The sequence below is a fragment of the Eretmochelys imbricata genome, chromosome 1 (genome assembly GCF_965152235.1).
Source record: "Eretmochelys imbricata isolate rEreImb1 chromosome 1, rEreImb1.hap1, whole genome shotgun sequence".
Taxonomy (NCBI): Eukaryota; Metazoa; Chordata; order Testudines; family Cheloniidae; genus Eretmochelys; species Eretmochelys imbricata.
In genome coordinates, this window is record NC_135572.1 from 301,202,361 (window position 1) to 301,274,449 (window position 72,089).

At 39.8% G+C, this 72,089-nt stretch overlaps 1 protein-coding gene across 1 annotated transcript; it reads left to right on the forward strand.

Annotated features, from left to right (window-relative positions):
• The first annotated feature begins 7,147 nt into the window (after window positions 1–7,147).
• LRIG3 (leucine rich repeats and immunoglobulin like domains 3) lies at window positions 7,148–59,133 on the forward strand. Its single transcript, XM_077807757.1, has 19 exons — window positions 7,148–7,498; window positions 14,045–14,116; window positions 14,328–14,402; window positions 32,722–32,856; window positions 33,555–33,698; window positions 36,254–36,397; window positions 36,701–36,844; window positions 37,242–37,385; window positions 39,193–39,273; window positions 40,003–40,074; window positions 40,438–40,509; window positions 43,358–43,521; window positions 50,780–51,100; window positions 51,774–52,055; window positions 53,500–53,952; window positions 54,179–54,337; window positions 55,360–55,503; window positions 55,586–55,876; window positions 58,403–59,133. Exons 1-19 carry the CDS (start codon window positions 7,293–7,295, stop codon window positions 58,648–58,650), a joined length of 3,351 nt encoding a protein of 1,116 aa, XP_077663883.1. The 5' UTR covers window positions 7,148–7,292; the 3' UTR covers window positions 58,651–59,133.
• The last annotated feature ends 12,956 nt before the right edge of the window (window positions 59,134–72,089 follow it).

The following is a 72,089-nucleotide window of genomic DNA, read 5'->3' on the forward strand; positions in this document are numbered from 1 at the left end:
GGATCGCATAGTGTTGCAGGTCTGGGACGATTCCCAGTGGCTGTGAAACTTTTGCATGCGTAAGGGCACTTTCATAGAACTTTGTGACTTGCTTTCCCCTGCCCTGAAGCACATGAATACCAAGAGGAGAGCAGTCCTCACAGTTGAGAAGCAAGTGGCAATAGCCCTGTGGAAGCTTGCAACGCCAGACAGCTACCGGTCAGTTGGGAATCAATTTGGAGTGGGCAAATCTACTGTGGGGGCTGCTGTGATGCAAGTAGCCCACGCAATCAAAGATCTGCTGATATCAAGGGTAGTGACCCTGGGAAATGTTCAGGTCATAGTGGATGGCTTTGCTGCAATGGGATTCCCTAACTGTGGTGGGGCCGTAGACAGAACCCATATCCCTATCTTGGCACCGGAGCACCAAGCCGGCGAGTACATAAACCGCAATGGGTACTTTTCAATAGTGCTGCAAGCTCTGGTGGATCACAAGGGACGTTTCACCAACATCAACGTGGGATGGCCGGGAAAGGTACATGACGCTCGCATCTTCAGGAACTCTGGTCTGTTTCAAAAGCTGCAGGAAGGGACTTTATTCCCAGACCAGAAAATAACTTTTGGGGACGCTGAAATGCCTATATGTATCCTTGGGGACCCAGCCTACCCCTTAATGCCATGGCTCATGAAGCCGTACACAGGCAGCCTGGACAGTAGTCAGGAGCTGTTCAACTACAGTCTGAGCAAGTGCAGAATGGTGGTAGAATGTGCATTTGGATGTTTAAAGGCGCGCTGGCGCAGTTTACTGACTTGCTTAGACCTCAGTGAAACCAATATTCCCACTGTTATTACTGCTTGCTGTGTGCTCCACAATATCTGTGAGAGTAAGGGGGAGATGTTTATGGCAGGGTGGGAGGTTGAGGCAAATCGCCTGGCTGCTGGTTACGCGCAGCCAGACACCAGGGCGGTTAGAACAGCACAGGAGGGTGCGGTATGCATCAGAGAAGCTTTGAAAACCAGTTTCATGACTGGCCAGGCTACGGTGTGAAAGTTCTCTTTGTTTCTCCTTGATGAAACCCGCCGCCCCTTAGTTCACTCTACTTCCCTGCAAGCTAACTACCCTCCCCTCCTCCCTTTAATCATTGCTTGCAGAGGCAATAAAGTCATTGTTGCTTCACATTCATGCATTCTTTATTCATTCATCACACAAATAGGGGGATGACTACCAAGGTAGCCCAGGAGGGGTGGTGGAGGAGGGAAGGAAAATGCCACACAGAACTTTAAAAGTTTACAACTTTAAAATTTATTGAATGCCAGCCTTCTTTTTTTTGGGCAATCCTCTGTGGCAGAGTGGCTGGTTGGCCAGTGGCCCCCCCACCACGTTCTTGGGCGTCTGGGTGTGGAGGCTATGGAACTTGGGGAGGAGGGCGGTTGGTTACACAGGGGCTGTAGTGGCAGTCTGTACTCCAGCTGCCTTTGCTGCAGCTCAACCATACACTGGAGCATACTGGTTTGGTCCTCCAGCAGCCTCAGCATTGAATCCTGCCTCCTCTCATCACGCTGCCGCCACATTTGAGCTTCAGCCCTGTCTTCAGCCTGCCACTTACTCTCTTCAGCCCACCACTTACTCTCTTCAGCCCGCCACCTCTCCTCCCAGTCATTTTGTGCTTGCCTGCACTCTGACATTATTTGCCTCCATGCATTCGTCTGTGCTCTGTCAGTGTGGGAGGACAGCGTGAGCTCAGAGAACATTTCATCACGAGTGCGTTTTTTTTTTCTTTCTAATCTTCACTAGCCTCTGGGAAGGAGAAGATCCTGTGATCATTGAAACACATGCAGCTGGTGGAGAAAAAAAAGGGACAGCGGTATTTAAAAAGACACATTTTATAAACAGTGGCTACACTCTTTCAGGGTAAACCTTGCTGTTAACATTACATACATAGCACATGTGCTTTTGTTACAAGGTCGCATTTTGCCCCCCCCACCGCGTGGCTACCCCCTCAACCTTCCCCCCTCCCCGTGGCTAACAGTGGGGAACATTTCTGTTCAGCCGCAGGCAAACAGCTCAGCAGGAACGGGCTCCTCTGAATGTCCCCTGAAGAAAAGCATCCTATTTCAACCAGGAGACCATGAATAATATCTCACTCTCCTGAGGATAACACAGAGAGATAAAGAACGGATGTTGTTTGAACGCCAGCAAACATACACTGCAATGCTTTGTTGTACAATGATTCCCAAGTACGTGTTACTGGCCTGGAGTGGTAAAGTGTCCTACCATGAAGGACGCAATAAGGACAAATAATAATAAGGGTGAAACCTTTTGCAAAGGCTTTGGGAGTACATCCAGGAGAGCCGTGAATGCCAGGGCAAATTAATCCTTTCACATGCTTGCTTTTAAACCATGTATAGTATTTTAAAAGGTACACTCACCAGAGGTCCCTTCTCCGCCTGCCGGGTCCAGGAGGCAGCCTTGGGTGGGTTCAGGGAGTACTGGCTCCAGGTCCAGGGTGAGAAACAGTTCCTGGCTGCCGGGAAAAGCGGTTTCTCCGCTTGCTTGCTGTGAGCTATCTACAACCTCATCATCATCATCTTCTTCGTCCCCAAAATTTGCTTCCGTGTTGCCTCCATCTCCATTGAAGGAGTCAAACAACACAGCTGGGGTAGTGGTGGCTGAACCCCCTAAAAAGGCATGCAGCTCATCATAGAAGTGGCATGTTTGGGGCTCTGACCCGGAGCGGCCGTTCGCCCCTCTGGTTTTCTGGTGGGCTTGCCTCAGCTCCTTAAGTTTCACGCGGCACTGCTTCGGATCCCTGTTATGGCCTCTGTCCTTCATGCCCTGGGAGATTTTGACAAAGTTTTTGGCATTTCGAAAACTGGAACGGAGTTCTGATAGCACGGATTCCTCTCCCCATACAGCGATCAGATCCCGTACCTCCCGTTCAGTCCATGCTGGAGCTCTTTTGCGATTCTGGGACTCCATCATGGTCACCTCTGCTGATGAGCTCTGCATGGTCACCTGCAGCTTGCCATGCTGGCCAAACAGGAAATGAGATTCAAAAGTTCGCAGTTCTTTTCCTGTCTACCTGGCCAGTGCATTTGAGTTGAGAGTGCTGTCCAGAGCGGTCACAATGGAGCACTGTGGGATAGCTCCCCGAGACCAATACCGTCAAATTGTGTCCACAGTACCCCAAATTCGACTTGGCAAGGCTGATTTAAGCGCTAATCCACTTGTCAGGGGTGGAGTACGGAAATCGATTTTAAGAGCCCTTTAAGTCGAAATAAAGGGCTTCATCGTGTGGACGGGTGCAGGTTTACATCGATTTAATGCTGCTAAATTCGACCTAAAGTCCTAGTGTGGACCAGGGCACACACACACACACACACAATCATTTAGAAAATGAGTGACACTATTGATTATGAGAGGACATAGCTCCATTTACTAGTGTGTGTGTGTATATATATATAAAAGAGAGAGATACTAGTATCTATATATCTACTAATAAATGGAGCTATGTCCTCTCATAACAGTGTCACTCACTCTCTAAATCATTTTGTCAAGCATTGATGAGTGGAAAATCTGAAATATTTGACTAGTGTAGAGATTAGCTGTTAATACAAGTTTGTGGGGGAAGCCTTATCCCCTATTTTCCCATACAGGACATAACCTTTGGTGGATGTAATTGGTAATTCTTTTTGATGTTCTGACATAAATCCCAGCAGATATAACTATGCTTCTGATGGTGCAGTAAAGAGCCCTTTGAAAATGGACTGAACAGTTCAATTTAGATGTGAATTAACCATTATTAGTTATGTAAAATATATGTCAACTGCATCAGAGGATACCGCCAATTCAGTCAAAGGCAAAAATTGTGCTGTATTTTAACTTGGTTTCATTTAGTATTAATAAAGAGGAAAATATCTGGCATCTGTCTGATTTAGACTCTCAGCTCAATTATGTTTATGTTAAAGCAGTATCTTAATTTAAATTAATTAATGCTATCTAAAAAATTTTACTTAAGCACTTTGTAGATGTTAATCTGCCTAAAAGTTAATGGACCTTTCAAGAAATATAAATTAAGGACCCAAGCCTGCAAACCCTTGTTCAGACTTAAATGAAATTATCATGGCTTGTACAAAGCCATTTGACTTCCCAACTGCAAGACCCAAGAGTCACTATGCAACTTTCTTTCCCTTGCTCCAACCTACCCCAGACTCCTGTGCCATATCAGACTGGGGAGGGGCATAGCACCTGAAACTAGATCCCAGCTTGGGGGGAATAGATGCATCTTGTTAGACAGGAAGAGGAGACTCAGATGTACTGCAATCAGAGCTATGACTAAAGTGCACCATGAACCCACCTCTCTTTTATTTACTCGTGTGTAGTCTGAGCAGTAAACTTGAAACTAGCATTGGTGAGAGAACCCCATGTGTCCCTATTGGTGGAGTCCCAGGCTCTTGCAGGTTTGACAGCACTGGCTGAACTGGCTCTGGGGACTACTGAAGAGTAGGAACTAGTTATGTGAACAAAGGTTTGCAGTAGTAAGCTCTGTATTAATAAATGCAAGGGCTTTGAGATCCACTGATGAAATGTGCCATATAAAAGCTAGATATTATTACTTTATTTTACAATTCATAATATGAGAGAGACAAACACAGCTATAACAACTCTACCAAGAAAATACATAATATGCTAAATTTTAAAATGCTTTATTGAGCATTAAGAAAAATAGAGTCCACAAAAAATCCAACTGAATAATTAAATTAGAAGGTAAAGAAATTAGGAAAATTAAAGACATTTCATGCATTATTTAACACTTCAACTGTATAAAGTTTTCTTAACAATGCACTGAAATAGTGTTTTTTAAAATTATGCTTAATGACCCATACAACTGTTACATAAAACAGTAACACTTGCCCTGTGTAGTATTTTAAGATGTGTTTTTTATGCTTTACTTTCTGAATTCAACTATCTCTTTTCCTTTTTAACAGTTTGCACTCACACAAAATATATCATTCAGTGTTATGATAAAATAAGTACAGAATGTTTTGCTTTTATATTTCCTCTTGGATGTTAAAACTGCCAGCTTAACACTTCTGTTACTACTTATCTCTGAGTCACTGCCCTTGCCAACACTCAAGATAAGACAAGCTCGCATATTCCAAACAAAGAGGCACTTGCTGTTCATTCTGGGAATTGTAATAAAGTGTGTTACCGAACTGTTCATATTCAATTTTATTTTTTAATACATACATTTGATAATTCACTGTGATAGAGACAAAGATTTTCCTCTTTAAACAAGATTTAGATTGCTTTGACGAAGAGACAAATATTAAACTGAAAAGGAGTTCTTGTGGCACCTTAGAGACTAACCAATTTATTTGAGCATGAGCTTTCGTGAGCTACAGCTCACTTTGAAGTGAGCTGTAGCTCACGAAAGCTCATGCTCAAATAAATTGGTTAGTCTCTAAGGTGCCACAAGAACTCCTTTTCTTTTTGCGAGTACAGACTAACACGGCTGTTACTCTGAAACCAAATATTAAACTATGTAGTTAACCATGGAATATGTGGATGTATTTACATCTTAATATGCCAGTTTCACAAATCTGTGCAGTGAAATCCCGGCCCCATTAAGTCAATGGAAATTTTACCACTGACATCAATGGGAGCCGAATTAGGCCACTGGTGAGTGGTTTTAAAAATCTTGCCTGTGGTGTCCTGTCAGCCTTTTCCCACCTACTCTGCTGGCTACCATTACACCAGGTACACTCCAAAACAGCTGTCTGTAGAGTAATTTGCACTTGAAATGTTTTCAGCCTATATGATTTAAGTGCTAATTTGGGTAGTATTATGTATTAGAAAAGAGTTTTTCACCACCATTTTAACACATTTATGCCCCATTCACAATGGCATCAAAAACATGACAACAGAAAGTATTTTTCCAAATGAGACTACCGCTTGCTTTTTGTACGATAGGTGGAGGCAAAAACAATAAAGACAATGAGCCGAATCTTGGCCCTTCCCTGCTGTGCAGTGGAACCACCAAGCATACAAGACCCATTTGGTTTCCTAGCTGCAAAGCTGCAATCAGCTCCTGAGATGGCAACTCTATATTCAGGTGAATATTATTACTCAGGTGAGTGCTAGAGGAAGCATATAATTTACATGAGGCCTCCAACCTGGAGTTGCTTGGCACTTTGCTTCCAAGGAGTGGAATGTGGTGTAACAGATTCCACTGTAGGATCAGGGCATGTGGAACTCCTGTGCAATAATTAAGATTTACTTATTATAGGCTACCTCAGTCTTGGGAAAGAGATGGGGCAAATATTGTCCCTGTCTCATTTCCATGTATCATCCAACCCCAACAGTGAATAAAGTGAAAGAAATTTGGAGCTCTGATCATTGTGTCTGGCCCAGCTACACGGGACCTGGATGGGACAAAGCTGACCTGTCACCACCTTTTAAGTTCGTCTGACCCTAGGACTGACTGAGAGATGGTTTGGACTCTGACATAAGCTGGAGCAGCCTCAGAGTGGCTCTAATTGTGCCAGTTGGTATAATATGTGGAGGTCCTGGAGCACAGCACTATGCCTCTTCACGCTCCTTCCCGGGACCCCTCCGCTGGGGACTGAAGGGTTGGTGTACCAGGGATTCTCCTTTGGCTGGGGGGAAATCCTCAAGGGGTGACGTAAGCCCCTGGAAGGGTACAGAGGGGTCTTAGCAGGGGCTAAGCATCTGGCCCCATTACCTGATCATACCCTTCCTCTGCATTATTATTATGGGGCAGCCTTTATCTTTTCGGTATCGAGGCAGGAGGGCTCTGGGTACTAGCCAAAACAAAGGGTGCCAATGCATTTCCCCGGGGCTGGGGTGGCCCGGATTCTTAACACGGGCTGGGGTGGGGTGGGAATGGTCGGGTTCAGGTGAAATCACACAAGTGGCGGTGACTTTGCCGGGTTTCTGTCAGAGCCTGGAGCCCCCACTAACCCCCCCGGTGGCTCTGTTGGCAGTACCCTTCCCCCCTCGCGGATTTACTCTCTGGCTGCTGGGCCCCTTCGCGGGGCACGTCCCCCAGCTCCAGGCTTGTTGTTGTCACGTGGCCGGGGGAGGGGGCTCCGGCCGGGGGGCGGGCCGGGCTCAGCGGGAGGAGGCGGAAAGTTTGTGGAGCGGCTGGGGCTGGCGGAGACTGCAGCGGGCTGGGCGCTGTCTGCTTCGCCCGGCGGCCCCGGGGCATGAGCAGGACCTGCCGACCGCACTGAGAGCCGGCAGGTTGCGCCTGGGCGAGAGCGGGGCGGCGGCTCAGGGAGCCCCGGCCATGAGCTGCCCGCTCCGCGCTGCCCCAGCCGCCGCGCTGGGCTTGCTGCTGCTCCTGCTCGGCCGCCTGGCGGGGAGCTCGGCCGCCGGCGGCCCCGGCTCCCCCTCCTGCCCGGCTCCGTGCCGCTGCTTGGGGGACCTGCTGGTCTGCAGCCGCCTCAAGCTGAGCCGGGTGCCCGAGCGGCTCCCGCAAGGGGTGGTGCAGCTGTGAGTATCCCGCGGGGCGGCAGGGGGACCCCAGCACGGCTCCTGCGCAAGGAGGGGGCTGGGCATGGCCGGGAGCGGGGGACCCTCAGCCCGCTCCGGGCTCCGGCAGGGCGCGGCGGCGCAGCAGCCCCCGAGTCCCCCCTCGGGGACTTGTTGCTGGGCTGGATTTGGAGGGTCTGGCCCTGAAGCTGCGGGGGGAGGGGAGCTGCCTCCAGCCCTCCACGTCCGTAGGGAGTGGCGTCCCCAGCGCCCCCCTCTGCAGCCCCCTGGGCATCGTCGGCTCAGCCGGGGCATGGGTCACCTAGGGGAGCGTCTCACCCCGTATATGTGACCTCTGTCTCCCTTACCCATCACCCCGCCGGCCTCCTCCCACGCACTTGTCCTGTCTTGGGGGGGGACGGGACTCGGGACGGGGGGCATGGTCCTGATCAGAAAATTGCCCAAAGGAGAAGGGATGCAAGGGCCTTTTGTCACTTACGAGGGGCTGAGTGTTTTGTTTTTTTTTTTTTTTAGTGAGGGAGAAAGTTTTTATAGAGGCGAATAATGTGGGGAACTGGAAGCTATTGGAAGTGACTTGTTCGTTCGCAAGTTGGGGCAGAGTCTGGTATCCTGCCAATAGGAAGAAATAAAACTGATACTGAACTGAAATGTAGAAGGTTATATTGGCGGGAGGGCTGAGGAGGAAGAAAGATGCTAAGATTGAATGTCTGTTTCTGTTTTAAGTATTAAAAAAAAACCCAAAAACTCTTCTCTAAGAAAACTGATGGCTGATAGGCATTGAAAATAATTGGGCCCAGAAAAGTTGCATATTGCTGTTAACATCACCAGAGTGCACTCCCTTCCCCCCCCTCTACCCCCCCCCCCGGTATCTAATGAATATTCTTTACAATTACATTTTTGCAAAGCATAGTGTGTCCTTTGCAGGTAGTGTCAAATTGCCATATTCACTAGTATTTCTTTCCTATTGATCCTTTTTTTTCCTCTAGTGGTTTTAAGAAATGTATTAAGAAGACAGCATATATCAATTAATTTAGCAAGACAAACTTGAAGACTGCTTAGTAACAAATATTAAAATGTCATATTTAGAATACTTAATTTTAGTAACAAACATTTTTGAACAAATCATAAGATATTGAAATTTCCTAAAAGGAAGAAAAAATTGGTACGATCTGGAACTTTTTTACATTTGACTTCTATATTTGTCTTATTAATTTTCTATTAAATTTCAAAAACCGATAGAGATAAAGACTAACGTAAACAGGAAGGCTTTCAATTAGTTTTGACTAATTCTGTTAAATTGCCTCATCTGGAGGTCATGCTTCTTTATTCATGAAACATGGATGGCTGTATTGACAACATATGGAACTGAACATATGAATGACTTTGGGAGGTAACTCTTTCCATGAGTAGTATTGGAAAGTATCCGTGAGAGAAAAGAAACTTAAGTTTTCCTTTTGGTTGATATGGTTAAGATGTTTCAGTGATATACATATTCAGCAATTCATTGTGCTTCCTGTTGAATGTTAATCTTTCTGGTTCTTTTGAGTTGTCTCAGTAAGATAAAATAAATCTTTTGACAAAACTTGTCAATATGTCAGAAAATTAACATCCCTTTACCTTAGTGCTGTTAACTTAACATTTAGCTTTAACACCATGACAAACTAAAACTAAGGGGAAAGCATAGAACCTTTAACTGGAATTTACTTCTAAAAGTTGTCTTAACATAAATAACCAAATGTGTTGCCTTTTGCAATTATTTTAGTGATAGATACTAAAATAAATTACAGAGGGTTTTCTGTTTAGCACAATTGGAAGTGTAAATTGTTTTTATGTAAGTTCACATTCCTTTAAAGAAGTGAGAGAAAATAAGTTCCATTTGTATAAATAAATACTGGGCCTGTTGTAAGATATCCTGCTGTGATCACTCATTGGACAGCTGTGTCATTTGGTCTTAAACTCACAGGAGTACATCTTTGTAGGTGTCACCAAACCATGTGGTTTGGCTGCTTTTGTGTAAATGTTTCTTTTGTTTGTGTGAAATGCCTTAGAAGTACCCATGTTTCTTTCTTCCTTCCCTTCCCCTTAATAAGAGAGTGCAGAAACATGTGGCATTGTCTGTTACCTCCTCCTGTTCAGTATTTGGAATTTTGACTGCTCACAGTGCAAGATAATGATTTTCAGCTTCAGGTAGTCAATAAAGTTTGAGTTAATGTGATTGTTACTCCAAACTATTTACTTACAAATAGTAACAGATTTTGTGTATTTTGTTGACAAATAGAAGAAAATATATATAATCTTGAAAGGCAGTAATTTAGTTGAAAAACTGCCAAGCCTTATTGGAAAATGTTGTAATATCCATTAGACCCAATTCTCAAGACCTTACTAAGGCAAGAACTCCCTTGTGGTTTGGTGGAGTTCTTGCTTGAGTTAGAACTTCAGGACTAAGCCCAGTTTGAATGTTTTCCTCTTCTCTTCTGTCTCCCTATCCCCCAGTGCCTCCAAAAAGTCTGATATAAAGTAATATCTAGCATTATGAAGTGATGGCTCGGTCCTGTCTCATTCAAAGTTCTCACAAAATTAATTGAATGTTGTGGGTGTGCAAAAAATGCTGGATCGGAGCAGGCCTTATGGCTACAGACAGTGAAATTAAGAAAATGAGCTTCATTGTTTGAAGGTTGAGTGTTTGCATTCTGTTACTGTGCTGTCAGTGGTTGCTCCATTGATCCAGAAGCTGTCTCATGAAATATAGTGTAAATAGGGAATTTTGACCAGCTTTATTGGGGATTTAGAGTAAAGTGCATCTTCCTTAGTGCCATCTTCACATAATGTAATGGAAGTCCATTGAAAACTGAAAACCGATAAATATTTGTAGTGGCTTTGTATATAAATATCCTTAGATTTCAGTTTACTTCTAGCATATGTGCTCTGAGATTGAAAGAATGTTGCTTTGTTAGAATTAATGTTTCAGAGCCAGAATTGGGGGAGGGAAAGCAAATACTTGCCAGTGCTTTCAGTATTTTTAAATTCTATTGGAATTTTAGAATATGTCTTACCAGGTTCACCTAGGAATGCCAAAGCTGTCAGTGAGACAGAAGGGAACATCTAAAAGATGATTTCAGCTAGTGTTTGTACCGCATCTTTAGTATTTACATTTTATAAATACTCTAGTTCTTTACCAGAATTGCCAGAAAAAAATTCCTTATGGTTTTCACAGCTGTTTTTCAATATTTTCCAGACTAAAACTTTAACATAGCAAGCTGATTTATGAGTCACTTTGGATCAGTGTCTTAAAACAGCTACAGCCTGGCTTTTTGTTTTTTAGCTTTCCTGATTTCTGCTGAATTAGCAGCTCTAAAGGCCCCAGTGGGATTGATTAAGAAGCTGTTGCTGGATTTGCATTTTAAAATTGCACTTGAGGCTCAGGTTTCTGAGTTCTCTAAGGGAAGAAGATGATAATTGCAACTAAGAGTTGTAAATTAAGTTAGGGTCTAAAAATTGTATTTATATAGTGTGTGAAAATGGAGAGGTACCACCTCTTCTGTGTTGGGCCTTCTCTTTGGTTTTTCATTACATAACTATTAACACTTTAAAGCTGCAGTTCAGCTTTTCAGTGAAGAAGCACCATATGAAAGATTGTTAATGCAAAAGTAACTGAGTATGAATAATTTTTCTTTCAGATGTTTCATAAAATAGGTTCCTAAAGGACAGGGTCAAAAAGGCTTGAAACACTGCAGCACATCATAAGTATTACTGTTCTGTTGCAGTATAAATTTTTAAGTGAAGAGTGGACTATATAGTTTCTACTGTCTAGTAAGAATTTCTTACATGTAAATTTGGTGTCCATAAAGTGTCTGAATTTAGTCCCCATTATATCTTTCTTGGCTCTTAGAACTCCAATAGTAAAAGTAACCATAGGAGAGATTTTCTTTCTCCATTTAATATGGCTTTAGTGTGGAGGAGTTAGATTTGGGAGGGAGAATCAAAAGTGGAAAATATTTTGCAACCTTAGTATTTAGTTTTCAGAGTAGCAGCCGTGTTAGTCTGTATTCGCAAAAAGAAAAGGCGTACTTGTGGCACCTTAGAGACTAAGGAATTTATTTGAGCATAAGCTTATGATGACGTGAGCTGTAGCTCACGAAAGCTTATGCTCAAATAAATTCCTTAGTCTCTAAGGTGCCACAAGTACTACTTTTCTTTTAGTATTTAGTGTTGCCCACTCCTATTTCTAAGTAGAAATAAAAAAAAATAAAATAAAAAAACCCAAACAAACCCAGTCCACTTGCACTTTCTTATAAGTGGATTTTAATTCAAGGGCGGTAGTTGGATTTTGTCGGGTTTTTTAAAGTCTGTATCTTAAATTTTTACACCTAGGGCTCAAGAGAAACTATAGGTTTAAATTTCACTTAAAATACATTTTCTAATTGCTGATTTTTCTAACTGTAGTTGATTCACATTGAGAAGTTCTGTCTTCACTCATAGTTCACCTGCAAGGAACAAACTTCCCCATAACATTTCTAAAAAAAGATTAACATTGAAACTGTGGCCTTATTAAATACTTTTTACTTTTATTGTATGTAATGTTAACAAAAAAAATTACACAAGTATGTGTGTTTGAGAGAGAAGGCTCAGAATTAACTGGTTTTTTTTTTTTTTTTTGTTCTTTTTCAAATAGGAGATAAAAGTAAGTAAATCAATGTGGAGTTTCTGGATGTATATATTTTAAAAAATAGATACCCACAAATTTTGCATGTGGTATCTGCAGCGTTAAAGACTTAAATTTTGTTTCAAACAAAATTTAAGTTGTTACACTCACGGTTGCCTTGATAGACTCCAGATGGATGTGAGCTTGAGCTATGAGTGAAAGTGTCTGGCTCCAGTGTGGTGATCATGCACAGCAGTGGTTGTAATTGCAGGATTTTTATAGTTTAAAGACTCTGCCAATTTTTTTTACATGTTATAACTCTAGCAGAACAAATCTACTCACGTCTGTTACTGTCTGGTGGGTCCTTAGGCAAACATGTTTTAAATAAACCTTTTGCAGGGTTTTTTAGATGAAACGAAGAAACGCAGGTTTTTAGCAGTGATGTTGAAAGCTCTTTGTTGAAATAATTGCTGATTCCTAATTCTTGTCTAATGATGATGAACAGTAACATATTAGGCTCTAACAGCCATGACTTCATAGAATTTTGACTGTTTATTTGCATACTTCTCATAATCCCTACAGACAGACCAAAGCCAAATATTGAATTAAGTTTAAGGTGGTGGTGGGAGTCCTTAATAACTTTTTTAAAGTAAAATGTTTAATTTAGGTCACTTTTAAAATCTATTACTTTGCTGTAGTAGACTTCTTCAAGATTTGTTTGCGAATGTAGGGGTGAAGATGTCAAATTAAATATATATGTGCAGTTTTTAAATGTAAAATAAATGGATTTTTCTCAGATCTAGGGTCTGATGGATGGCTACTCTGGATTTTTAAACAGTGAAAGAATTAATCTTTCAATTTAAGTGTGACTAACCTTTATTTACAGGAGAACTCAGTCATGCTAATAAGACTAACATTTGTAGGCTTTTGAAAATTTTAGAACTGAACTGGTTTCCCATCTTCCAGATGAAGCTCCTTAGGTGCTTAGTCCATTTGCTGTCTCTGGACACAGCATACACTGCTCACTCCAAGAGGACACATGTAGAACTTCACTGACATCATTTGCACTTTCTGATTAATAAACCATGCTAACATGTAGCCCTCGGGGGTTCTCAGTCTGGCATGGAGAGAGCTGAACTTTATGGCATGAAGTTGTTTCCTTAAATACAAGTTTTTATGCTGAAGTTCTGAGTAAGCTATAGATTGGCTTTTAAATGTAGGTTGGTTTCAGGCCTATTTATCTATTCACAGCTGCTGCTACTACATATGATCAGTATTAAATTTGCATACATGAGAATAGGGTTCCAAATCAAATGAAAACCTAAATTCTATTTTCATGCTTCCTTGCCTGTTGTATCTAGGCTTTGCAAACTGTTTTAGATTATTAGGTTTAAAACTATAAATGAAACTAACACATCCTATTCTTTTGAGCCTATATTAGAATTTAAGACTTAAGTGCAGCTCTATCTGTGAATTTCTCTTATAGCAGCCAAGAGGTTACTTTACCTACACTTTTTTTTTTTTTTGATACGACGTGGTTTCCTTGACAATGTGTGTATATATGAAGCTTCCCATAGATATTAAGACTCTTTTGTGCTATTGTCTTTTTAAAAAACAAAAGGGATTGTTCAGTCACAAAACACCACATATAAACTAAAGACCTTTCTTTCCAGTTATTAGCAGTGGTCAAAGCATTTAAAATCACCTTCCTTGTTTTCACAAAACAATACTTGAGTGAGTTTCTATTGTAATTTTATTGATAGCAAAACTATAATGTAGATTTTTTTAATGTATTTAGAGACTATTTAGATTGCAGGTTCAGTCTAAATATGTATTATGAGAGCTAGTAAAAATATACCTGATATTTCAAAAGTGACATCTGATTTATTTTTGTAATCTCATAGGGACTTAAGTCACAACAGATTATCTTCAATCAAGGCCAGTTCCTTGAGTCACCTTCATAGTCTTCGAGAAATGTAAGTGATTTGTTTTTTTGGGGGTATAAAAATGTTTTTTCTGTAGGATGGCTGTCTGAGAGACAAAGGTGTGTGCTCTTATAGTGATGTGCTGCAATAAGTGAGTTTATAATTAGCTTTGAATTTTATGGGGTATTTAGCAATTTAAAATATACAGCGTATGCACTCCTTGTTTATATTGCAACAGACTTCCTTTTTTTGATCTTGACAGAAAATTGAACAACAATGAACTGGAGACCATACCTAATCTGGGACCAGTCTCTGCAAATATTACTCTTCTGTCCTTGTAAGTAGATTTTGATGGCACTCTTTCTAACTGTAAAGATGAAAAAAAATAGTGGAAATGTGCATTGATGTTAGTTAAAAAAAACTGGATGTTTATCAGATTGTGGCTGGGCAGTTGCTTATGTGATGTTGCATCAGGTTGTTTAAAAATGTGTGTATGTACACACACGCAAAATTAAACTTAATCTAGTAGTGTTTCTGATGCTTCCCTAAGATATAGACAGACTGTATTATTATTAATTTGTATTGTGGCAGTGCCTGCAGGCCCCAACCATAATCAGGACTCTGTTGTGCTAGGCACTATACAAACACTAGTAACTACTATGCAAAAATTTGTATAGTGCAGGCCTTCAAAACAAGTTTGTGTATTTTGGTTGAAATTCTGCCCTCCTTGAAGTCTGTGGCAAAACTCCCATTGACTTCAGTGGAGTACGGTGGAATAGGGATTTCACCCCTTAATTTTAGGACACATATATGATAGGTAGACTAGGATTCAGAATAAATCATGTGCCAGTAACTTTACTACAACTTGTTTGGTCTATCTTGTGTGTGTGAGAGAGAGAGAGAGAGAACTATTTCCTGTTATTGCAGATGTTACACAAGCTTTTGTTTTGGTTTAGTTTGCATGCAATATGTTTATAATGAATCATCATATTACTAAAAGTATGTCACCTGTGATCAAAGGCAGAATTTGTACATTCAGAAAAAGTGGATATGAAGTTAAAACGAAAGGGACTCAAAACAGAGATGACCTGATTTTCATTTTAATGGGAAACTTGTGTAATGCTTATGCAACCATGAGGCTTTTGATCAACTTTCATAAAATGTGTGTGTATGAGGATACTTAAAATAGTAATGTCTTAACTAAATTTTAATTGATTTTTTCATAAACTGTCAAATACTTAAATACTAAAACGTGGGTTTTCAGCTGTGGGGTTTACCAGCAGGATTTTTTCGTGTTAAAGCTAGTATTATTTAGCCCTATTCTTAATACAAATTGCAAGCTGCCTTGCAGAAGAGGCCTCTGAAGAGTTAAAACAATATAGTAAATTTTGGGAAGCTGTTCAATTAATTAAATTGATCACTATTCAATTGCTTACATCTGGTGATTTATAGGGGGTTTGTTTTTACTCTGATCCTAGGTCAGCTAAGTCAGCTGGTGCAGCCGCTGTGTCTGCACTGCTCTGTTTGAATAAGAATTAGGTGACATTTGATACTGATGTGGTTTTTCTACAGATCAGAATGAGAAAAGAATGAAAGAAAAAGCAGATGGTGTCTGACAAAGAACTACTGAATTTAAACACCCTATCTACTTTCATATTACATTAGTGTTAACACTTTTTTTTTTTTATAGTGACACATCATTCTATAGTTTAATCATTGTGGTGAGTCTCAAATATACATTTAACTATTAAGTGTCATTTTTTTTAAAGGTCTGTTTACCATGAGATTAGAAACCTTTACATAATAAAGCATTAGAAATCTTCCCTGTCTTGTTTTGAAATGTATGCAAAGTTGAGAGCTTGTCCTAAAGCATCCTCAACCTCTTTCCATGGAAATTAAACTCTAGTTCAGAGGAACCTAAAATTATCCTTCTGCAGCTGTGAAAAGAAATTTTTGATAAAATGAATTAATCCAGCCACTGCTGGATATTTGTCCCACACCCATGGATCACTAGCTTAGGTTAGTTTACCCAGCTGGCCAAACATGGAGAGATCTTTATTAGATTTGATTTGTGCACTGTGTTCTGATTTTTTTTTTTTTTTTTAAAGTACCTTTTAAAAGTGTTCAACTGCCATGTACTGAAGATATTGCTTGGGAGCTGGCTGGTTGCCATTCTGCTTTGAAGCCCATGCCATGCCTATGTATGATGTCAGGAAACTCCTGAGTATGCTCAGTGGAGCCCAATTAAAGTTACTAATGTTTACCATATACCTCATGACCACTGTGGAGAATCATTGGAATTAGAAATGGAAGAGACCTATGAAGCCATCTAGTGCATTCCACTATCAGTGTAAGACTAATTCTTGGAGCATATTATGTAGTGCTCAGTGGGCGTGGTTAGTCAGAACAGAAAGCTAGAGAATGGTATTTCATGGTTCAGGGGAAAAAACTCTCTTGCCCCCAAGGGTTTTCACCCAAAAGACACCTCACAAGCTAGGGATTGTTAATGGCACAGAGGTCACAACTTCATTAAATAAACTAGTATGTAAATAAACAGAGGAATGAACATGCTCTTTGCAGCAGTGGATGGCTGTAGCTGGTTGGTAGTTCTGTACAAGAATGTGCAATATATCATTGTCACACATCAACACATATATCAGTCTAATGGCATAATTTTTGTCAGAGATAAAGAAACAGACTTTTTTTTCTGATCCTAAATTTAGTTTGCAGTGCTGTCAGTTTAAAAATTCTTTTTTGTAAACTGAGCTAATTTGATGTATATAAGTCAGTGGAAGGGAACAATATTCAGCAATATGATGCAACTTTCTCAGAGGTGGTTTTCAGAGGGTGACTGCTTGAAACAAACTTCTGATGAACTCTGTAGGAGCTTAGCTTTCATGGAAAAAGGGGATTGTGAAATCTTCCCAATGCAAGCAACTATTGTGTTCCTGAGTCTTGGTTCTTCTCAATAGCAGAAAAAAGGGCGTGTGAATTTACCTTAATGGGAGTTATCCTTCTGATTTGATTACATTTCTCCCAAGATGCGCACAAAAGCTAGCTATCTTGTTCAACAAGTCTTTTAAGAATGCAGCGTAGGGTGCCCTGATATGCTTTTCTTTCCTTGCCAGACTCTAGTGGCCCAGGATCTCTCTTCCAAGCAGTGAAAACTTCTCCTCCCTAGCAGCTGTTAGTACAGTTCTGAAGCTTTAAAAATCTACAGAGTGAATTCCACAGAGGGTATGTCTATGTACAGTGCTGCAGTGGCGAAGTGGAGAAGATGCTCTATGCTTCGCCTAAAAAAAACCCCACCTCTGTGAGCGGCAGAAACTATGTCAGTGGGAGAAGCTCTCCCACTGACTTAGCGCTGTGCACACAAGTGCTTATGTTGGTGTAACCATGTTGCTCAGGGGGTGGAATATTCATATCCCTGAGTGACATAAGTTTTGCTGACATAGCCTGAGTAACAGATGCTCCCTAACCTGCAAGGCACATACAGTTGTAAGGGCTCGGTAGGCAATGTAAGGCTTGACTTAACTAACACTGACTCAAGTAACTGCTGAAGAATATGCTGAAAATGTGTAGTAAATGCCCTTGTGTGGTATAACAGGACCTTACTTGGCATACTGTGATGTTCCTTGAGAAATCCCTGAGGGGACCTTTTATCAGCAGTAGCACCCCTTTAACCCAATTGTTTCAGGTTTGGTTTTTGAAAAAAAATGACCATGGTTTAAACCAAAAATGGAACTGACTTCTTTGACCTACTGTTGGTTGTTTCTGACTCTTCAAATTACACATACAATATAATTTATTTTTCTGCAGGAGAAAAATGAGCTCTGCATCAATTCAGTCCCTAGTTTCCTGTACATTTGGGTAATCCAAAACTAACACCTACGGCTAGTCACTGGAATTTAATTATTAAATATGTAATGTTAACTCAATACAATGTAAACGTTTTTGGGTATACTGGATTTAACAACTAAATTACCACAAATATTTACACTGGCTATACATGGTAATATAGCCTCATTTATCTATCCCTAGAACTAAAATATTTTAGATATTTCCTTATTTGCATTCCTCAAATGCTTGTAAAGCCAGTTACAACTAACATAGCACTGTTTTTAAAACTTGTGATAGTTTCATGTTACAAAATTTTGAAATTCTGGGGGAAAAAAAGCAAGGTATATTTTAATTATTGTTGGCTGTTGATCACTTTATATACTATTTTGTCAAGCTTAGAAGTGAATGCTAAGTGCCCCAACAGTTAGGGACATCACTGAATAAAATTTAAACAAGTTTTTGTTCTGAATCGCCTAAATACTGTCCTGCTGGTTCTTGCTCTACGTGGCACCCTGAAGTGGACTAAACTGGTGGTGTCATATTAATCAGTCTGTTTAGTGAGGGAGAAGGGACCTGGTAAATGTCTTTTAGGGCTTGTTTTCATTGCAACATTTACTTGGGGCTGGGTATCTTCCCTGGCCCCTCCTGCAACCCCCCCGCACCTCCCCCAAGTGTCCCCGGCCCCCACTTGCTGCCCCTGTGCAGCTCCCCCGGCCCCCAGAGCATCCCTGCCTCTCCCCTGCAGCCCCACACTGACTCGGTAACTTGATAAGATAACCTGAGTTCTGTCCACATACAAAAACCCTTAACATGAGTGTGGTGATGCTTTTAACTTGTATTGGTTGACCTGAGTGGGTGTGAAGGTTAAAACTAAAGGGAACAAAATTTGCCAGCTAACACAACCACTCTGTTGTGTGGACACAGGCTAGCAACACTAAGTCCTCCAGTGTCTTCCCACAATTCCCCTTCCCCCCGTGCCCAGAAAGGCAGATATGTTTTCCCACAGTTCACTGGGAAAGAATTCATAGAATAGCTCAGCTTATTGCAGTAAGGATGGGCAGCAAGCAATCTGTATTTTTTCTCAGTGTGACTGAGGTAGGTTAACTGGAGAGAAGTAATATGAGCGTCGATAACTTGAGCTAACTCTGCAGTAACTATGTAGCCAAAATCTTGCATGATTTTGCAACATTACTTGTTAATTCTCAATTCTGTACCTAATGGGGTGTGAAACTTTGAAATTAAAAACTGCAAAAACATAGAGGTAATCAGTTTTTAAAAAGTCACTTGGCCACTGTCCTTCATAGCATGGCTCCCTGCTCTAGAAGATCCTTATGGTTCATAATGATTACTTAGGTTGGTATAACTTTAATCCCAAGGGATGACAAACTATTTAAGATGTAGCTAAGAAGCTACTTCTGGGGTGACATATGATGTTTCAGTGCATAACAACTTTATAAAGTAGTTCAGGAAAGGAAGGGAAGTATACCATATCCAACACAATGGACACTATATAGTAGGGAAACTCCAGGCATGTAGGATATAATTTGGCCTCAGCAGCATGGTATAATAATTTCCATGTGTTTGAAAAAAGTATAATGTGATATTTAATTACCACAAGTGGTTAGGGACCTCTATCTTTATATATTAATATTGTCTGAAAAATTAACTTTCATTGGTTTCAGTATTCCCTCATAAGGAAGAGGGCCATCTGTGAAATTACAAACACTTCTGCAACTCCTATGTTTTCTTTGAAGATATCAAAAATATTGACCAAACTGGAGTCTACTTTATTCATATAAAATACAGCCTATGGCATTACACGTGTGACGTCACCAGCAAAGGGCATCCTTCAGTACCTCTGAAAATGAAAGGCAGATATCAGTGGCTTTGAAGACCCTGAAAGACCTTTATTGTGTTGGGATATCAAGGTTTTTTGTTTTTTTTTTTTTTTTGCCCTAAACCTGTTATACGTAAACTTGCAAATGGACTTCGAGCTTCAAAAAAAAATCAACGTCAGAATTATACAATATATCAATGGCTTGTAAGTCCCTGAAAGACCCTTCGCATTTTGGGTCTTAGAGTATAAGGGCTATCGTCTCTCAAAATAAGGAAACCGCACATTCTGAGATGTGTATTGTATATAGCTTGAAAGACTCCAATTAGAATATCTTAAAATAGTGAAGTCTGAAATCTTAGTGAAATTCTTTAAGTAGTAAGCTTAGATTTATATATTTATTTGTACAGAGCAGATGGGAAAATTCTTGAAACAACCATTGTAAATCACTTACCTGTACCGAACAAAAATTAAGTTTGGCTAAAGCTAGACTGGAAAATTAAAAGTTCTGACAAAATGTGCAATAATTTGTAGACTTTTCTATGTCTTTAGTGTCTCCATAGCATTGGCAGGAATGAGAAAATATTTGATTCAAGTGGAATAATATAGAACTTGTGAAAAGTGCATAATGACAACTCTAGAGAGAGTGAAATTTTTTGTTATATCCATAGGATAGGTTCGTCACGGACTGGATCAGCGATGCAATTTGTCAGACTAGTATGTTAAAAACATTTATCGTGTTCTGGGCAGGCTACCTTTAGGAGGAGGTTCAAACAATTAAATACCATGGCCATTCAATTCTGAGCTTTGTGGTCGCCCAATAGGATGTCAGTATTGATGGAAGTTCTTGTGATGTAGCTACTTGTTTTTACTAGGCACTAGACTGGAACAACATGGTCATTTTTCTGAAGGTTATCAGACAGACTGCAATTACTTTGAATGATTTACCCAGCGTTGAAAGATTGTGCTCCACAGATTGCCTCAATTACCAATGTGCTTGACAATGTTCAGTATTAAAACAGGTTTCAGAGTAGTAGCCCTGTTAGTCTGTATTCGCAAAAAGAAAAGGAGTACTTGTGGCACCTTGGAGACTAACAAATTTATTTGAGCATAAGCTTTCATGAGCTACAGCTCACTTCATCGGATGCATTCAGTGGAAAATACAGTGGGGAGATTTATATACTTAGAGAACATGAAACAGTGGGTGTTACCATACATACCGTAATGAGAGTGATCACTTAAGGTGAGCTATTAACAGCGGGGGGGGGGGTGGGGGGGGGAGCTTTTTGTAGTGATAATCAAGATGGGCCATTTCCAGCAGTTGACAAGAACGTCTAATGAACAGTCAGGGGTGCAGGGGGGAATAAACATGGGGAAATAGTTTTACTTTGTGTAATGACCCATCCACTCCCAGTCTCTTTATTCAAGCCTAAGTTAATAGTATCCAGTTTGCAAATTAATTCCACTTCAGCAGTCTCTCGTTGGAGTCTGTTTTTGAAGTTTTTTTGTTGAAGAATTGCTACTTTTAGGTCTGTAATTGAGTGACCAAAGAGATTGAAGTGTTCTCCGACTGGTTTTTGAATGTTATAATTCTTGACGTCTGATTTGTGTCCATTTATTCTTTTACGTGGAGACTGTCCAGTTTGGCCAATGTACATGGCAGAGGGGCATTGCTAGCACATGATGGCATATATCACATTGGTAGATGCGCAGGTGAACGAGCCTCTGATAGTGTGGCTGATGTGATTAGGCCTTATGATGGTGTCCCCTGAATAGATATGTGGCAAGGGGCTTTGTTGCAAGAATTGTAGTTGTAAGAATGCTTGATAGAGATCTTGTAGGTGTTTGTCTCTGTCTGAGGGGTTGGAGCAAATGTGGTTCTATTGTAGAGCTTGGCTGTAGACAATGGATCATGTGGTGTGGTCTGGATGAAAGCTGGAGGCATGTAGGTAGGAATAGCGGTCAGTAGGTTTCCGGTATAGGGTGGTGGTTATGTGACCATCGCTTATTAACACCATAGTGTCCAGGAAGTGGATCTCTTGTGTGGACTGGTCCAGGCTGAGGTTGATGGTGGGATGGAAATTGTTGAAATCATGATGGAATTCCTGAAGGCTTCTTTTCCATGGGTTCAGATGATGAAGATGTCATCAATGTAGCACAAGTAGAGTAGGGGCATTAGGGGACGAGAGCTGAGGAAGCGTTGTTCTAAGTCATCCATAAAAATGTTGGCATACTGTGGGGCCATGCGGGTACCCATAGCAGTGCTGCTGATTTGAAGGTATACATTGTCCCCAAATGTGAAATAGTTATGGGTGAGGACAAGCATTCTTACAACTACACAACCCACCTGCTGAAGTGAAGAAACAGATTGACAGAGCCAGAAGTCACCTGCTACAGGACAGGCCCAACAAAGAAAATAGCAGAACCCACTAGCCATCACCTTCAGCCCCCAACTAAAACTTCTCCAATGCATCATCAGGGATCTACAATCTATCCTGAAGGACGACCCATCACTCTCACAGATCTTGGGAGATAGGCCAGTCCTTGCTTACAGACAGACCCCCAACCTGAAGCAAATACTCACCAGCAACCACACACCACACAACAGAACCACTAACCCAGGAATCTATTCTTGCAACAAAGCCCGTTGCCAACTGTGTCCACATATCTATTCAGGGGACACCATCATAGGGCCTAATCACATCAGCCACACTATCAGAAGCTCGTTCACCTGCACATCCACCAATGTGATATATGCCATCATGTGCCAGCAATGCCCCTCTGCCATGTACATTGGTCAAACTGGACAGTCTCTACGTAAAAGAATAAATGGTCACAAATCAGACGTCAAGAATTATAACATTCAAAAACCAGTTGGAGAACACTTCACTCTCTTTGGTCACTCAATTACAGACCTAAAAGAGGCAATTCTTCAACAAAAAAAACTTCAAAAACAGACTCCAATGAGAGACTGCTGAAATGGAATTAATTTGCAAACTGGATACAATTAACTTAGGCTTGAATAAAGAGACTGGGAGTGGATGGGTCATTACACAAAGTAAAACTATTTCCCCATGTTTATTCCCAACCCCCCACTGTTTCTCAGATGTTCTTGTCAACGGCCCACCTTGATTATCACTACAAAAGGTGTCCCGCCCCCCCCCCATCCCCCTTGCTCTCCTGCTGGTAATAGCTCACCTTAAGTGATCACTCTCATTACAGTATGTATGGTAACACCCATTGTTTCATGTTCTCTATGTATATAAATCTCCCCACTGTATTTTCCACTGAATGCATCCGATGAAGTGAGCTGTAGCTCACGAAAGCTCATGCTCAAATAAATTTGTTAGTCTCTAAGGTGCCACAAGTACTCCTAGTATTAAAACAAAATCCTTTGCATTCCAGATAGTATTATTAAAATGAGAGCTTTAGATCAGTTTACCGAATATACTGAAATTGAATTTAAATACAAACATTTTATTTTTATGCGTATTATGTACTTTTGGGAAAATAACTTTTGCTAATTTGTACGACTGTGTGCATGTTATTATTTTTAGTCCCAACCAACAGTGATCACAGAGAGAGATAGAAGGTTTAGATTTAAAGTTGATCTGGGCCAAGAAAGTTTTGTCAACCAAGTCGAAAGTTGTACTTTCTTGTCAGCTGCTCTAAAATTCTCCTAATTATTAATCCTTTATGTTTAATAGGGCAATTGTTAGTAATGGTGACGTTACCCTAAAAGCTAAAATCAATTGCTCTGTTGGAAAAATGTAAAAATGATTCTATTTTGATTGCAATCAAAAATTTTGCAGCACTCAATGATTTTTTTAGAAATACGGTCTGTTGCTCAGCTTTATAAATATATATTCAGAGAGAGAGAAATCCTAGAAAGCTGTGATGGATCAAAATAATGAGTTCTATAAATGTTTTTTTTCTCTCATTGCTTATCCAGCCTGTGTACTTTCAGGGCATCTTTAGGTTTCAGTCTTTATCAGGCCCGGTGATTGACTTTTTGTGAAATTTAAAAATAAGTTGCCATCAGCATGGAAACTAAGCTTTGACTAGGAGGAGCCAAGGTTGATCTTTGTGCATGTTAGATGTTTTTCTGCTATCTTGCTTCATAGCTAAAGTCAGAATCAATGGCGATCGCCAAATTCTCATCAGTGGGCAGGGTACTCCAGTCCTTTTTGGATTACACATTCAGATGACAAGGGAACCAGTTACAACATGATTGTTTCTTGTGATGGTTAAAGCAATTGCTCCACTATATGATGTAGATAGGACCTAACAATGTATTGGCAATATGAATTTTGCCACATTCTTTGGTATTTTAAATATGTCAGTGGGCAAAAGTATAACAAAGTTTTATGGGGGTTTTAGAATGCTTGGGGCCTCTGATGCTACCAACCTAGCCATTTAACCTAAAAAGGTATTTATCCTATAGCGAGCCTTTTAACTCTTAAAAATGGAGAAGAAAAGCTGTTTCTTATCTGTAAGAAGTTTTTTGTTGGTTAACCAAGTTGCCTGATGTGTAGCTAAAAGTGCATACGTTGATCAGTGTTAGTCGGTTTATTTCTTCCGGCTAAAATGAATTTTGAAGGGCCAGGTCCCATTACTGGGAAGAATGAAAAATTACTGGATGGTTTACTAGCTAGCTATTCTCATCCTTGCTTCCACGTTAAAAATCATAAGGCAATCAACAATCAAAAGTTCTCATAATTTCAAGGTATTTGTGTTACTGATTGCCTAGATGGAATACCTGAACAATATCCTTCAGATGTTAGAACTTGCATTGTCTCATCCAGGTCCTGATTCACTGAAACACAGCATACTTAAGCACATGCCTAACTTTAAATGCCTGGGTAGTCCTACTAATTTCAGTGAGATTTCTCATGTGCTTAAAGTAAATCGTGTGCTTAAGTGCTTTGCTGAACTGTGTCTCTAATCCAAGTAAACTCCGATATATTTTTGAAGATGATCTTATACTACTACTCTATGTCCATTTCATAAATAGAGATGAAAATGTGAGTTAAATATTTTGTTTTGAGACTATGGCCATTATGCTCCAAGATCTTATTCTCAAATTAAATTAAGGAAACATACAAAATAGTTTGTCCACCTCCACACTTGTTCAAATGTAGTGTAGTGGGCAATGTGTAGGGGCAAAGTTTGAATCAGGGTGGTAATTTGATGCATCTTTGGCTATGTCTTAATGAGGGAATCTTAACAAATGCCTAAAGCAGGAGGACAAAATCATGAAAGATGATTGTCTGGAGGGGACAGGTGTCAGGGAGATCTAGGGCAACAAACTGGCAGGAACCCAGCTCTTTGCCATCTTGCAGTAGCAAAGGCATGGATGGAAGCAGCATCATGACACATTCCAAAGGTTATCTGTACAAGTATGAGTTCTAGAAATGACTTCTTAAAATAAAATCTTAAATTCTGTAGAAATTGGTGTCTTAAACCTCCTCTGTTTGCTAGATAATGGCATTGTCTCAAAGCCAGAATGCCAGATGAAAGAAGAGGATTAGGATACATAGGCTTTCTGGAAGAGCTTTGTTTTGAAGAGGGTAGAGCCATGTCAGACTGGGTTTCGGGCATGGCGTGACTTGGAGAAAATCCCACGAATGAGAGTGGTGGTGAACTGTGAGTGATATGGGAAAGGTTGTGAGCAAAGAGGTAGACAGGAGCTAGATTTTGCAGTCACTTAAATTCAATGTGGCGAACAAGGGAAAAGAAATAAAAAGATTTGAAGAGGAACTGGGCATGATCAGAGCGGCAAACAAGGAAGATAAACTTTTTTGTGGCAGCAATTTCGATAGATTGAATGGCAGGAGAAGGAAAACGCGTCTGGAAGATGACAACTTGTAGCTGAGGTATAAAACAGCCAAAACAAAGGCTTTTGCAAAGAGAACAGAGAATATCAAATAGATTTCTGAGATATTATAGAGGAAAACTGTCAGGATTTAGTGAGTGTTTGTGTTGGAGGACAAAGTGAATATAAAAATTAGAATGAGGCTGCAGTTGTAAGGAATGGGGAGGATATTAATTTCAGTGGTGATAAAAAGGGAGGAAAGGTGATGAGTTCATTTGCTGCCATGTTAAATTTTACTTGATGGTGGGGTATCTAGGAAGAAGTGTCAGATGAGCCCAAATGGAGCAGGGCAAGGTCGGGGTGAGATGGTAGATGTGGTCATCCAGGAATAAGGCATTAAAAGGAGAAGTGAAGATACAGCCCTAACAAACCTTGACAGGGAGTGAGAAGAAAAGAAGCCCCAAGACACACTAAAGGAGCAGGTGGAGATGAGGTGGACATAGAACCAGAAAAGCACACCGTTTGAAGCCCAGAGAGAGGATAGTTTGTGAAAGGGAGCAATCTACTGTGTGGGGAAATGAAGAGCTGTTGCTACTTAGTGCTAAGTCAGTGGTGACTGACAAAAGCAGGTTCAGTGGAGTGGGGAAAGGGTGGCACCAGACTATAGTTTAGCAAGGGAAAAGTTAATATTGTAGTAAAGCATTGCTTTCTCTGATAGGGTGAAAATATAGGGGGGTTGTTTTTGTTTTCCCCTCATCCTTTTTTCTTTGGCCACTTTTCCTGGTATGTGTCATTTCATAGCTCCTTTCCCTTCCTCCCCTCATCCGTGCCTGGCTTGGGCATCAGTAAACCTTTCCCTTCCAGAAATTCATGGCCACTCACATGACATACAACCCTCTCTGCCCCTTCCTTCCTAAGAAGGAGCCAGGGTCATTCAATGGACTAGCATGAGAAAGGAGGGGACTTAATGTTAATTTTGTACTTTTGTGCCTAGATACCACAAATATAGGCATAATAAAAATGCATAGAGCCAGGGCTGCTGTGAAGTCTGATCTGAAAGCCTGTCAAGAACATCACAGAATGTGAAGTTGGAAGAGATCCTCACAAGGGAAGCAGCAATGTGGCTCAAGGAGTGTGAAGTGCCTGTGTGTGAACCAGACATCAGACCTGTAGACTTATCAGCTGACTTGAAGGGAGCCAGAATGCTGTCCTGGCTCTACTTTGGCAGGTGCTTCTCTGGGATATGAGTGTCTCTTCAGGATATAAACATAATATTTTAATGACTGAAGAGAGAATGTTTCACCTATAAATGTCTCAGGCTGCAGCGAGGTGCACAGTTGTGAGAAAGGTGCACAGTCCCATTTATGGCAGTAGGGTGTTAACTTTGAAACATGACAGTTTAAATGACATCGTTAATTACACTACTGATAATTTTAGCAGAAACATCCTAGCTAATGTGCTTATTAAGTTGAATCCTATAACAGTAGAAAAGACATCGTAGTTCATTGTCTTTCTCTCCTGTGACCACTGGAGAATTGTTTGCCACAGTAAACACTGAAGTAATTTTGTGCAGTTCTATTTGCCACAAAATACCAGGCTCCAGTCACTTAACTTGGGAGTTTATTGCACAGAAATTGTCCTGCTTTTTTTTCCAGCTTAAATTTTTCTTTTTTTATTGTCCTCCCATTATTCCCTGTCATATCATGGGCCCCAGATCTCATAGCATAGTGGGAGCCATCACTCGGAGACTTGGAGGAAGAAACCAACCATGGAACAGGGTAACAGCCAAAATGAAAGAAGCAGGCACCAGTGAAGGTGGAGAGGAGAAGAGGCTGGGGGAACCAAGAGGGGAGATTGTGTGCCAAGTGGAATGTGACTAGATTTTTTTTTAACCACTTTTTCTCCCACTGCCTGCCTCCCCTCCTTATCTTCCACACTTCTCAATAGGATCATGAAGTAAGGCCTGACTAGGAGTGTAGCAAAAGACAAGGACCAAGAACAGGATCTAGGGAGAACTTTACTGATGGAACGGGGAACAGTAATATGTTGCATATTGGAACATTGGACAGAGTTCAGCACAAGGGTGAAAAAGAGGACACCAGTTCTCTCCCTGTTGTAGTAAATGTCAGCCTCCATGCAGTAGGAGTCTGTAGCCTAGATAAGAGTTCAAAATTCCACAGGTGTTTCTTTAATATATGGCACACAGGTTGAAAATATTTCAGTAGGTATTTAGACATACAGTCTTTGGGATAAAAGTAGTGGTTTCCTTCAACATATTTGGGATATATCCACACAGCAGTTAAGAGGTGTGATTCCGAGTGCAGGTAGACAGATTCACACTAGCTTAGTGTGAGCTAGCTTGCTAAAAATAGCAGTGTGGACATTGCAGCATTGGAGATGACTCATGCTAGCTGCCCAGGCTTGGAAATGGTGTCAGGTGGGCTTGGACTTGGGCTTCTAGCTGCCACTGACTCAACACCCACAGTGCTGTTTTTAGCACACTAGCTCAAGTCTATCTACCTGCCCTGGGAAACACACAACTCCCAGCTACATTGTAAATATATCTTTTAAATACTTTTTGTAATGGCGTTACAAGACAGATATGGAAGTTGCTGTCCCATTTTTTTATTTCCCCCAGAGGCAAGGAAACTGTACAAGTCAATATGTTGAATATGCTGTAGCTGCTGTTTTGTATGGGATGTCCCCTCACTTCATGATTGATTGGGTTGCTATAAACTTTGTGGACATTAGTGGTGTAGTAAAAGTCATGAATGCTGAGAGGATAAATGTGCATTTTTTTTAAATAATCCTAACCTAAAACTAATTCATTGCACGTTCTAAACTGTTACTAATGTTAATATTTTGAGCATTGGTCTACACACAAACTTGTATGGATCTAACTAAATCCAGTTTGAATTCTCACCTTTTGTTGTTTTTGTGCAAGCCTGTGTGTGTGTGCACTTAAATAACAAAAGATATGCGTTCAAACATCCATGCTAGTTATTTTGGTGTGTTTGCAAATAGACTAGCCCCTGGCATCTTTGCCTCTTCTTCAGCCACCCCAAGAAAAGTCTGTGGCACAGGGAAGTTATACTATGTTTACAGTACATCATTCTACATAAATAAGTTTGAATCTGATTGGTTCAGGTATACATTTGTGGGAACTTGATGTTCTGGTTCTGCTGTTACCAGAAACACTCTAGTTACTGTGGTCTTCTGTTGAGGATCTGTAAGTGAAGCCAGGGCAGTGTATGTACAACTTACTTTGTCTAAGCACAGTAACATGGCACTTTGCAGTGGACTGCTGGGAAGCAATCTTTTGCACAAAAGATGTCAAACTTGTACTCTTAGTACTTCATTATGTTAGGATATTGTTTGGCTCTCCTCTGAGACGTTAGCTAGGCTTGTGTTTTCAAAAATGTTCTTTGTGACTAATATCAAAAATAACTTGAAGGATAGGAGTCTGAAATAATTTACTATTTTTAATTTGCTACAAGGATTATAAAGAGTAAATCAAATTAGAATGGTTCAGTAGGCTTCCAGCACTGGATAGTCAGTCTCTTTCCGCCACCCCATATCTTTATTTTAGAAGTTTTAACAGGTAAATGTCAGAGACAATACAGTAATCCTTACAACAGTGAGACATTATACAGTAGTATAATCACTGGATCTCTATTTAACAGATGTTGCCGTGTTACAGAATGAGCAACTTTACACTACCCGTTACATGTCTTTTCTAGTGATTTTTTTATTTAAATTGAGTGAAATCTCTGATTACATACACATGTCACACACCAGGCATGCCTATAAAATGTCAATATTAAAAAAAGTGGACAGGTGTACAGGGGTTCTTTTGCAGGTGAATATACCTAAGTCCTTTGTCTTGGTATGTAATTGACACATCATTTTTTCCATAAAGAATGCCTCCCATATATATATTTATTTTTTTGGAACCATTGCTCTAGAGTTGGACTGTTTTTTTGTTTTTTTTTTTCCCCAGTGGGGAGCTATCAGCCTAGCAGCTATTAGCAGATGAAAGATTAATTCTTCATTTCCTTTTGTATGATTGTTCCTGCTAAGAAACCCCAGGAGGGATTACCAAAGGATCATTTGGTAATAAATATCTGATACTTGGGGTTACAAACTTCATCACAGTAATGGCTGGATGTGTCTACCACATATGCATAAAATCTTCTTCGACCACAATTTCTCCAACATTTATCCTCATTCAATCTCTCTGTGTATCTATAGCTATAACCTGACTGGTTTGAAGTACCATTTGAAATAGCATCTTAAAAAATGTTTTTATTATGCTACAGACTAAGTTAGCTTAGTCATTTTTTCTAGATATAACCCCATTCCTTTGCTGTAATTTGTTCAGGTAGTTTTTAATTCACTGTGGGGTTTTGTTTGTTTGAAGAGGGAGTTGGATTAAGAAGTGGGGGCAGTCAGTAGTAAAGCATTCATATATCTTAAAGTATATTCCACAGTCAAGAGGCAACATAATGCACAGTGAGGGCTTAATTACTGTGTCTTTGACCCCACATAAGAGTTGTAATAAAAACACTGATGTGTAGCCCTATTTTCGTGAACAAATGAGTTTGCTTTCTTTCCCCCTTTTGTGACTCCACTACCATGCCGCTCTCCCCCACCCCAAAAAGCAAGCAAACAGACTTTCTGTATGCTGGTCTATGTCAAGTAATGGGCCAGGTAGTTAAGGCAGTAATCTGAAGATAGTATTTGGGTTTTATTCAGTTCTATTAGAAATGACTGAACTTTGTGATACAGGGGCTATTATCCTGCCAGTTGTAAGGAATTTCTGTTTTATGAGCAATGCTGACACAAAGACAGCACTGTGTAAGCCATGTCTATAACTGAACACTTTCACACTGCAATTTAGGAGGCGTGCAGTTCAGGAAATTGCTGGCTTCTGCTGGAGCACACTTTTACTGCAAGGAAAATTTTATTCATCACTCAAGTAATTGGCAGTTTTAATACCTAGTTAGTAATTACCTTATAAACAAACTAATATATAAATGAAAGGCTCTATGACCTGTTATCTAAATCATAGCCTTATTTGGCCAGTGAAAGTGACACATGATGGTTGTGGTTGTTGTTGTTTTTTATTAAAGTAATTTGTTACCATTTATTATAAATACTTCCAGCTAAGAGGTTTAAAAAAAAAAATGCAGTGTACCTTTACCAGACAGCCTGAGGAATGAAACATGATACAGGAGAGCAATGTTGGAGAGGCTGCAGGATCATTTACTCTTAATGGGAGGGCCTATTAATCTATTACTTCTGATTAAGTTTTTGAGTCTGGATTTTTCTGTCCTAATGAGTAGTAACCCCTTCTCATGTGCATAAGCAACCACCCCAGAATCTGTGGCCTACCACTTGATTTAAGGCCAGTATTGCTAATGTATTTTCAGAAACTATATTCTTGTTCATATCTTAACTTAAGCCACTTGGCATGCAATCTCTAAATTGGGGGTCTCAAACATGTGGCCCACGGGGTTATTTGCTGCGCCCGCCAAGCTCCCTGTACCCCCCCACCCCCTGTGCTTGCTCCCCCCGAGTTATTTCCTGTGGGCTGCCAAGCTCCCCTTCCCCCTAGCGCACTGCGTCCCAGTTCCCCTGCCTACCTCCAGGTGCTTAGCGCTTTTCAGCAGGGAGGGGGGAGGAACAGGGAGCTGTGTGCTCAGGGGAGGAGGCGGGGACGGGGATTTGGGGAAGGGGTTGGAATGGGGCGGGGAAGGGGTTGGAATGGGGCAGGGAGGGGGCAGAGTTGGGATGGGGACTTTCGGGAAGGGGTTGGAATGGGGGTGGGGAAGGGATGGGCACGAACAGGGCCTCATGGAAGGGGTGGATTGGGGGCAGCGGTGGGGAGCAGGGGTTGTCAGTGTCCGGTCAATGTACTAGTCCTCATGTGGCCCTCCTGGTGGTTTTAGTTTGAGATCCCTGCTCTAGATGGTGGGGGAAAAAGATCCCAATTTTTGAACACTGCTAAAACTAGGTATAGGAACTACTTCAACTAGATCTGATTGAGGTAGACTGGAACCTAACCAGCAAAGAGCAGACGCTGGCAGATGGTTACATTCCTATAACCATTTCAGCTCCATTCTCCACTTTACCTCCCGAGCTCTGTACAGTGGATATCCCAGAATGTATTACCCTGTGTACTGTTGCTTCTGATCTCTCTGCATGTCTCTTGGGCATGCTATCCCTCACTGAAGCGGTATAGGATTGCTGCTCAGATTTTCCTGGAATAAACCAATACAAAAACAAGGTTAGGTAGAATGGCAGGTACAAATGCAGAAATATGGTTATGATAAAAGGAAAAACTGTTTCTTGTAACAGGCTCTGATGCCAATGTCTCTAACCAGTTGCAAAGTTACTGTTGTAGTATGCATGGAGACAGGAAATACCATTAGTTGTGATGACCACACACAAAATCCCAGACACTCCTGTATGGGTGACATGTACTAGTTTCTTTCTTAATTATTTGAGATGAATTGAAATATCAACTCCACGTACAAAATAGCTGCTCTCTCTGTGGTGGTGCACAGTGATCAATCTGTCTTCTAATCTAGCTCCTTGTCCTTTTTTGGCCGTTTGGGTGGATGAACGTTCTCGTAACACTTATTTTAAAACAGCATTGTGGTGTGACTTGGTTAAGCCTTAGCCTGATTTCACTGCAATGCTGAGTGTCCTTTTGCTCAGTGACAGTACTGTATATCTTTAAAAAAAGATGTGCTCTTGTTCAACCACAAGTCTTTTGGAAATGATGCCGGAATTACTGGATGAAATTCTATATAGCCTGCACTGTGGAGGCCAGTGTGGATGATCACAGTGGTTCCTTTAGGTCTTAAAACCTATGAATCCCAGTAATCAGATTGTAATACAAGTAGATTCTTTTTCTGTCTTGGCAGTGTGATTAAGGAAATATGGATAAACAAGTTTCTTCAGAACATGCAGAATTGTAACTTGGTATATGATGTTAGCTAATCATTTTACTGAAGAGAACTTGCTGAATAGTATCTCTTCTCCGAAAAGTTAATTTCTCTATGGGAGAGTGGAGAACTAGTTTTTGCCAGGTTGATGTATAGTTTGCAAATGTTTATCACCAGAATGGCAGAATCTTTGACTAATATCCTAAAATTGCAGGACCAGTAACAAGATTGGGAGCATCTTGCCTGAACATCTGAAACCATTTCAGTCTCTAGAAACATTGGACCTGAGCAACAATAATATTTCAGAGTTGAAAACTGCATCGTTTCCTTCTTTGCAGCTCAAGTATCTGTAAGCAAACCTTCATTTTTAAATTTTTCCAAAGTGCTTTCAAAACGTTGAATATGCCATCAAATTATCTTAGTTGTCATTGCAGACCATACCTATCCTGCCTCTGTGCCGAGGCGGTATTTTTTTTTTCAGCTTGATACTAACTTTAAATATTTAGTCCCATCTTTACCTGTTCACAACATAGATCATTGGTGTAGCCAGCTAGACTGTTCCAATGGAGCGTTTAGTTCATAGAAAATAAAAAGTCAAAGTACTATGGCTAAACTGGTTAACAAAATATCTCTTGTTGAGGCCTAAAAATGTTACAAAATAAAGTTAAAAAAATCTTCAATTGGGTTTAGTTATATTGAATTACATTTGGAGTTTTATTAATTTCTTGAATCTTTACAGTATAATTGATTTGAGAATTCAGTTAATCCATAGCTGCATTTAGTCAGCATAGTTAAGGGGCATATGCTGATAACATACTTGCCAACTCACTGTTTTCTGACAGCAGCGAACTCTTACAGAATGGAACATAACTCTTGGCCCTCCAGTTCCCCGTTGGTGAGGACTGTGGTTAGATCAGTAATTAATCTGTTAAATTCAAGTGTTGTTTACCCTGAGATAGGCACTGTATGATAATTATATCATACTACTTGGTATTAAAATTCCATTAAATAATTGTATATCTAACCTCCTATACATTTTCTCAACAGGTATATTAACAGTAATCGAATAACCTCCATGGAGCCAGGTGCCTTTGACAGTTTGTCTAGCACACTTCAAGTATTGAAACTGAACAGGAACAAAATTTCAGCCATCCCTCAAAAGATGTTTAAGCTGTCCCATTTGCAGCACCTGTAAGTGCAACCTACAGGTGGCTGATTGTTTTCAGGTCTTGCAAAGCGCTGGCAGTGCGGGGGTAACCAGACTCGAAGCGAGGCAGACACTGAGAAGCTGCAGTGCAGCTTCTAGTAACTGCAGCCTGATAGTGAAGAAAATACTCACATATAGGGTGAGATGGGAATAGTCTTTGTGCTAAAATTGGATTTGCCTGATAAAGAAAAATACACAAGGGCAGCAAAAATACTCCATGAATTAGACACCTGAGGAGATACAAAGTGAGCTAAGGGCTTGTGAAAAAACACTCCTCCTCCCCCCCCCCCCCCCTTAGTGGAGCAAGTTTCAGTGCTGTAAAGCATCCCTATAGACAGTGCACCAGCACTGGGAGCCGCGCCCTTCCTGGAGGTGGTGTGTTTTGGTTTTGGTTTTTTAGAGCGCTGGGAGAGCTCTTTCCCAGCGCTCTGCCGCGACCACACAAGCCACGTTCAAGCGCTGCTGCGGCTGTGCTTTAGTGTTGCCAGTGTAGACTAGCCCTAACTACATAATTAGGAGACAAGATCAGCCTCCACATATTTTCTTGGCAAAAACAGATGCAGGGAAATCATTTGCTTTCAGAAAATGATAGGACAGGGAGCAATACCCTAAAGTTAGACGCCATCATCTTGACTAATGATACACTTCTGTCAGAACTTTTTTTTACCTTTTAAGTAATATCTAAAACTATTATAAATGAAAGGAATTAGAGAAGAGGCTTTTTTTGTTTTCTCTGAGCATTTGATAGTACTTTGTGTCTAGGGAGTTTCATTGTTTCTCCTGTATAGAGAGATTTCAGAGTAGCAGCCGTGTTAGTCTGTATTCGCAAAAAGAAAAGGAGTACTAGTGGCACCTTAGAGACTAACCAATTTATTTGAGCATAAGCTTTCGTGAGCTACAGCTCACCTCATCGGATGCGTTCAGCGGAAAATACAGTGAGGAGATTTATATACATAGAGAACATGAAACAATGGGTGTTACCATACACACTGTAACCAGAGTGATCACTTAAGATGAGCTGTTACCAGCAGGAGTAATAGCTGGAAATTGGAGCTATTACCAGCAGGAGTAAACCGCTGGAAATGGCCCACCTTGATTATCACTACAAAAGGTTTTCTCCCCCCCGCTCTCCTGCTGGTAATAGCTCATCTTAAGTGGTCACTCTCCTTACAGTGTGTATGATAACACCCATTTTTTCATGTTCTGTGTGTATATAAATCTCCTCACTGTATTTTCCACTGAATGCATCCGATGAAGTGAGCTGTAGCTCATGAAAGCTTATGCTCAAATAAATTGGTTAGTCTCTAAGGTGCCACAAGTACTCCTTTTCTTTTTGTATAGAGAGAGTTCCTCTGCTGTGTGGGTCTCCTATATGTCTGTCTTAGTTTGCAAATATGACTTTGAAACCACAAAAATTGGCAGGGGGATTTACATGAGTTTGGGGAGTTGTAGTGTGATACCCAAAATAACTCTTAATTGACTGGATTTCAAATTGAGAATGCCTCTTTAAGGGACAAAACTTCATTTGATTAGCTCTTAAGAAAAAGTATGTAATAAATAATAAAGGTAGCTAGGCAGGAGGATACACTGTTGAGGAAGGTGGTTGCATACCATCCAGACATATTGAAAAGCAGTTTAAATCAGATCTCAATGGAAGTGAGAGTAGACTTGAAAATTCAGGGTGTATTTATGATCTCCATGGTCTTCTCAATCTTTAGATCCATCTGAAACTGTCATTCTTACCTGTTCTGATGTGCAGGGATTCAGATGAATGGAAAGCCAATCCTTATGCAGGTGGATTTAGTACCTTAGGTAGTGTGTTTACTTACCACTGCCAAGGCAAAGGAATTATGTGACTGTGCGTGATCTCATAATCATGCCCACCTTGACTTGCAAAGCTAGGCAGAGGAGGAACAGGGAAACACCAGCGTCTGCTATTAAGTGTGGCTCCATTAGGGCTTCTGTACATTAACCCCTGATGCAGAAGTGGGTGATAGAGCAGGTTTACAGGTTTGGTGGTTTAGTTCCTGAAAAGCTAAAAATTTGAAAAGTGAACTAGGTTGGAGGTGTAGAGTTTTGTGCCCCTGAGTGGGAAGGGTGTAGAAGCAGAAATCTCCTAGGGAGGGAGAGGCAGCTTGGCAGATCAGTAGTCCTTATGGAGAAAACAGAGGACCAATCTTGGTCCCTTTATAAGGATCCTTCTTTATTTAAACCCCTGATTACACACTAATTGCTACTGACTAAACATCAAGAACTTAAAAATGAATGTAAACTTCAGAAGGTGATTCATTATCTCCTAAACCAGCTTGGACCTTTTAAATTTAAAAATCAATGTAATAGCAAACACATGTCCTTCTATAGTTGAAATACATTAAGATTAACTGTGCTAGGACTATTCTGTGTTACAGTAAAAAGGTCTCATTTATCTTGTTTACTTTGTTTCATGTGTAGTGTGGGTGTTTAAAGTCTGATGATGAAGAAATGTTACAGGCATCCAGGTAAACTTACTCTGTTGTAACTGTAAAATTTATTGATGCAGGGAGCTGAATCGCAACAAAATAAAAAAAATAGATGGGCTTACTTTCCAAGGACTTACTGCTTTGAAATCACTAAAAATGCAACGAAATGGGGTAAATAGACTCATGGATGGAGCTTTCTGGGGACTAACCAACATGGAAGTCTTGTAAGTATAAACTTTCAGTCTTTTCAGAAGAGACATAATTTGTGTAATTCAAAATAAATAGACATGCTTGATCAAATTTTGAAGATATTTTCAAATTTAAAATATTTTGGTTTGACAAGTAGTGAGCATTAATAATATGTAAATGCAGTTCTCGCAACTCTGCATGCCTTTTTGTATATATTCATTCTATGAAAACCAGGTATCTAGCCAGTAACATCTCACAATCAATCTCTGATCCATGATGAAGCCTGCACTTCACTTATTTTTTTTTTTTACCCTAAATTTTGTCTGTGTGTTTTGTAGGCAGCTGGACCATAACAACCTAACAGAGATTACCAAAGGCTGGCTTTATGGCTTGCTGATGTTGCAGCAGCTCCATCTCAGCCAAAACGCCATCAGCAGGATCAGCTCTGATGCCTGGGAATTTTGCCAGAAACTCAGCAAGCTGTGAGTAGCTTTTATTCTATTCCAGTTCTGAGAGCGGGGTACATGCCAAAGCATGAGCTGCTTACCACTGATCTGTGAATTTTTCATAACAAAGTTTCCAAAGTGACAACAGCTTTTTTTTGTGTGCAAGATAGTCCTATTTTGTTGTGAAAAGTTGAAGCCAACCATGACCGCTGCAGTTGTGCTAGGGCTTTGACACAGCAATTTTCGAATGAAAGAAATCCATTTGTGAATAGCAGGAAATAATACGCAAGTTGTATAATAATCAAAAATTGTGTAGGAGGCTTTGTGATAGCTGCAACTAAGAAGGTTTTTTGTTTAAAAAATGAAGTGGTAGGGAGAAATGAGTAATAAATACTCAAACATTGAAACAAATTTTTCCATCTTGAACTTGCAGAGATTTAACATTTAATCACTTCGCAAGATTAGATGATTCAAGCTTCGTTGGTTTAAGCCTACTAGTTGGACTGTATATTGGGAACAACAAAGTAAACTACATTGCTGATTGTGCCTTCCGAGGACTTTCCAGTTTACAGACTTTGTAAGTTGACATAATTTATTTTTAGGTCAGAAACCTAGGTGGTGCGTAAATATTCCCCCCCCCCCCTTATTTTTTTCTTGAATTAATTTTGTTTTGAAGGAAGTGTAAAACAAACTTTGTAGTTCTAATCTTTCCTAGACCTTAGTAGTATGGTTTCTTTTTTGGTAAGATTTCATCCAGGGTAATAGTATCTGTTTTTTCGTGCAGTACAGGTTATGTACAAATTTATACATTCCCAGACCTTCCTATTTGTCATAGTGATTTCATAAGGAAGCTTCTTAAAAGAATCTCTGAAGGGAGAAAAGGAAACTAATAAATGGCTGTTTCTATTCTCATGGCAGGGAGCACAATACTAGCTTTCAGCCATGGCATCGTGGCACCTGCTGTACATGTGCACCCCAAACAAGCTATAGGCACATGGGTGGCCCTAGTAATTGGCTGGAGACTGGAGGCGGGGGACTCAATCCTCCTCGCTCCCCCACATCCAGTTTGTAGCACCCAGAAACATTCCTCTCCAGGCCCTGCTTGTAGGGGAACGTGGAGGTCAGTAAAACTGTCCCTCTGCCAACGTGGCTCCCAGTCCCTGTCCCATCCCCACAACATCATGCCTTTTTAAGGGAAGGATTTATGAGGAGCTGTTCTGTCAACTCCTGGGTCCCTTGACTTTGCAATCTGACCACCCTCTGTCCTGTGTGGGTCCTTTTTAAAAAGTTGCCTTTAAATCTAATGAGATGAATACCCTAACAGCTAAATGTCATAATTTGTATCTAAAGCATTAACCTGCCATGCCCCAGAGACTCTTGCAAATCCCAGTGGAGCTAAGAGGGAGTGGCAGAAAGGCTAAAACAGCACTGACAGCTTAGGCACCATGATTATAGGTTCCTCCTAATTAAATACGAGTTTCCCTCTTGGTAGATGTCATGAGGGTAGAAGCCTAAGCCCAGACATAGATATATTCAGAGGGTCATTAAAGACTAGGGGTTGATGATTATCAAGGCTTTGGGTTATTTAGATGTGTCATCCTTTAGCATTTGTCTGAATACTGTCTAGAAATAATGCTGTTTTACTAACTTTGTGAATTGGTGGGGGGAGGTGAGAAGTGTGTGAATGAATTAAAATGGTCATACTCTGGAGGATGTTCAGCCTCAGTGTATTAGTGACATTTCCAATGGCCAGAACAGTAAGTTAGAGCTTATTCCAAGGGCTGGAAAAGCGTACATTAAAATTTTACTTCTAGGATTCAGACTTTCTGTGTATTCTTCTCCTGTGGCATAGTTCTGAGATTTTTTTCTAAAATCCTATCCTACAGAATTCTGATTCTCTGCTCAGACACCATTCCTCTTTCACAGATCTGGTCGCACACCTTTGCTGTGATGGCCCAAGGGTGTAAAACTTGTTCCCTTTGACATCCATCTGTTGTCATATTTAACTGACTCTTTAAAGCTTTTGTCTTTAGGTGTGGTTTTATTTTGATATGACAGCTGTTGGCTCCCTCATTTCTTACCATCCCCACTTTCCTTTTTCCCTTCTGATATATTTGGATGCTCTTGAATTTCTTTTAAATAAATTGATTCTTGTCATCTTTTAAAGTAGTGGTGAAAAAGGTCAGGCCCTTGAACTTCAGACATTCCAGAAAAAGAAACAAATTGGATCAAGCGTCTTTTAAAATTGATATTAATATTGCACAATGTTCCTTACACAGACCATTCTAGAAATTGTTTTAAATACCATGTACTACTGAAGAAATATATACCTTGTTTTGGGGGGGAATTTTCCTTTTGTGATTGGTTCTGATCTCTTCACCCAGGGATCTGAAGAACAATGAAATCTCATGGACTATTGAAGATATGAATGGTGCATTCTCTGGACTTGACAAACTTAGAATGCTGTAAGTATGACTGACCTGATTTTGGATTTTCTTAGTTACTTAAAAATATATATATATTGGCCTGAGCTCAGATAATATATACTGTGAGGGAGCCCAACCTTGGCGATTTTATTAGTCTCTTAAATTTGTGACTTCCTTACTGTTTTGCTCTTCATTGAAGCCTTCTTTTCTAGAAAACAAAACACCAGCTCTTTAGTCAAACAAAATCTGAAGACTATGATCCTTCTTGAATGTTATCAATATGGAGATTCATGCAGTTGCTGCTTAAAAACCTTTCACGCAGAATTAGTATTGCTCATAATACGAAATGAAGGGAGGTGTGTTTTCAAAGATTACAAAAGCACAGTGCCTAAGGGAAGTCTTTGATAAAGTAATCCAGTATCTAGTGGCAATGGCTCTGCTATAATGCAAAGATGTCATTCCAAATATACAGCTATGGAATGAAAAGATGCTTACATTTATAGATTTTAAAAAACAAAATTCTACATTACTGAACCGTACACATTAAACATCTTTGAAAATCATACCTACATAGTTACTGAAGCAGAATAAATGGGTATATTTTAGAGATGAGGTATTTTGTTGCAGCAAGAAAGGCAGAATGGAGAATGTTAGTCACAGTTTAGTAATAAGTGCCTAAAAAAGCAATTGTATAAGATTTTCTTCATAGTTCCAAAATATGCCCCCATTTTACTGCATCTGTTTTCAATTAAGTATTTATATTTCCAGAATACTCCAAGGAAACAGGATTAGGTCCGTTACAAAGAAAGCATTTTCTGGTTTGGATGCACTTGAACACCTGTAAGTAGCTGAAATTCATATTTAACCCAGCAGTGACCAAAGCAAATATCAAGATTAACCAAAACAAATATAAAACTACCAAGCTTACCTCATGACTGTCTGAATGAAGCAGATTTACCTTGTTCATCAGTAGTGTGGTACGTCTTAACAAGAACTTTCTGTCTAGGAATTCTGCTCCAAGTGCTGTATTTTTAAGTGAACATCAGGATACTATAGAAACTTGTCTTTGTTCTTTTGTTTACTGAGCTGATAGCTGCATTCTGTACTGATAATATAGAGAGGTATAGCTTGAATCTTTATTTTAACCTTTATTTGAGCTAATAAAATGGATTTTTTTTTTCTAATTTTTTTTCCCTCCCCCAGGGATCTAAGTAACAATGCGATCATGTCAGTGCAAGGAAATGCATTTTCGCAAATGAAGAAACTTGAAGAATTGTAAGTTCTTGCCTCCAAAATCTCCATATTAGAAAATATGTAAGCCATAAAAGATACCGACAGATTCAGTATTAATCTCTCACTGCAACAATTCTGAAGTCATGTAACAAATGGTGCATCAGTAGATTTTCTCTGTAGGAGCTGCATATGAGCTAGGTAGCATCAGGCAGCAAGTGTTCATTTTCTATTCCATTTGGTACCTAGAGTCCTGAGTTTAAACTGGTTGATCCCTAATACATGAGATAAGAAAGACTTATTAATGTACTGTAAAGTGGTATCACTGAACTACCACTTTCTGGACCAGTAAAATTCCATGTCATAATTCTTTAGCAAAGACCCATCTGCAGATCCTTCTTATTGGCTCCCTCTGTCCTGAATCAGCGGAGGAGCAGTTGAAAGTAAAGTCATAAAAGTGCTTTTCTGAGGGAATGCTGTAAAAGCTCTTTCTCTGTTGAGCTAAGTGCAACAGCTGTTACAGCTAACTCTTGCTGAAGCAGAAAAGGCCTTTGTTTTCTTTCCTTGAGTCACAGCTAATCTCTTGTCTCCGGTGCTCCTGTCTCATTCCTTCTCTAACTTTTCTTGTCTCAGCCCTGCCCAGTCTAGTCTCTGGAAACAAGATTGTGCAACATGACAAAACCGGATAAGTCAAAAAGAGAAGCTGCTCTTTCTGTGAGGAGAAACTACCTGAAACTTTGCTGGGGAACAAATGTGTGTTCCGTTGTGGCTCAAGATTGCTATTCTGGGTCAGACGCAGAACCGCTTAGAGGCTGTCCCTCTTCTTCCTTCCCAATACCTGACAACATTTCCCAATGTTCAGGCCTCGGAGAGAAAGCAGTCAGCAACCTTCAGACAGTAGCATCCACCAAGGGAAGTAAGATGCTTAATTACATCATGCTCAGGGAAGTTCTGAGCCCTGCAGGGATGTGGACATTCCCTCTGTTTATAGAGCTTTTTCTAATGTCTCCCATGCCCACTCCCCAGAGTTCTCAAGTGTGTATCTCTCATGGCTGGTAAATAACTGGGCAGATGATAGGACATGCTTTCCCAAAATTGGCTGAATTAACTCCTTGTAATATGCATTCCCAGCAATTTCACCCATTCAAAGGACCCTAGAGAAGGTTAGCATGGTGAGGGTATGACTGATGTTCACTGCATCATGGTGGTCAAGAAGGCCATGGTTTTCTTCCATCCTAAAAATAGCAACAAGACCACTCTTCATTAAAAAAGACCTGTTTCTTCTGGATCCAGTTCTGCCTGATGATTTGGCATTTTTAGGTTTTGAGCACAGAGCGCTTGTGTGGAAAAACTTGATTTGAAAAGGGAATGTTCAGAGCTGGTAACATCCTCCTTTTTTCTTCTGGAAAGTAGTTAGCACAGAATTTCTATACTAATAAATGGGTGTTTCACTCACTACAAGTACATATATTTATCCCCCTGGACACGCACAAATTACTACAGTCTTTCCTCCAACAAGGTAACTTTTAAGACTTTTATCATTAGCTCTATCTAGATCCAAATACTTATGAGTAGCCCTCAGGGAGAAGTTTGATTTCTCGCTATTTTTGCTCCAGATTTGTAAGAGGTCTCAAATTAACTCTTCCAAGTAGGAAGAGTTCAAATTTTTAGTGGAAGTTTAAGTTGGTCTATATTCACTCACGGAATGTTCTTTTGAAACTATTAGTTTGGTTTCTTTGCATTTCTTCTTTTTGAATGTTACCATTCTCCTAGGTTTGGTAGTACTTTCAATGGAGGACTAAGTCTGCATTTGTGGTCCTTCAAATATCTTCCTAGTTCCTTTCCAAGATGAACTGTAATTTCCATCACTCCAGTTGTTTTGAGATCTGTATTTTAGCGTTAATCCTGTGGAGAAAAGATTACATAAATTGAGTATTTATGGTTCTAGCTATTTGAACTGATGTGAAGCTGTGAGTTTTTAGTGCTGTTTCTGACCTTGATCTGAGATTAAACAAAATTTTGTAATGTACTATCGGCAATTGGATGCCTTTGCAGTTCAAATGCTTACAAAACTGGGTGTTTAAGCTCCAGCAAACATTAAGACTCAGAGTACAAGATCTCCAGCAACATCGTAGGCAAAGAGGGCAGGAGACTCGGTTGAAAGCCAGGATTCTGAGGTGAAAATCCAGGCCTAATGAAGTTGGGGCAAAATTCCCAGGGGCAGGATTTTACTTGTGGTCTCATAATACATAGTATCAGAAGATACTACAAAGTGGATCTTTTGGTCTTCATCTTGGCAGCGGGTTTCCTGAGGCCATGGGGATCAGTATTTCTGCTGTTCATATCACAACATAGGGATTGGTGTATACCCACTACTCACATAAATACCACTGTTACCTTACTCATGCTCCTTCTTTTGTCAGTCCTTGTACAGTTCTTTAGATAGCTGTACCCCAACAGACCTCAGTTGGGATACAACTTGTAGTTGGGCTGAGCTTTTTTTCTTCCCCCAGAAAGTTTTTTTCTTTTGTGAGGGTATTTGAATTATGTAGGTTTTGGAACTCCTCTCTTCTGAGTGTTCTCTCAGGTACCCTCTTTACATCACTGCCCTGCCCCTTTATGTAACTGTCCTTGTCCTGACTCAAGATGGGGACATGCAATTGTAAAGAGACACAAATGTGACTTTTCAAAGAACAGAATAAGAATGAAAATGTTTGCTTTGTAGACCTGAAGTCTAATAATGGTGTCATGTGAGAACTGGGTGACATTAGTTTCTTTTATAATAAATCATTTGTGTTTAAAATTAAGTTTTACAAAAAATCCTATTGACTTGTACTGTTTGGGTGGATCTGCATTTTGTATAGAAAACATTTAATGTAATTGTTTTCCTTAGGCACTTAAATACATCAAGTCTTTTGTGTGACTGCCAGCTAAAATGGCTACCACAGTGGGTATCGGAAAACAACTTTCAGAGCTTTGTGAATGCCAATTGTGCCCATCCTCAGCTGCTAAAAGGCAGAAGTATCTTTGCTGTTAGCCCAGATGAGTTTGTGTGTGGTGAGTATAACCACTTCTCCTCACCTTCATAGGTTTTGCTTAGTGAATTTATTTTACACTGGTTTATCTGGCATGTTTTGATTTCTCTTGTTGGACTGAGAAGGGTTAATATTTTGTTTTTAATGTTTTGTCCTCTGCTTCCCAGACTTTTATCTGCAGGTACTCAGAGCTTGTGGTTTCATTCCAGATGGGGAGTAACATTTTTCTGACTTAATTTCATGTATTGCATACTTGCATGTTGCGTACAAAGGAAAGATCAGTGCTTTGTGGTGGTAAATTTACGTGCTGCTAGAGTTAAAATATGAATACTGTTTAGGTAAGCACCATTTAAAAAATGTGGTGCACCTTGATGTACTTTAACTGACATGCCTATTAATATATGCAATATATTTACTTATATATGCAAATTGCATTAGTGCTTTATTAAATCTGAGATTAATTGCACTAAAGTTATATCTTGAAGTATAGTTCCCATGGTAACCTTGACCTTGTCTATATGGGCTTTAAAACAATATTTTCAACTTTAAAAATCATTGTGACCGCATATACATTTCTTGTTTATGTTACTAACACCTCACTCTTATAAATGATTTTGATTTATCTTCTTGACCTGCTGCTCACAAACCGGGTTGAATTTGTAGGGGAAGCAAAAATGGATGGGAACCTGGGAGGCAGCAACCATGAGATGGTCGAGTTAAGGATCCTGACACAAGGAAGAAAGGAAAGCAGCAGAATACGGACCCTGGACTTCAAAAAAGCAGACTTTGATTCCCTCAGGGAACTGATGGGCAGGATCCCCTGGGAGAATAACATGAGGGGGAAAGGAGTCCAGGAGAGCTGGCTATATTTTAAAGAATCCTTATTGAGGTTACAGGGACAAACCATCCCGATATGTAGAAAGAATAGTAAATATGGCAGGCGACCAGCTTGGCTTAACGGTGAAATCCTTGCTGCTCTTAAAAAAGAAGCTTACAAGAAGTGGAAGATTGGATAAATGACCAGGGATGAGTATAAAAATATTGCTCGGGCATGCAGGAGTGAAATCAGGAAGGCCAAATCACACCTGGAGTTGCAGCTAGCAAGAGATGTTAAGAGTAACAAGAAGGGTTTCTTCAGGTATGTTAGCAACAAGAAGAAAGTCAAGGAAAGTGTAGGCTCCTTACTGAATGAGGGAGGCAACCTAGTGACAGAGGATGTGGAAAAAGCTAATGTACTCCATGCTTTTTTTGGCCTCTGTCTTCACGAACAAGGTCAGCTCCCAGACTGCTGCACTGGGCAGCACAGCATGGGGAGTAGGTGACCAGTCCTTTGTGGAGAAAGAAGTGGTTTGGGACTATTTAGAAAAGCTGGACGTGCACAAGTCCATGGGACCGGATGCATTGCATCCGAGAGTGCTAAAGGAGTTTGCGGATGTGATTGCAGAGCCATTGGCCATTATCTTTGAAAACTCATGGCGATCCGGGGAAGTCCCAGACGACTGGAAAAAGGCTAATGTAGTGCCCATCTTTTAAAAAGGGAAGAAGGAGGATCCTGGGAACTACAGGCCAGTCAGCCTCACCTGAGTGCCTGGAAAAATCATGGAGCAGGTCCTCAAGGAATCAATTCTGAAGCACTTAGAGGAGAGGAAAGTGATCAGGAACAGTGCTGCACTTAGGACAGAAGAATCCAATGCACCGCTACAGACTAGGGACCGCATGGCTCGTTAGCAGTTCTGCATAAAAGGACCTAGGGGTTACAGTGGATGAGAAGCTGGATATGAGTCAACAGTGTACCCTTGTTGCCAGGAAGGCCAATGGCATTTTGGGATGTATAAGTAGGGGTATTGCCAGCAGATCGAGGGACGTGATCGTTCCCCTCTATTCGACACTGGTAAGGCCTCATCTGGAGTACTGTGTCCAGTTTTGGGCCCCACACTACAAGAAGGATGTAGAAAAATTGGAAAGAGTCCAGCGGAGGGCAACAAATGATTAGGGGACTGGAACGCATGAGTTATGAGGAGAGGCTGAGGGAACTGGGGATTTTTAGTCTACGGAAGAGAAGAATGAGGGGGGATTTGATAACTGCTTTCAACTACCTGAAAGGGGGTTCCAAAGAGGATGGCTCTAGACTGTTCTCAGTGGTAGCTGATGACAGAACAAGGAGTAATGGTCTCAAGTTGCAGTGGGGGAGATTTTGGTTGGATATTAGGAAAAACTTTTTCACTGGGGGTGTGGTGAAACACTGGAATGTGTTACCTGGGGAGATGGTGGAATCTCCTTCCTTAGAAGTTTTTAAGATCAGGCTTGACAGAGCCCTGGCTCGGATGATTTAATTGGGGATCAGTCGTGCTTTGAGCAAGGGGTTGAACTAGATGACTTCCTGAGGTCCCTTCCAACCCTGATATTCTGTGATTCTATTAATCCAATTCACTTTTCTGTAGTTACGTTTTTACCTTTTGCATTTCTCACAGGTTAGACAGTGAATACTAATTAGAATCAGTTTTATTTTCAGGTTTGTAGTGCTGCAAATACTTCAGGGTAGCTTTTATTGTTTCCTGTCAACTTTGGGTTGAAAGTATCCCTTCATAATAGTCTTTCAGTATGTAAATTATACAATAGCTTAACACATACATTTTGTATTAATATGCATTTGCAACAAAAGTGCTGTTCACAGATGCTAAATCCTGCGTGTCAAATATTGTCACTTTGTTGTCTAATCATGTAATGAAAGACCCTATTCTAATGCACAAAGTGGGAACCTTAATTCTTAATTTCTTGACTGTTTTAAGATAAAAATTTGGTACTTAATCTGGCATTCATATATATATTTGCTTGCAATTTCCATTAATAGAGGAAAAATTAAAGTTGACAAAATACTTTATTTTGTCCTGGATTTAAAGAGGTAAAATGGAAATTTCATCTTTCTTCACTATAATTTTGTTACCACAACAAGTTCAACATTGCTTAATTTTTATTAATCCTACCCTTATACCTATACAACCTCACAGGTCTTGGTGGGATTGCCTAGGTATAAAGGAGCACAGAATGTGCTTGGTGTCATGGTCTTGTTGCTGTTTTAATAGCAACTATTAACATTACTGTCTTATAAAAGTGTTTAGCTACTCTTAATTTAATATTGAAATATTAATGTATAAATTTCTAAAGCTGATGTGGACAGAACATAAAGTAAAGAAATTAATAGGGAGCTAATGAAGGACATACCTTCTTTATGAGGAAATCATTCCAGTGAGGAATTTGACATCTGAAAATAGCACTATCTATTAAGAACATAACATAAGAATGAGCATAATGGGTTAAACCAAAGGTCCATCTAGCCAAGTATCCTGTCTTCCAACAGTGGCCAGTTCCAGGTGCCCCACAGGGAATGAGTAGAACAGGGGCAATTATTGAGTGATCCATTCCCTGTTATCCGGTCCCAGTTTCTGGCAGTCAGCATCTTAGGGACACCCAGAGCATAGTGGTGCATCACTGGCTAGCTTGGCTAATAGCCATTATTGGACTTACCCTCCCTGAACTTAATTCTTTTTTGAACCCAGTTTTACTTTTGGCCTTCAGAACATCCCCTAGTAATGAGTTCCACAGGTTGACTGCATGTTGTGTGAAGAAATATTTCCTTATCTATGTTTAAATCTCTTTTTCATTGGGTGACCCCTGGTTCTTGTTATGTGAAGGGGTAAATAACACTTCCTTTTTCACATTCTCCACACCATTCATGATGAGACCTGTATTATATTGCCTCTTAGTTGTCTCTAAGCGGAACAGTCCCAGTCTCTTCAATCTCTCTTCATATGGAAGCTGTTCCATAGCCCTAATCATTTTGGTTACCCTTCTCTGTACCTTTTCATAACTGCATGCAGTATTCAAGGTGTGGGCATACCAGGCATTGACAGAGTGGCATTATGATATTTTTTTTGTCTTATTATCTGTCCTATTCCTAACATTCTATTAGCTTTTATGACTTTCACTGCACATTGAGAAATTGTTTTTAGACAACTGTTTACGATGATTTCAAGAACTTTCTTGAGTGGGAACAGCTAATTTTGAACCCATCATTTTGTATGTATAGTTAGGATTGTGTGTTCCAGTGTGAATTACTTTTCATTTATCAAGTTGAATTTCATCTGCCATTTTGTTGTCCAGTCACCCAGTTTAGTGGGATCCCTTTGTAATTCTTTGGATTCAGCTGTGGACTTAACTCTCTTGAGTAATTTTGTATCATTTTCAAACTTCGCCACCTCACTGTTCACCCCCCATTTCCAGATAATTTATGAATGGATTAAACAGCTCAGATCCCAGTACAGGTTCTTGGGGATCACTGATATTTGCCACTCTCCATTGTGAAAACTGATCATTTATTCCTGTCCTTGGTTTCCTACCTTTTAACCAGTTACTGATCCATAAGAGGACCTTCCTTTATATCCCATGGCTCACTTCAGAGCCTTTGGTGTAGGTGTAGGACCTTGTCAAAGGTTTTCTGAAAGTCTGAATACATTATATTTACTGGATCACCCTTGTCCATGTTTGTTGACACCCTCAAAGAATTATAACAGATTGGTGAGGCATGATTTCCCTTTACAAAATCAAGTTGATTCTTCCTCTTGTTCTTCTATGTTTCTGATAATTCCATTCTTTACTGTAGTTTCAGCCAATTTTCTGATACTGAAGTTAGGCTTACTGGCCAGTAACTGACACAATCACCTCTGGAGCCCTTTTTAATAATCAGCATTACATTAGCTAGCCTCTAGTCATCTGGTACAGAGGCTAATTTAAGTGACAGGTTACATTTAACTAAAGGTAATTTTTATCAGTGACTTAGTAGTTTATAGCTTGATGCCAGCTGTGATAGATTTCAAAACCTTTAAAAAAAGCACAATAGCCCTTTCCTCTAAAAGGAAATTAGTACTACAATAAGTTTAACAAGAAAAGTAAATTGTGAAACAGGAATAGATGCAATTCTTTAAATAAATTAAGTGGTGTGTGCCAGTTAAATCTTTAAAATGCAGCAATCACAATGTCTCTAGATATGTGTTCATAAAAAGACATAAAATTAACAACATATTAACTGCACGACATTATTTATAATAGGAATAAAGAGACCCCTTTTCACATGTCAGATAAAAGTCTGGCTAAACAGAAGGGTTTTTTTTTACTGTGCCTAGAAGGTTGATAAACTTGGCCTTTATTGGGCCAGGAAAAAGAAGCAAGGGCAAAGAAATGAATCTTTTAGTACGTTGCTGTCCTGCCTTGTCATGTGAAAGCACACAGATGAAATCTTAACTTAGAGGGCAAGGCCAGTGGCATTGGTGGGGCTTGTCCCGTGGAGTTGGTGATTGAGGCTGTTGAAATGGAGATGCATTTGTACCATTGGCCTACACTTTCACCATCCAGGTCTTGGGCCGAAAGTTGCAACACATTGTGGCCCCCGTAATTTATGGCATTTATGTGTCTGCTCTGTTATCTATTCTGTAATATTGTTTTCTAAAAATTGTATGAATTTCTGGTGATGAACTAAAAGGAAAGAGTTATTGTTGCAGTGTCCTTTCCCTGAATACAACTTCCAAATTGAATAGAGGCCACCTTGTTTGGCTCCGTAGCATATATGTTAAATTAACATCTCAGTGGGAAAAGGTGCATTTCTGCAGTGCTTAGTATTCTATCAAGCTGTGCTTCTTTCTTCTCCTTTTGTATATTTCAGATAGAATGATTACACATCTGAAGAAATGCTCGTTACACAAGAAGTTATTTTCTTTAACTTTAGAATGATGTACACTTTGTATGTTAATTTAAAATCTTCAGTGCCAAGTTGGAATTTTGAAAACAACTCAGAGGAAAAAAATTTAAAATTTGTTAATGGGATGGACACATGGAATGAGTGGTCCATAATAGTGTAGCTCAAACATGGCCAAATTGATGTACTTCACACTTTCTAAAATTATGCCTTTCAAGATGAAAGAAAGCATGAATAATTTCAGGCCAAAAATAAACTTTTGAGAAAACTGTTCATAATTAAAAATAGGTGCAGAAGTGACCTGTATTAACTGCTTAATTATACAGTAGTCTTACTATAGTGATTTTGTAACCAAATAAAACACGCTTAATAGCTGTCTCTTTTTTCCTTTGCTTATAAGTCAAGTGCTGAAGTTAATGGCTTGAAGAAGATGATGAGAAATATCCTTTATGGATTTTATTTTAAAGTGTGGTTCTACTCTGAAAATGGGCTATGTGAAAATGGCAGAATCTTACTCAACAGATCAGTTCCTTTTGTATATTGTATCGCATCTGCTTATGTTAGTGCCCTCCCTCCCCCAAACAAATGTTTTTAATACTTTTAACGTCTGTCTGCAGAGCATAGACAGCACAGCCACAAGAGAATGAGCTGCATCCTATTCCACCTCTCACATTATCAGTATAAACATTTAGTATGTTTCGGTAAATTATGCCAATGCAAAACCACTGAACACAGTGTGGTGACGTAGATGTCACCAAGGATATAATTTGGCTTGTGGAACTTATTATAGGTATGATGCACAAGAAAGAAATAACCCAACAAGACTCTCAGATCCCAGGTTGTATTTGCAGGACTGGCTGTAGAACACATTTTTACTTGTAAAATTAAGTGCGTTTTTACTTGTAAATAATTGAAGGACAATAAACATGGAATCCCACAAAATACAAATGGTAAGTGCTCCCCCATCATACAAAACCCCACACGTGATCATTGTATAGTATGCTTAGCAGATTTTCAGCACTGCTGCATTTGAAAATTGGAGCAAAGAACTGCAAATCACTGGAACCACAACTTCTGTGTGTGGGTTGGGGGAGAACCCTGGAGTGTCTGACAATCTCTGGTGGCAGAAAGAACGATGTTTTGGTGAAGAAAAACTTATTGCAGCCTTAGGTGTAGAAAAAAGGAGTCTTGGCTTCGTGACTGAAAGTCAAAGTAGCTTTTACAGATGTTAAACTGTAGTTCTCTCCTTTTTATATATAAACAGCACATAGTCTGCTTTAGATGTGCTTTCTCTTCACTAAGAGAGGGCTTAGCACAGTAAACTCATAAATATGACATCTTTAAATGCCTGGAGATAAATGAAATCTAAAACTAAACCACTGTATCTCTGCTTTATAAATACTTGTCTGACTTCTCGCAAACCTATAAAACAAAGGCTTACAAAATCTTTTTCTAAGAAGAGTCCTGGGGACCCAGGTATTTGCCTCTTTTCATCAGTGTCACAATTTTTTCCCCTTTCCCATCTTTACAGATGATTTTCCTAAACCACAGATCACTGTCCAGCCAGAAACTCAGTCAGCAATCAAAGGCTCCAATTTGAGTTTCATATGTTCGGCAGCCAGCAGCAGTGACTCCCCTATGACTTTTGCATGGAAAAAGGACAATGAATTACTGCATGATGCTGAAATGGAGAATTATGCACATCTCCGGGCACAGGGCGGTGAAGTGATGGAATACACTACCATACTTCGGCTACGCAATGTTGAATTCAGCAACGAAGGAAAATACCAGTGTGTTATTTCAAATCACTTTGGTTCATCCTACTCTGTCAAAGCCAAGCTCACAGTTAACAGTAAGCATCCTGTTTTACCTGTGCATTTGAAGAGGAAATCAGTGTAAAGCAAATTAAAATATACAGTTTTCTTTTCCCACTGCATTATTTTTAGAAAATGCTTTATATCCTAATTTCAGCTCATGAAAGCATGCTGCTTCCAAGATATGTTTATTATTAAAGCTGCACCTAAAGGGCCCAACCAGAATCTGTCCCTATTGTGTGAGGTGCTGTACAAACACAGTTAAGAAACAATCCCTGTCCTGAAGAGCTTGCAATCTAAATAGACTAAGGAAAGGATAGGAGAGAGAAGAACCCCAGTCCACCTTTTACAGGGGACAACAACCTTCTCTACTGAGGTACGCAGACTGTGACTTGGCAGAGGTCAACTCTGCTACAGGCTTCCTGAATGAGGATGAAACCCACGTCTCCTGATTTAAACATAAGGCCATCTTTTCTCTAGATACAAGTTTCGGTCTTGTGAGGTTTTTTTCCAGACCTTTGTGCACCAGATCCTATCTGCAAAGCCTTGCACATCGCTGTTGTTGAAACTGGTATAAGTTTTATACTTATTGGAGTTGGGTGTACTGAAATTGAGAAAATATTGTGCAAAGGAGGAAAAATAATTTGCCCCAAAATTGGAAACAAATCTACTTGTATCTGGTTAAACTTTTTGTTTTGTTTTTTGCTTTAGTGCTGCCTTCATTTACAAAGATGCCCATGGACCTAACCATTCGTGCTGGGGCAACGGCACGATTAGAATGTGCTGCAGTTGGTCATCCAGTACCGCAGATTGCTTGGCAGAAAGATGGTGGCACAGACTTTCCTGCAGCACGCAAGAGACGTATGCATGTCATGCCTGAGGATGATGTGTTCTTTATTGTTGATGTAAAAATTGAGGACACTGGAGTTTATAGCTGTACAGCTCAAAACACTGCTGGGAGCATTTCAGCTAATGCAACACTGACAGTACTAGGTGAGAAACTGTCGATATGTAATGATATAAGTCTTTTCTATTGAAGTGGTGTGACAAGTTTTGCCATACTTTTAGATGTTATTAATAAAATGTGTTATAGGGCTTAATAGGGAGATGTATCAATTCACTACTAGTGAGTGCTTTTGGAGGCACATCTTTAGCTGAAAAATGTCTTTTCAGATGAGTTCTGTGGTAATGTATTTCGTGAAGTCGTCATTTGTGAATCAATGGCCATTGGTTAGAAATCCATACTTATAATTTTTAATACACAATCATTGTTCTAATAAATAATAAAATAGAGTTACATTTTCCATTTAAATGCATAGTTTAAAATAGAAATGATTTAGTATACACAGAGAAAGGAGGAGGTTGCTGGGATTTTTTCCTGAGAAGTTCAGTAATAGAAAAAAGGAAAAAGTGATGTTTTTTTTATTTTTATTTTTTTAAATTCAGAGTTGGCATCTCCACTAATAATATATTCTAGAGAACACTATGCTAATATGTAACTTATTTCCTCGGGTTTTTTTCTTTTGTAGGGCTAGTGAGCATCTAGTTGTGATCACTAAATGAGCTGACGCCAGTCTTTTAGCTCAGGCTCCTGGAATATGTCTCCCCTTCTCCCCCACCAGTAGAAAAACTATAAGTATAATTAGGCCTTAATGATGCTTTCAATTTAGTTAAATCATTTCCCAAAACTGTTAGCTACCTCAGTGTTTGTGTAGAAATTTGCTTCTAGAATGGTGCTTGGCAACAACCTAGATATTTTGTCTTAAACATTTTGGGGTGATTGCAAAGAGCATGTGTATTTAGCAGATGCATAACTGTGTAGTCATTTGTCTAAAACAGGGGTGGCCAACCTGTGGCTCCAGAGCCACATGTGGCTCTTCAGAAGTTAATATGTGGCTCCTTGCATAGGTGCTGACTCCGGGATTGGAGCTATAGGTGCCAACTTTCCACTGCTCAACCCCAGGCCCTGCCTCCACTCCAGCCCTTACCCAATGCCCCCGCCCCTCCCTGCCCACTCCCTCAGCATGCTGCACCCTTTCTCCTCCCCCCTCCATCCCAGAGCCTACTGCAAAACAGCTGATCGCGACGGACAGGAGGCGTGGGGAGGGAGGGGAGGTGCTGATCGGCGGGATTGCCGGCGGGCACCGGGGTAGAGGGGGAGGGACTGTGATGTGGGCTGCTGATGTATTACTGTGGCACTTTGGCAATGTACATTGGTAAATTCTGGCACCTTCTCTGGCTCAGGTTGGCCATCCCGGTCTAAAACATGCCATCTTTCTAAGGATTAATGTTTAGAAAAACACACATGTTAGAAATTTTGTGATTTTAATATTACCCCAACTCATTTGTTTTTTGTTTTGTTTTTGTTTTTCTGTAGATTGGGTTGGAACCACCTATGTTTTCTTATAAAGGTAATTTAGATTTTTTTTTTCCCCAGAAACACCATCATTTTTGCGGCCCTTGCTAGACCGAACAGTAACAAAAGGTGAAACTGCAGTCTTGCAATGCATTGCTGGTGGTAGCCCTCCGCCTCGGTTGAACTGGACTAAGGATGACAGCCCGTTGGTGGTAACAGAAAGGCACTTCTTTGCTGCAGGCAACCAGTTACTGATTATTGTGGACACAGACATTGAAGATGCTGGGAAATACACTTGTGAAATGTCTAATACGCTTGGAACAGAGAGAGGCAACATTCGTCTAAATGTAATTCCCACTCCCACTTGTGATTCTCCTCAAAACATTGCTCCATCATTGGATGATGATGGATGGGCCACAGTCGGCGTAGTGATCATAGCAGTGGTTTGCTGTGTGGTGGGCACTTCCCTTGTGTGGGTGGTCATCATATACCACACAAGGAGAAGAAATGAAGATTGCAGCATCACAAATACAGGTGTGTAAACTGAAGCTTGGCAGCGCAAAGGAGTCCTCAAATGTGTTTGTGGTTGTTCTCCAGTAACTTTCTTCCAGAAATGTGTGTGTGTTTTGACTCAAATTCAGAAGGGTGAATCATTTGTTGCCTTCATCATGTTGCTGGCTGGTTTAAAAATATTTCAAAGAAACCTAAAATATACTGATGGTTTTATGCATATTTCCCTCCCCCCCCTCTTAAATTACAGATGAGACCAACTTGCCTGCTGACATTCCAAGTTACCTGTCATCCCAGGGAACATTAGCTGAAAGGCAGGATGGGTATGGGTCATCAGAAAATGGAAGTCATCATCAGTTCATAACTTCTTCAATGGGGGGATATTTTTTACAGCAAAGAGATAGTAATGGTAAATACTTTAGATATAAAACTTGGCACTGTTTTGGTTACTAGAAATCAGACACTACAATTCATTACGTTAGTTAGGAAGACAATGACACCAGTGAAGCATCTTCGTTAGTTACCATGTAGGCCCTGTGACTGACTTACTGATTGCTTCAACCCATTAAAATAATATTTGAAGCTGAGATTTTACTATGAAATACAGGGATGAGAAATGCTTGTGCTGATAACAGAAACTTGGTTTTACTGATCCACTTAACATATGGCCTTGTCTACATAGAGAAGCTTCTTCAATATACCTCAAGTATGAATTTAAACTGATTATACTTACACCAAAACAAGATGAGTCTACACATGAACTCTACGAGTGTTAGAGTACCTTTTTTGTTGTTTCAGTTAGGTCTCTTGAAAGATAACTTAAGCTATACCCCTCCTCATCCTCCAAAAGCACTCTTTTATACAGGAATAGTAGTGTCCATAGGGGGCATTATATTGTTTTACTATATGATTTAACCAATGAAACTTTCCCGTGTAAGCAAGGCCTTAATTTTTGAAAGCATCTCAAAATGATCATTGTGTTTTTAGAGGAGTAATCTACTCTGTAACACTTGATGACTTGTAGCCATTATTTGGACCATGGCTTCAGTATTCAGAGCAGAATCTTTGGTTGCAAATGAACTCATTGCGTGATTTTTTTTTTTTTTAAATGAAATCCTGGCTCTTCTGGTATTTATTTTATACTCCTAGAAGATAAGCATACCAACAGAGTGGTGACATGCTGAGAAATCTTGACATTGCCATTCTGGAGAGGGTTAGGGCTAAGGTGTAGCAGCCTTATAAAGCTGTTTAACTGAACTCTTGCAAACTCCTGCCCCTCCAGGAAAAGTGTTCTTAAATTCCACTGCGGGTTTCATCGCTGTAGTTGTTTTATTTGCAGAAGAACAAAACTCCACTAGTAAAACTAATTGTGCAGGATGAAGCCTAGAAAAAGGAGTCTGTTAGCTGATACATCGTGTCTTTATTTTTAAGGCATTTGTCATCTAGATAATGACAGTGAAACAGACCTGGAGGTTGTTACAGATCCATTCTTATGCCACTATCTGGGGACTTCAGGGACTGTGTATTTAAAAGGGAATGCTTATGGCTCTGACGTTTTTGAAGCATACCATACAAGTAAGTCAAATGAATATTTTAGTCCTGTTTCAGTCTTGCCTTATAAGATTCCTAGTAATCCTGATTTCTCCTTTTTATTAAGGCTGCAGCCCTGACCAAAGAACAGTGTGTATGGACCCATGTGACTCTACTTACTTAAAGAAAAAAGAACGCTATCCATATTCACTTGGAACATTATCACATTCACCAGAAGATCCCTTTGACCAGTATGTTGGCAGCATTGGAATGCAGGCTACAAGTAGCAAATTGCTTGACTCTACTTGCATGCCAAGTGAAGGAATTGGAGTGAAAAGCTTGACTCTAAACTCCGACATCTTTGATTTGAACAGAAATCAGGAACCATCCGCTATTACCACTAGTAGCACTTTCATGGGTATGTTTCAGCTACTGCATTTCTTAAAGCTGCAAACATCATTTGTATACACATGTTCCTTATGACTTGCATGTACTAGAAAACATGTTCAGGGTGATACTCGGTGATTGCTTATATGATTGTTACATATTGTGAGAAACATAACTAAAAGCTGGTCACATAAGTAGCCAACCTTTTTTTCAGAGAAACTGAGCACATGTAGTTGCCCCTGAGTTCAGTGGGATACTACAGTTTATCAAATATATACTGTTTGAAAATTTTGGCAATTTAACCAATGAAACTTTCCCATGTAAGCAAGGCCTTAGTTTGTGAAAGCTAACTTTAGTATTACCTCTTTTCCTCCATTATTTATGTAGTGCCAGGAGCATGCAGGGCACTTCATACTCAGACAAGGCCTCTGAATAGACAGTGCACCAACACTTGAGGGGCTCAAAGGCAGGGCCAGCTCTAGGTTTTTGCCACCCCAAGCTCCAAGAGTGCAACTGCCCAAGCAACAATAAAAAAGAAAAAGGGTGGCCGAAATGCTGCCCCTGGAATTCTGCCGCCCCAAGTACATTCTTGCTTTGCTGGTGCCTAGAGCTGGTCCTGCTCAAAGGAGAAACAAAAAGCAGTGTGACTATATGGTGAAGTTATGAACAAGCCTTTAGTTTCTTGATTATTAATAATTTTTCTGATGGATTTAAAAAAAAGATTCCGTACGTTATAAAATATATTTTACTATACAAGGGGAATAACTTCTGCATGTATTGCTTAGTTGATAACATCACAGTTTCTGGGTAACTGCACCTGTATTCCCCCTCCATGGTCCCTCAGGGCACGCACGTAAGGTTTTCTGCTCCCAGCTGTCACCTCTCTTGGGTGAAGACCCACGTGTGTCTCCCTCCTGACTGGAGTTTTAAGGCTTCACATCTCCCTACCTTGCACTATGATATTCCCAGCAAGCCAGTCTGCTTAAAGACTAGTGCCTGAGCTTTTGCTTTCTTTCCAATGGCTATGAAAAGTGTATTGCCAAAGGTTACAAGCTATCATGCAGCTCTTTCTAAGCAAGCACACTTTTTCTTAAGATAAAAGCATTACAAAAAATAAAAATAATAAAACAATAAACAGATTTAAACACACACTTAGCATACCAGGAATCACCCATCAATCTTATGGGGCCCTAGTAGGCTAGTGTCTTTCCAGCCCTTCCATGAGGGCCTCCCTTTGTCCATTTGCTGCATCAGAAAGAAGCCATAAGTCAGTTTAGGTTCATCCTTTTATATCAAAAGCTCCTCCGTTGTTTCCTAGCGTCTGGAAAACCCAGCATGAACTAGTATATACAAACCACCCCAGGGGGTGGAACATCTCTGGAGTTGTTTAGTCTCAGTGACTCACCTTAATCACCCCCCCACTGTTTTTAGTTCCTGTGGTAGCCTCCCCCATGGAGTAGAACACAATCATGCATGAACAGTTCACAACTGTAATACAAGAGAGTGCGCTTTTTAGGACCATATGTCACAAGCAACATTCAGTTACCTCCCAGAAGATCTGAGTTTGGTAATGACTTAAGATAGACCCTTCTTCGGTAAAATGCAACTGATTGCAACCCTACTTCAAACCTGCCATATGTTTTTAAAGGTCTACATAGCATAACTTGTTGAAGCCAAGTATCAGTAGGAGCCACTTTTTGGGGGGTGGTATGTGTAAGTGTGGTACCTTAATCAACAGATCTATGCCATATGTCAGTCATATCTAATTATATTTTCTGTCTGTGAAAAAAGTGAAGACTTTCAGTGTAATGGTGTTAGCTATGGAGTCTCCACATGGAAAAGGGAGACGAGAAAATGTGGTATTTTCTGGCTAGTGCATCAACAGAATTGTTTAATGAAGATTCAGTTGAATGCCAAATTCTACTTGGGTTACTCCTGTACTAGCCAGCTGAGAGCAAATGGGGTATAAATGAAGGCAGAATTTCACTGGCAGGATCTTTGTTACTGATGTGTGACACAAGCCAGAAAGAACACTGTCTGGCATTCAGATTGCAGGGTGTGTAGTTTTTATATATATAAAATTATAAACAGATTTTAATATCAGTCTAGCTAAACAGAGTGAATGTTTGAGTCACTTTTCAGAGTACACCAGTCCAAAAAGCATGTTGAAAAGATTGTTCTTGGTTATGCATTAGAATGATTTTGTGACTTGTTTTCATGTTTTTGTTTGTATTTTGTGTTTTGAGAATGAGGAAATTCATGGAAACATAAACAAGGAAATTAAAGGGGGTGGGTTCTTCTGAATGGTTATCAACCAAGTTATTCACTTTGGAAACACTTTTAACAACTCATCTAAGAGTTTTAAATGGGTACATATGAGTATAGAGGGCTTTTTTTCTTTTGGGTGGGGAATAATAGTACGACTTAGAAACAAAGCCAAATTTCATTTCAGAGAACTTGAGCTGTGTCCTTGATTTGTATTCTCGTGTACAGCCCTTGGTAAGACTTAGAGCTGTTAACACCAGCATTTCTTTCCTTACAAATTTCTATCTTGCAGGAACATTTGGAAAGTCTCTATGGAGGCCTCAACTAGACTCTTTTTCAAGCTGTATGCAGCCAGCAAGTTGTCAACCCAAAACCTTCCATAATAATAATCCTCAAGCCTCATTGGACTTTGACTCAGAGGCAGAGGAAGATGGAAAGGACAGGACGGTTTCTCATGAGGAAAACAGCATTTGTACTTACAAACAGGCCTTTGAAAACTTTAGGACTCCTACTTTCCAGTCTTGTGACCTGAATACATAGCTGCTTTTGGACTGGCCATTGATAGATGGAACCAAAGGAAATATTTTTGACATACTACCTCAATGTGGAGCTTTATTTAAAAGGGGTGGGGGGAATCCATGTTTTTAATGGAGCTATGAAATCAGAAAGAATGAATACGTTTTTATACAGATAAAACATAATTGCCAAAATGTTATAAAATTTTATACAGGGAATACATTCCTTAGAGAAGTACTATATTTCTAATTATTTTATAGCTTTGTTTTATGCAAATGGTATCTCTTGTAAATTAATGATGTAAATAATACTATGTATATTTCCTGTCAGACTTCATTTTATTGAAATGAGTACTAAAGCATCCTAAACTTGTACCAATATCTGTACCTTTTTATGAATGGACGTTCCGTGCTGTTTGCAGGTACCATGCATCTTATTTGCACATCACTTTTAATAAAATATGCTGCCTTGTGGTCTTGAGACACAATAGAGTATGAAAAATGCAAGGTGGAGGTATGTTGATAGAAATTGAAAATATATGTTGTGTATATAAGCCTCTGGCCCTTATCTCATCAGTTTGTCTAAAATGTAGAGGATATGGATTCACTGTATTAAATACCTGCTGTCCTTAGAAGTGGTTCTGGTCATGCAGCTTCCCCAAATTGTCCCACATGCGCACAAGACTGGCTGTATAGTCAGCTGTCTAGCCACGGTGCATATAAATGACTTGAGTGTACACATCTGGTGGTGGATATGCAGATTGGACACACACATACACAGCGAGCAACTTAGTTTAAAAAAGAAAAAATCAGGCCCTAGACGTTTGCCTGGTAGTATCATTCTCCTCTCAATAAATGGCTTGAAGATTAATTATTTCCCAAATATTCAGTGCAGGTCAGAGTCTGTGTTTTCCCCTATGTTTTCTCGACTGCTCCTCCAATCACTTCCACACCCAGCGTAAAAAGGTAACCAAGGTACAAGATAATTCTTCCTTGGTTTAACTTCTGCTGCTCTTCCATTTGTGTCTGCTCTCTTCTCCATATAGATAAATGTGAACTGTACTTCATTCCTCACTCAAGTTGAGCAGTTGTTATAAGTTTAAATACTTGCTAGATTAAATTTAATTTGAGGAGCCCAATATTATTAGCCACCCTATACCAAAGAAAGACACTTACTATGTGATGGCAATTAAGACTAAATGAGAATTTTCCCTTTTGTTTTCCTTGATACTGATATCCAGTATTTAAAAAAGCTGTGAATTCTCTGGTCAGCAATGTATTAAAACAATGTGCCTCCCCAAGTTTTACTACTACAGGACTTACGTTTTCAGATCTGCTCACTTAGAAGGCGCAAATTTATATAGTTGTCAAACTTACTTTTAAACCAAATTGAAAGCAGCTGTTAGACTAGAACATCATAGACGGTTTTCAGAGGATACGTCTGGAGCAAAAGGTTTCCCTGCCTAAAGTAGCTGACTTAAGGGCTTTTTGTTGTTTGTAGCCAGAAACCTGGTACGCAGATTGCAGAGTAATTTCCCTCCTTTAATTTAGGCGCCAGTATTAGAGACAGGAAGTTAATCCATCCTTAATCACTGGTGGTCTGAATGTAGAGAATGGATTTTGCATGCTTTAGTTTATCATATTGCCAGATTTCTGAATCTGATTGTTAATTTGCCTTCATTGCAGCCAGATGTGGCGATGTGGTGACAGACGTTGGTATGGGTATTTGATGATGATTAACTGCATTTTTAAATATATTAATTTATCCTGAGTTAAGCACAAATCTCTAAGTCAATAATGCTTAAAATCTTAAAGTAGATTCACTCACTAAGTCAATAGTTTTTTCCCTTCTCTAGTTGTTCTCTAAGTGTCATAACTTGGATCTCTAACCAGACATAATTTCCCGAATATCTAGAGAAAGAAAGTAAACCAAAGTATTCTTAATAAGAAAAGGAGTACTTGTGGCACCTTAGAGACTAACAAATGTATTTGAGCATAAGCTTTCGTGAGCTACAGCTCACTTAATTGTATGCATTCAGTGCAAAATACAGTGGGGAGATTTTATATACACAGAGAACATGAAACAATGGGTGTTACCATGCATACTGTAACGAGAGTGATCAGATAAGATGAGCTATTATGCCATCATGTGCCAGCAACGCTCCTCTGCCATGTACATTTGCCAAACCGGACAGTCTCTATGTAAAAGAATAAATGAACACAAATCAGACGTCAAGAATTATAACGTTCAAAAATCAGTCGGAGAACACTTCACTTCAATCTCTCTGGTCACTCGATTACAGACCTAAAAGTTGCAATTTTTCAATAAAAAAAATTTCAAAATCAGACTCCAACGGGAGACTGCTGAATTTGAATTAATTTGCAAACTGGACACCATTAAATTAGGCTTGAATAAAGACTGGGAGTGGGTGTGTCATTACACCAAGTAAAACTATTTCCCCATGTTTATTTTCCGCCCCCTACTGTTCCTGACACGTTCTTGTCAATGCTGGAAATGGCCCACCTTGATTATCACCACAAAAGGTTTTTTTTTCTCTCCTGCTGGTAATAGCTCACCTTACCTGATTACTCTCGTTACAGTGTGTATGGTAACACCCATTGTTTCATGTTCTCAGTGTATATAAAATCTCCCCACTGTATTTTGCACTGAATGCGTCCAATGAAGTGAGCTGTAGCTCACGAAAGCTTATGCTCAAATAAATTGGTTAGTCTCTAAGGTGCCACAAGTACTCCTTTTCTTTTTGCGGATACAGACTAACATGGCTGCTACTCTGAAAACAATGTTTAAAATCCAAGTTAAAAGGCTGTGACTAAAAATAGTGTTTGGAAGCATATTTTTTGTTTGTTTTTGGTATGTACAAAATGGGAAAAAGACAATATTCCATTCCTTCTCCACTACTTCAAATATTTTTATGAATTGAACGGTTAGAATATATGAATGCCCCAATCTTGCAATAACATAGAACTCATTATCGGGTCCCTGCCCACATTTTAATGCTTCCCGTCTGATGTAAAGATATTTCAAATGGTATCCTAAAAATACAGGTATCAGTATTTGTGGTGTCTTTTTTTTTTTTTTTCCCTTCTCGGTAACTTAAATATCACTGACATCAGAATAAAAATCCTTGTCTTTGGTCTTCCAATGACACATGAGTTTAAATGTCTAGGACGTTGACTATATTTATGGTGGTGTAGTGAAACGTCTCATGATATACTGACATTTTTGTAAATTGCAAGATACAATTTTTAATTGATTTTAATGTTGGAGGTGTAACCAAACTGGGCATTCAGTGTCTACAGATGTAGTGTTCATTCTGAGATTCTGCCTGGTTTTATTTTTTATTTTTATTTTATTTTACCCACTTAGGTTCTGGATTCATTTGGAGGAGGTTTGGAAAACTTGCCTCTCCTGGCTAATCAATCAGCAGTGATTGAGTCTATTGTCATTTGAGAAAGTTAGCACCACCATTCAGGGCAGTGTTTCAGTTTCTTTCAAAATAACGTATGTCTAATTGCGAGTCCTGAGGATTATAATCCTGTCTGCAGTCTTAATTTCCCACAATTAAAAGGGTTGAGAAGGATGTGGTGGAAAAATAGTCATTGATTTCAGCTGGTTTCCTTTATATTGGTGTGCCTTTTGCCCTGGGTATAGAACAAAGATTCTTTGTGGTCTCCATAGCTTAGTGACGCACAGAGGTCAGGTGTCCATGCTGATTTCTTCTAGATTTTTCAGCAGCTGTTGATAATATCTGACCATGACTTATTTGTTGGCCTGCCTGCAGTCCCCAGGAAGGGAAGATAATGATGATTGTGTGGTTTGGTTTGGTTTTTCCCCTTCTCTGCAAGATAAGAGGTTGATTTGGGGTAATTGCTCATCTGCCCCAAGGGATCTTCTTGTACAAATTCCTGCCAAATTTTGTTCTCTCTTCATCCTGTCCAGTGTGTGAGACAGACCATTGAGGCTGCACTGCTATCAATCTGCAAATGATGTATTTGTCTGTTTTTCGCTGAATGAAGAAAATGTAATGGCTGAAAGCAGATCTTGGATGAGAATGGGTGCCTGAGGCTCAGTCTAGATAAGACGGAGTGATGCTGATTTGGTGGCAGGAGACAACTAGCTTGTGGGCAGTGATTGTGTCGAAGGAGGTTTGTTCTAACAAAGATTGAAGTTCAGTGTTAGTTACTTCTGGAACACCTCTTCCTGCTGGTATCCCAGATAGCCAGAAGTATCTTTACCAGCTGCCTTTTGCCATGAAGATTTTAATAACTGTATTAACTGTGTCCATGACTAGCTCCATTGCTGACAACATTTTGTCTAGCACAATGGATATTAATGTTTATCATCCAGTACCTTGTAACAACGATAAATTTTATTTCTTAGGGTGAGGCATTAAGATTTTGTTTAATTGTGGATCATTAACACCACTTCTACTTGGTTAAATGTCAGAAGAATCCTGTAAACAAGCCAAGCCTCGTTTCTCTTTTTCCATTGTAATTAGCTACTTTGTTGGCTTAATCAAAATGAAGTGCACTTGTACAGATACCTCCTGTGTGCTTGTATGCCAATATCGTTAATATGGTCTTAGGTTCCAGAGTCTGGCTTCTGTCATATCCCAGTGCTATTTTTTATTGGTGTAAACTGCTTTTTCCATTAACCTTCCCCAAGGAAAAGGGAAATGTAGCCCTCAACATCAGGGCTGTGTAAGAGCACCAGCAGTCTCCTAGAGATTTGCTGTAAGCAGAGAAAATTTAGTGTACTGTGCCTTGGCAGAAGGACAAAAACTGTGTAAAGTGGCATTTAAAATGAGTTTAATTTTACATAAGTGTGGCCACACAGGAGGTGGAAAAGTGAAAGGGTGCCAATGATGGAAAATATGACTAATCAAGAAACAATATTAACCCCAAGGCTAAAATAATATCTTGACTTTATGGTCCTATAAAGTGATGCGCTGGATGGTGGTTGTTTTTCTTTTTTATTTCTAATGTACTTTAAGTATAGTTGTATCCTGTGTGTATCCTTAACCCAGAACATTCTCCAGAAGCTTCATCTAGAATAATATTCATACTTTTAAATTAAACCTAGAGTGGCTATAGTTGTTCCAGCCTTGCAGGAAATAGGTAGAATGGTCCGTTTTAAACACAAGAGCCGAACTGAAGTAAGAATGGTATATTGCACAGTCCTCTCTCAAATTGGCCAGCTGAGGAAACTACATAAATTTCATAAAGCTTGATCTACCTGAATTGCTTTTTTGTGTGTTTGTTTTGTACTAAACTGCTGGGATGATGCAATCTGATTGAGCATTGTCAAGTACCACCATCTGTCAGTGTCCCCCCTACTTCTCCTCCCCCCCAACCCAATTTTCTTCACATTTAAGTTCCGGGGAAAGAGAGATTCACAGAAACTGAAGTGAATAGATCCTGGAAGGGTATCTCTCCTCCCCGCCCCTCTCCCGCCCCCCTCCCCCCATCTTCACCCTCTGTCCAACAGTCTTGGACCTCTCTCCTCCGACAAAAACATTCTTAAATGGAAAAGATGGATTTGTGGATACGTTTCTCAGATTACAAAAAATCTACTGTACAAACCTGGTGAGACATTTTATTTTTATTTATTTTTAATGAGGCCTTTCACAAAGGAGGAGTTTTGAGTCTATGTGGGCTTCTTGTTTAAGTTTCATAATTTCCTCAGGAAAAAAGTCTGCTTTTCTAGGGCCAGGTGCTAGATACATCTAAGTTACATTTACTGTCCCTTCTGAAAAGTAATAACTTTTTTGTGTGTAACATTTGTCTTATCTGTATCTTTAAGCATGTTGCTTATTTCCAATTCTTTGTAAATCCTCCACAGCCATATGCTATTTGGAAACAGTGGAGTCTAAAGTGGATATTGGTTTCTCTCGCTTCCCCCACCATTCTTACAGATGTTGCAGTAAATCAGTTACAGGACTGACATAGCGTTTGGCTGCATGACAAATGTTCCATAATAATGCAGCTCAATAAAATGTGGAATTTTTGAAGTACTGTGTGTAACATTTTCAGTCCAGTTGTAAATTCCCAGCCATGTCAGCACAGGTGGAGAAGAAGTCATAAATAAAGTTTGTGTGCTATTCCTAAAGAGTTCCCTAGCTGTTGACCAGTTCCATGATTTAATTCAGCCACTTAAACTTAAAAAAAAAAAAAAAAAAAGCCTTGATAAAATAATAATGTTTGAGAAAGAGAATGTGCTGTGCAAACCCAAGCAGCTGCAGACATACCGTATTTGTGTATAGAGATGAATGGGTGCAGGCTAAGCCTTGCTAAACTTCCTGGAAACATATTGGGTAACGATTGTATAGTCGTTTCAGTTACCTGCAATGAACTTCAGCATGGCAAGGAGTATGATAAATAATAAAATGCTGTCTTAACGTTTGTATTGGTTTACATTGGTTAATGTTAGGAATTCTCTTGTCAACTCATTTGTCTCAATATAAAGCCAGTTCTTGCAGCTAGATCTGCGAAGGTGGACCCCCATTAACTTTAATCCATCTATGCACTGATGTAAAGGTCCATCGATGTGGATTTCTGTCTGGGGGTGGGGTGGGGCCTAGAATAGGCAGTAAATGATTTCTGAAAATCTTTTGTTTTCCCTGCTGCCTAATGAGTTGGGAATTTGAATTGTAAATGATTTGTGTATTTCATGTTATCAGAGATGGGCTGCCCCACTCACTTATCTCAGGTTTCAGAGTAACAGCTGTGTTAGTCTGTATTCGCAAAAAGAAAAGGAGTACTTGTGGCACCTTAGAGACTAACCAATTTATTTGAGCATAAGCTTTCGTGAGCTACAGCTCACTTCATCGGATGCATACTGTGGAAAGTGTAGAAGATCTTTTTATATACACACAAAGCATGGAAAAATACCTCCTCCCACCCCACTCTCCTGCTGGTAATAGCTTATCTAAAACGATCACTCTCCTTCACAATGTGTATGATAATCAAGTTGGGCCATTTCCAGCACAAATCCAGGTTTTCTTACCCCCCCCCACAAACCCACTCTCCAGGGGGTGAGAGTTTGTGTGTGTGGGGGGGGGGGGGTTAGAAAACCTGGATTTGTGCTGGAAATGGCCCAACTTGATTATCATACACATTGTGAAGGAGAGTGATCGTTTTAGATAAGCTATTACCAGCAGGAGAGTGGGGTGGGAGGAGGTATTTTTCCATGCTTTGTGTGTATATAAAAAGATCTTCTACACTTTCCACAGTATGCATCCGATGAAGTGAGCTGTAGCTCACGAAAGCTTATGCTCAAATAAATTGGTTAGTCTCTAAGGTGCCACAAGTACTCCTTTTCTACTCACTTACTGTAACTTTAAGCAATCAAACAGGAATTGGAAACTGACTTCAGCTGTGAAGTTTGGAACCAAATAAAAACTTCCCCTGAGTCTGAGTATGTGTGACTCACCAGGATGTGGTTCAAAATGTTATAAGGAGAGAAGTTTGTTCACTTTGGATCTAAATGGGACTTCCCCAGTCCATGGACAGGAAGGTTGGGTCTGGGGTACTGACGTAGACTCCCCCCAGTCCCTTCTTACAATTGTCACTAAAGAAATATATGTCTAAATAGCTGAGCCAACATTTCTATTTAAGTTACAACTAAGTCTTCAGTTTTAACTTTGCCCTTTTGTATGTGTGCATTATGTTAGTCTTCAATTGCATGATCACATACCATTTCTTAAATACAGTAGAATGCTATTTTATGGACTAATTCAGGATTGAGGACTCGATAAAATTGAACATCCAAAAATTGCAGTGCATAAGTTAATTAATCATTCAGGGATACTGTACCGAATGAACGGTAACTATAGGCTGTGCATGATTTTTCTTTAAGAGATCTGCATCTTTTCTGTGTAGCCACTTGAATATTGGCTGAAGGACTGACGTCACATTCAGGAGCAGAAAGATGACTTTGGTGGCAGAAAAATAGTTCATGTAACTATCAATCTTACGAACGACCATTTGTAAAATCAGGGTTTTTCTATAGAAAAATGTGTGTAATAGAGTGTTTCCTACAACCTTAGCTATGCATAGGTAACATCTTGCTTTTTTCTCCGTTGTTCATACATGAACTTAAACACATTTTATTTATAATCCTGAATATATCTACTGACTTGTGGCTTCATTTTAAATTGATTGATAGGCTTTAAAGATTGCATAATGCCCCTGCTCACTTGCTAATTGAGAGAGTAAAAAGGTAGTTGAACCTCTTCTCTCTACTGTCACACTGGTTATCACTGCTACAGACCAAAAAAAATCAGGCCAATGTTTCAAAAAAAGGGGAGTGGCTAAAGTTAGGCACCCAACTGGCAATTTACCTCCTTTAAGGGAATATTCTTAAACCTTAGCAGGCTTCAAGATTGAGCTACTCTTAAAAAGGTGTCATTAAATTAACTTGGGTCCTCTTGGTGGCTTCTATGTCACTTTTTAATTAGTTTTCCAACATTCTTTAAAAAAATCCTCTTAAAAATTAAGTAAAAATGGTTAAATTAAGTTTACCCAACAAGATGTTCTCCTTGTGTTCATTGAGTCTTATCTCCTCTAAGCACAGCCATACTAAGTCAGACCAATGGTCCATCTAGCCCAGGATCTTGTTTCTGACAGTGGCCAGTACCAGAGCTTCAGGGGGCGTGTATATAACAGGGCAGTTGGAGTGGTCTGCACCTGTCTTCCCAGCTTCTGTCAGTCAGAGGTTTAGGGTTGCCCCAAGCATAGGGTGTGCATCCTTGACCATCTTGGCTAATAGCCATTCACAGTTATGAATTTAAGTTCCCAGGTTTGTTTTTTGAAGTGCAGGTTTCCTTTCAGGATGAAGACTGATAGGTCAGGTATAGAGTGATCTCGTGAAAAGGGTTTGCACACAGGTGATACAGTGTTTCTTTTAGTACTTTTCTCTGATGGACCTCTCCTCCATAACCTTAGCTAGTTCTTTTTTGAACCCATTTATAACTTTGGGTCAAGAACATCCCTATTCCTCAGTCTGCATCCTCATAGCTGCATGTGCCAGGAGGCCCCTCCTCCTCCCACCTCCAACATCCTTTTGCAGAGTTCATCAAAACATTGGGAGGTGTCCCTCAGCTTTTCCTCCATCACTCTTCTTATTGGGGATTATTTCAGGGGGTTATTCCCTGGGTTATTGGCCTTAAATATTATATATATTGAATACCATGTGATATTACTCAAGTACTCATGTATAAGTACCTCTGTCTACATCCAGTTGGTCTGTTCTCAGTCCTAAATATAAATCAAGGCTAGATGACAGCAGGTCATTCTTTGTCAAGGATCCTCTGTTGTGGATCTCTTTAACAGAGCAAGGATGGTGAATATCTCTGGCTGTCTATATGACATTGCAGCAGACGTATTTATTTTTTTTATCATTTTTTGCATTAGCTACCCTATTTTTCTGTTTTCTTCCTAATAGTTGTGATTTTACAGAGTGATTGTCAGGCTAGGTCTTGAATTAACTGACTGGATATTTGTTACTACTTGTACATTTTTAGTATGTTAGTTATTTTCACTTGCCCTTAGATTCTTCACAATAGGCACACTCTAAATGGATTAAATATATTGCAACAAAATGTCTTCAATACCTTATACACTGTTTTAACAGAAGAAAAGAAAGAAGCTTATAAATCAAGGACAGAACATTTGAAAATAAATCCATGAGATAAATTTGAAGAGCGAAGTTTTGAAGTTGCCACTGAGTCTTAGCCTTGTTTAGTTGTCCTCAGACCTGATGAACAGAATGCTTTTTCATAATATTATATGTACATACAGGAATATTAGTATTATATACTGAGTTTTAAACCGCTCTTATTTCATTATCAAACTGGCTAAAACTGCAAAAAAAAAAAAATTAATGTGAATGTGAAAACAGGCATGCTTTTTCAAGTACTCCCCCAAAGGCATAATATATTTCTTTCTACATTGTAGTTTGGGAGGAGAGTCCAAGGAGCATGAGGTGTAATTGAAATTAATTCAGTTTGTTATAAAATGCTCCATTATGTAAGCATTTTGTAAGTTTGAATGGGATAATTAAGTTGAACTGCTGGAAACTCTTATGACTTTATACTACCACCCACAGAAACAAGTAAGATAAGGTTCATATTGTATATGGAGACCATATAGAGACTGGCAAACACTTTACATAGAAAATATTGCTCCCTATCAATAGCCTGAAATACTGATCTGTAACATTGAGGCAGTTGCACGATGCAAAAGATGGAATTAAAAACAATATCTTGTTTTTCTGCTAAGAATGAAAAAGGTCTGAATGTTTGCAAAGGGCTTAGTTTCCTTTCTGTGAACTCTTAAGGGGCCTAGTCTCTTAACGTTCTTTTACAACAGCCAAAATATCTCCTTATTTGCTAAAATAGATATACCTGGTGTCCTAATGCTTCAGGAATTATTTACTTGCAGTAAAATCTTGGCCTGCCTTAAAGGTTACGGATATGCTAATTGACCACACCTGGACAAATATGCAGGGGATGAGGGAATAGCTGTAAAGATTTTTTTTGGTCATGGTTTCAGCCCTTTTTATTTACCTATCCAACAACAGTTCTGTGGAGGAACTAATGCCATGGCAGTGCTCTCTGCTTCAGTCTTGTAGTCACCTGTGACATGAGAAATGAAAAAACATAAAAATTGTGAAAATTCTCATTCTCTTCCCACCCACCCCCACCCCCCATTCAATTTTTTCTGGCCATCTCCAGGCTATACTTTTTCTGGTTGGTAAGTCAACACTTTTTCTTGGACACAAACCTCTTCCCCTTCATCCATGCCCTAATCCTTTCCAGATTAGATTTCTATCAGTGTTCTCTTAATGGAACCAGAAGTGGAAACGAATTCCAGATTCATGGCCCCACATGGAGAACATCCTGCCTGAGGAGGACTTCAGCTTCAGGGTTGGATATGCCTACCTGATACCTTGCCTCTCTTACTGTGTGATACCTTTGCAGTTGTAGTCCGCAATGGAGCATGAGAGAGAGCTTTGTTAGCACCATAAATTTTCCATGTGATGCCGTCAATGTGGTATTCACTCCCACAGCTTGGTCTCAAATACTCTTGACTGTAGAGTGTGCTGCAAGGCCTTGCTATTGACATAGGCTTTTAAGAGGTGGAGGGCAGAATGACATGGGTCAAGAGGGTATAGTATGGGTTTGACCTTGATTACTGGTTGGTTATTTTCTAGCTGCTGATTTTATCTTTAGTTGTATTTCTAATTTATGTATCAGGCACCTAGGGTAAAATCTTGGTCGAACTGAAATTAACTTCAGTGGGAGGTTTTGAAATTAACTTCAGTGGGACCAGTATTTTGTCTGTTGGTGGACAATTCTTGAACATGCAAAAAAGTGAGATTCAGTGTGGAACTTGTCTCCAGGAAATAATTTGACCAACTCTATAGTTAACTTATAGTTAATTTGACAAGGAAAGTGGAAATAATTTCTCTCTAGGGTAGAATCTTCTGTTTGTTCTTCCTTCTTTCTTAAAATGTACACAGATAATTTTTATTGGTAGTAATTTGGTTTTATTGAATAACCAACAATTTATTACTGAGCTTATGCTATATTGCTTTTCAAACTTGTGGATATCTATTTCTTTTACGCATAACTCTTTTAAATTTATCCCTTCTTAAGAGCACTTAAGCAACTGTGATTCAGTTAAACCCATGTTCAATAGCTGAGCCTGTGTTTCACACTTGGCTGATAAAAGAAAAAGATGGTCTATGTTAGAATTATTGATTGACTTGTTTGTTTATGGTTTTAACCTAAAAGTCTTTAACAATCACTCTAAATTTTTGTGTGTCAAGTGCTAATCTAATAGAACAAAGCTTGAAGTGCAATCCATATTGGGAAAAGTTAACAAAATGCCTTGGTCTAACTTTTTATTTGTTTATGTTAATTAATTTAGAGTTCACAAAAGGTGACACTGTGGCAGCTTGAGAGAATGATGTCCTTTCATTATGCACACAACAAGGTCACACAGAAATTGGGGCAAAGTTGGAAAAATCCGGTTCTCCTGATTTCTGTCCAGTGCCCTACCCTGGACAAAGGCCCACACTGTCCTCCTTACTGATTCATTAGCTAAGTGAAATTCAGAGAGGATGCAAGGAAGTTCTGAGGGACCTAACCAAGCTAGGCAAATGAGTAACACGATGGCAGATTAAATTCAATATTGGTAAGTGCAAAGGGATACACATTGGATGGAAAAACAACTATTCCTACATCTATCTGATTCTAAATAAGCTCCTATGGGGTGTTCAGTGGGAAGATTAGGGTTTTGTTTTGTTTTGTTTTTTTGGGGGGGGGAGGGAATAAGAAGGCCAAAGTGAGAGTTGAGTTAAGGAATGGTACTTGAGGCATGCACATGCTCGGCCACTGTGCTGCTGACTTTCACAGATTCATCAGGTTGGTGTGTCCTTCAGGTGATCCATCTGGCCCTGTTTTTATAAATCCTGGCAAACACTTATTTTCTAAAACTGGCTGGGACATGGGGAACGTTTTCAGGGATGTGATTATTCTATCACAACAGCTAATGTGATCCCTAGAATCAAAAAGAGAAGAGTCTGGCTTGTGTTATCCCTTCTGGGTGAGGTTCCTGGACTTACCAAACATCTGTCTTTCAGTTTATTGTGCTTTCTGGCACAGGTGCTGAGAAGGGGTCAGGTGCATTCAAAGGGAAAAGGGGCACTAACAAAAAGGCAGGAAAGAGTAGTGGTTGTAATGATGGGAAGAGAGCTGGGGAAAACTTTCCATCAAAACATTTTTCAATGGAAAATGGCTGTTTTAGATAGAATGGGAAGTTTCATTAAAATGTCAATTTGTTTAAATTCAGGTTTTTGATGAAAACAAGAAATGTTTCTACAGAATTGGGGGGGAAAATTGGAGAAATTCTTCACTGGGGAAAATCCTCGATTTCCTAGCCAGTTCTAGATGGGAGTATTTTGTGAGGAGAAACAGAGTAGTAGTGGTTGCTTGGATGGAGGACATGTGAATAAAGTGCAAGTTTGGGGGCATAGAGGAAAAGAAAGCAGAGATACCAGGTAAAAGAAACCAGTTCTTAAGGAGGCCATCCCTCAAATCTTCTCCAAGCCTCAGTTTACTTCATTACTGTTGTCTCTAGCCCTCTAACCATCTTCAGAAAGTAGTCAGATTGCTGGTCTCTTCAGGAATGCTTGGGTGTCTGTGTCCCCATCTTTAGTAGCTATTATAGGTAGTTTCCACCCGGCCCAAATGAATCTCTCAGCTGTTATCTACTTGCAACAGGCAGAGTCTGTAGTGGGTGGGTTTCCCAGGTTTGAGGCAAAATCCTTTCTATATCTGTTAGAGATTTTTTTCTGCCATCGCATGCTGAATTCTGAAATTTCTATGTTAAAGTATGAGACTTTTGTACCTGAAATTTTGAATCTGAGTACTCTTC

Bases quoted from the DNA above. Each gene is read 5' to 3' on its own strand.
- LRIG3 (XM_077807757.1), top strand. From the start codon at position 7,293: ATGAGCTGCCCGCTCCGCGCTGCCCCAGCCGCCGCGCTGGGCTTGCTG. The intron at 37,386-39,192 runs GTAAGTTGACAT...CTCTTCACCCAG, and splicing joins CTTTCCAGTTTACAGACTTT to GGATCTGAAGAACAATGAAA. The intron at 40,510-43,357 runs GTAAGTTCTTGC...TGTTTTCCTTAG, and splicing joins ATGAAGAAACTTGAAGAATT to GCACTTAAATACATCAAGTC.